Genomic DNA, 72,089 nt, shown 5'->3' with positions numbered 1-72,089 from the left:
TGAGCAGCGTGTAGGTCCACGCATGGAATCTGACCCCATGAACCCTGGGCTCCCGGAGTGGAGCTTGTGAACTTAGCCACTAAGCCCCTGGGCTGGCCCCCTAAAAAAAACAATTTTTGATGTTGCCAGCATATAATTCTAAGATCTCCTGTATAAAGGATAATACACACTAATGTAAAAGGGGGTAAATTGAAAACATTTTAGCTTGTTTTAGGTAGCAGATGGTCGATGTTGTTGTAGGAAAGTTTCTCTGCTTTTTTGTTGGGGTTTGGCCATTCCATCTGTGTTTAAAAATCTTTCATGAATTGCAATAACTAAAAAGATTTAAGGTGGTCTAGTGGTCAAGATTCAGCACTTTTTCCACTGGGGCCAAGGTTCATTTCCCAGTCGGGGAACCACACCACCCATCTGTCAGTGGTCATACTGTGGTGGCTGCATGTAGCTGTGATGCTGAAACCTGTACCACCCATATTTCAGATACCAGCAGGGTCACCCATGATGGACAGGTTTCAGCTGCACTGACAGACTAGAAAAACCTGGCCGCTCACTTGGGAAAAAAATTGACCATGAAAACTCTATGAAAAGCAATGGAGTATTGTCTGATATGGTGCTGGAAGTGAGAGGATGGTGCAAAAAGACGGGCAGCGGTACACAAAGTTGCTAGGAGTCAGAACCAACTCCACGGCACTAACAGAAAAAACAGAGAAAGTGGCAAGAACCCTGGCTGGAGTGACTAGAACCCCATGAAAAGAGTCAGCCGGTCTGAGTTCTGGCCCTAAAAGCAGAGCTAAATAACTATTCAGATTTGAGCGATTTCCTTGACTTTCTACGTTTTATTTTCCTTGCCTATAGGACAACTGTAATTTATCATCCAAACCAAGACACATCTAACAATGAACAAGGGTGTTAACAATATTTACACCAGGATGACGTGTCTAAACTTGGATGTGCTGGGCAAACCAGGGTTCGTGGTCACCTTACTTATCTATAAAATGAAATTTGGCATTAAATGATCTCTACTATCTAATTTAAAAGGTTATGATTTTAGGTAAACTTCTCTTTAATAATATAACGTTATGAGGGACGGAACCTAAAGGTCAAGAAGGGGTAGATGAGGCAACGAATTAAGTAACCAGAAGTCAAACAAGAAAGTAAGCATGCCTTTTACACTCTTATGCCATCCATTTAACATCAGAAAGGAGAGAGGATAGGTTTCTTATTAGCCTTTTAAGAGATAGTGAGTATTATTTCATAGTCATATTTTACACATAAGATCTTACTAATTAATTGAAAGCCTGCTGCATATCATAATAATCAGCTTAGTGACTGTAAAATTATCCTTTAAGTCTCCATTTTCCCCTTAGATATCACATTTTAAATCTGCTATCTTCATAATAATTGTTCCCCACCACCACCATGTGCACACACACATGCACACACAAAAGATCTAGGAGTGGGAAAAGGTAAGCAGGAAAGTACTGTACTCTTCGAGATAGCAGTTCCCAAGAAGGGGAAACATTCGGGAAATAGCAGAAAGACTTTTAAACATTGAACATAAATCAAGTAAACAGGAGCAAGTCAATTCAAGAACCTAGAATATTTATGTCCCAGTTCTAGGTATTTCCATTTCCCAATGGAGAGGTTGGCATTGGAATAGCCTTCCAAAAGATACACTCCAAGGCTCTGAAGTTTAGATAGAACATCTTATCCTTCATTAAGGCTTACTAGTGAAATGTGTAACATTGAAGAAAATAACTTTGTAATAGGTAAATAAATGGAAATAATAATACTTTTTTAATACTTAAATTGTTTTACGATTTTCGAGGCACTTTCACACACATTATCTTACTTGCAGCCACAAAAACTTTCTGAATACTTAATATTATTATCCTTTTCACATTGAAGAAAACTGAAGCTTGGAGAGGTTGATTTGCCCAAGCATATATAGTAAATAAATGGAAATTCCGTATTTGATCCCAAATGTTCTCAGCCAAAAGCAGAATTTCTAGAGACCCTGGAAAAAAAAATATTGCACAAGAAGAAAAGGACAATTCTGTGTGAAGTTAGGGTAACAGACAAGATGACTCCAGGAGGTTCCTAAGGAATCATAAAGCATGATATTTTAAGATCACAAATTTTCCCCTAGGTCAGATAGCTTCATTCTACATGGGAGGAATTGTAATTTCACTAACATGGGTTCAAAAATGCCTAAGGGTTGATTCAGGGATGGAGAACTCAGCCCTTCCAAAATAGTAATTACCACGCGAAAGATTGCAAAATACTCTACTCATGTGTAAGAAAATTGTTCCCTCTCTTTTCTGTTCTGGTGCAACCAACCCTCCTGGACCTTCCTAATTTGTGTAATTATCTCAGCAGAACCTCTCATGAAGGTTTGGTTTGCTGAGAGGACTCACTGAACTCCAACCAGTATAAAATAGACCTCCTACCGAAAGTGAAAACATTTGCAAAGAGGTGCAGGTGATATAAAAGAGAACCAGAAAGTCATTCAAGCGTCATCTCCTACATTTGACAGATACACATCACAGTTATGATTTTTCTTTTAAAACAATATGGTGAAACCCTAATTAAGAAAAATGTTTGGATAAAATTTTTTAAAAATTCCTTTAAACTAATTTTATGCCTCTATTCCTAGAAAGAATTGCTGCTAAAATGTGATTCATACAGTTTTCTGCAGTAGTAAGTAAAGTCTCTAGAAAATAACTACATTTTTCTTCCATGCCTACAGATCTTATGGTGCCTGGAGTCATCTTTCAGAGCTTTGTCTTCATTGTATAAGAGCCTTGATGTAGACATTTTAAACAAGTGGCCTCAGGACATAGTCTGGAAGTTTCTTTTAGCAAAGAAAGCCCAAATATTAGCTTGTCAACTGGTAACATTTCCCTTGTTGCTAAAAAATATATTGAATAATTCCAGATTCCTATTACTAGGATCTTTTGGGGTCTCACTGTTATGAATAAACAAATTCCTGAGATTACGGTACTTCTCTGGAAGAGACTACTAAAGACATCATGAATTCGCTTTTGGATTTGAACACATTGCCACCAAATTTAAAATTTTTTACCATTTCCTACACTAGAAACTTAGAGAATTGTTACCAGCTGACAGATGACCTTAATGTTTTTCTCAGCTTGACTAAACAGGCTTCTTCTTGACTCAAGCCGCTCATCTCCTTTTTCTTAGAGGATTTACTTCAGACAACTTGTAACTGTGAATTCTTTCTCTGCCCCTTTGAGATGGAAATCTTTCAAAAAGCTTCCTGCCAGTTTTGCAAACCAGGATTGCCTGACTCAAGGACCTGGGAAACTTCCTTTTGAAATCTAACCATCAAGGAAGATGGACCCTCTTCCCCAGTCTCTGATGGGAGGGAAGAATCCTGACTTCCGTGGGCTCTTTGCTCCTAGTTGTATGTGGATCACGGTGTGTGTAAACCCTGGGCGACAGTTCTGTTCATTGTGTTCGTTACTTTTAATTCTACCTCTAAGAGTCTTTTTTGTTTGTTAGTTTGTTTGTGTTTTTTTGAAGAAAATCAGCCCTGAGCTAACATCTGCCGCCAGTCCTCCTCTTTTTGCTGAGGAAGCCTGGTCCTGAGCTAACGTCTGTGCCCACCTTCCTCTACTTTATATGTGGCACACCTGCCACAGCATGGCTTGCCAAGTGGTGACATGTCCGCACCCGGGATACTAACGGGCGAACCCTGGGCTGCCAAAGCGGAATGTGAGAATTTAACTGCTGCGCCACTGGGCTGGCCCCTTGTTCTCCGGTATTTCATCTACTTGCTAAGTGGTATAATAATCCAAAGGGGTAGACAGGTGGAGGAGAATGAGAAATTGAAAATAATTGTTTTTAAACAGTGTAGATGGTCACTATTGTTATTTATTTCCTTAAGCTAAAGAGAACTAGAAAAATATATTAAACAAGTGGCAGAGCAGTACAAAGAGAATATAAGGAAACTAAGTTGCCTCTTCTTCTAAAGGAGAGTCAATAGAATCCATTCCTTAACCCAGCATCTGGCTCTATACTTCCTCTGAGAGTAATAAAAACAAAAAACTATCTCCACGCAGGCAAAAACAAGCACTGAGGTTCCTTACCCTCATGCAACATGCGGATTACTAGGAATAAATATAACTTGTACAATCCTGAACACAAAGCGGGTAATGGCTATCACCCGCTGTTTCCAGAGATGTTTAATAAATTATATAGTACACTGCATGGTGCTTCCAGGCAGGAAGTGACTGACTCATCTGAAGAATTGTTTAAACAGTCCTTCCATCACTATACTGCACAAACGAATGTTAGTCCCACAGGGAGCACATATCCACTGGAGGAAACTATATTTATATTTTCTGCTGTATATTATAAATATACAGCAGATACTGGTTTGTAGAGAGGTACATCATCCTGCCCCGATTGTTCTTAATAAATAAGGTATTGACCCTTACCTTTATCAATTCAAACATAATATATATTTAAAGAGTGCATTTTGAGAAAAAAGTAATTACAAAACCTAAAATTACCTGTGATTAAAAATATAAACCCTGTAAAAAAAAAAAAAAAAAAAGCAAGTACTTTTGCACCAATAGAATGGGGCAAGCAAAAAGAATCCTGATTTGATCTCACTTTTCCCCCTGACAAATTTATAGGAAATGTTTTTCAAAGCCAGGTCCTCAGACTGCTTGAAGCAAAATCTGAGGTGTTTACCTCTTTAAAATCCTTCCCACCCCAAACCTATTGAAATATAAACTTGGAGACAGGGCTAATATCTTCAGATGAACTTTATGTACATCAAAATGTGGGTGTGCTAGGTCCTTTGTCTACCATGCTTCTTAGGTCCCACATATTCCTCTATACTCATTTTCATCCAAGTTTCTTAGTAAGAAGATACAAAATTGTATTTTTCATTCACTTTTCTGTCTTCCCTTTCTTTCCTTTTTTCATCCTCTTCTTCCTTTTATCTTGCTCTAACAAGATTTTTTTAAAGATTTTTTATCAACATGTATAAAATAATTAAAATACCCACTGTATAGCTTTTGTAGTTTGTCTTCCAACAAATATAGCTTCCAAAGTTATTTAATAAATACTCCAGATATAGACTATGGATTTGACTAATGTTTATTACTGTGGAAAGTTCCCTTTGCAGGTAAAGAAGCCACTTACGATATGAGAAAGCTGAGTTCTATTGGCTTACTGCCACATGGCAGACACTGCCCAGGTAATTCTAAAATGGGGTTTTATAGGAGGAAGTGAGTGCACATTTCTTACTTTGCTTTACATTACTATACTGCCTACAGGCTGGTCTCAGAAATTGGTAAGGACTGGGCATCAGTAACAGTGACTCTGGATTGTTTGATTTCTTCAGGTAAGAGTCAAGACAGGTGAGGCCAAATGTTAGCAAACAATGGTGTTATGTGAGCCATGTGACCTTCTGTGGTTGAATGCCTGGGTCAACCCAGTGGATGTTTACGACTTTGCTGCATGCTAATAGTACCCAATCAGGTCCTTTACAAGGGGAGTTTTTCTCTGACATCTCTTCAGGTAGACCACGTTTCCCAGTTTTAGGTCCTGCAAACACTGTTGGGGAGGAAGTTAGAGAAAGGCCTCCTGTATCTTTTGATGCTAATACTATCCATATTCCATGGGTCGTCTACACTCTTTGGCCATGTTTGCTTGCAAAATGTCAGAGTCTAGGATCAGAGATGATATTCCCAGATACACAAATCTACCTATTACTAACTTATAAAAGCAGAACTGATAAATGTCCAAAGAGATTTTCTTATTGCTATACAGTTAAAAGGAAGGAACTTGGGGTAAAGAAGTTATTGTCTTTCTCAAAGTTTTGGCTAATTTGAGAATTTAATTCGTCCTTTCTTCTTTGGCTGAAGATCAGATTGTATGCAGAGCAGAGTTTTTGAGCAAGCTGTAATACCTTGCAGAGCTCTTTAATGATATTTCTAGTAAAATGAGCATCTCTGTTAATAGAAAGAGAGACTGGGATTTCCCAAGTAGGAAACATGAAATTGAGTACTTTTAAGCCACTTTGGAGCTGTAGCAAGGATTTGATCCACACTGAATACATCTATCAACCAGAACATACTCATACTCCATTGCAGGTGTCATTATAGAGAGTCCATTTAGAGTGGCCCAGAAAGGCATGAGGATTTGGCTGCATCCATGCCCTTCCTTTAAAGTTTTGTCTAGATTATGTTTTTGGCAGATGAGAAATATTGTAGAGGCCATGTGTTCTTGTGGTTTTGGGTGATCCTGTTTGGATTTTATCATGTTTTCAGTTAAAATCTTTTGGCATTGACAGATGGCCTCCTGGGAAGCCTGAGATTATCTTCATGTAATTTGTATCCTGATCTTTCCTAATATTTTTTCTCTGATGTTAGGATAAAATTTGGCTTAAATAACTGCCCCTGTAAACCCATTGCAGAGGCGTAACAGGATTACAGGGGCAAGAAATTTTTTAGGGACCATCTTGGCATAATGATTACCCAGGGCATTTCCATTTCCCGTAGTTTCTAGATCAGTTGTTTGTTTGTTTTAGCGAGTTTCTGCCTTCTAGCTTCAAATAAAGCCAGCCATGTGAGTGACCCCAGCGGCTACCACATGGACTTGAAGAACTGTCCAGACAATCTCTGCCTGAATTTCTGACTCACAAAATTGTGAGCAATAATAAATCTCTCATGCTTTTAGCCACTACACAACCACAGATAACTAAAACAAACCAAATGGTCTAAGATTTTTGTTTGTTTGTTTACGTAACCTGTTGTTTGATCAAAGATCCATGTAATAAAGTTCTATTTTGATTAGGAACTTACCAGTTTCTTTTTGACATTGTATCAGTGTCTTCTTGACATTTTTAAGAGATTATTGTTACCTTCATAAGTAATATAATACTGGTTAACAGTTATAAAATGCTTACATTGTAACTGACATTCCTCTAAGCACTTTACATATACACCTAATCCCCACAGCAACCCTGTGAGTAGGTCCTGTTTTTATCATGATTTTACAGGTGAAAATAAGAGAGGCACAGAAAAGTCCTGTAACTTGTCCAAGGCCATACAGTGGGAAGGAAGCAGAGCTGGGCTTCGAACTCAGACAACCGTGAAACATCTGTCTAGGCTTTTCTCTTTATCGTTGATATTCTAAGTTTTCACTAAAATTATTTTTCCTTAACCAAATCCATCTATTTTCTCTCTTTTTTGAGAACCATCAAATTTTAGGTCCATCAAAGATTCCTTTTCTCACTTTCTATTATGGCTACGTTATTTTTTGTTTTGTTTTAAGATGTCTTTGTAATTGTGACTAAAAAGTCCAAAATCAAATTCTAAGGGGAATTTCAACACTTCTACCAGAAATCCCTTCTATTCAAGTTCATGCTCATTTTTCCTGCTCATTTTTTTTGTGGGTAACTATCACTTTCACCCCCGTTAATCTATTTGATAAGGCATAGGGCTCTTTTTCACTGATAACATTAAATAGCTAGACTTCGTGTACCTGCCATGGAGAACAATCTTGACATTATTAATTTTAAATAACTTTCAAAAGATTGGTTGAGGTAAGCAATATTTATGCAGCATTTTTGAAGCATATATAACCTATCCATTCGTCTTAATTCTCTAAAAACAGAATTTGCAAACTACTGGACAAAACTGTTCGTTATCTCTGGACCTGCTTTCTTGGGTCTACACCGTTTATTATTTTTTAATCACATTTAAATTCCTTTAGTTTGGTCATGCTCTCACAGATCTTCCATCCTAGGGGATGTCTTACCCTAATTTTCCTTATTTGTCTGGCTTTACCTGCATTTTTTTTTTAAAGATTCTATTTCTTTCCTTTTTCTCCCCAAAGCCCCCCAGTACATAGTTGCACATTCCTCGTTGTGGGTCCTTCCAGCTGTGGCACATGGGACGCCGCCCCAGCGTGGTTCGACGAGCAGTGCCATGTCCGAGCCCAGGATTCGAAGCAACGAAACACTGGGCCACCTGCAGCGGAGCACGCGAACTCAACCACTCAGCCACGGGGCCAGCCCCTTTACCTGCATTTTATCTTGTGGTCTCCACTCTAAAACTTACCCTTTTGTGAAACTAGACACAGAAAGATACTACATACAGAGCCCGCAGTAAATGGATGTCTCTACTGAAATGACTTTAACTTTGGCATAAGAATATCCATAAGAATATCAAACTATATTGAAAAACGTGTTAACAGCAGTCCCATAACATTCAGCATTGTATTTACTCTATGTTTTTGATTATGTTTTTTATTATATAGTATCTTTTCCAGGAAAACCTGTAGGATAAATGTATTTCAGTGTTTATAGGAATAATTTTCTTTTCCTAAACACTTGAATTGTTTCTACACTACAGGCGCTGTGATTTGCGTTACTGATTTTATTTTCCTCTGCTGCTCCTAGAGAACTTGGAACTAATTTTTGTCTTTCTTGAGCAAGTATGCAGGGCCTCAGTGCCTAGATTTTGAGTTTTCAACATATTCCTGCCTCTATGTTGGCTTCCTACACATACTTATTATTGGTCCTATTTTCCTTACATATTACAAATGCATTTTACTATGCAGTATTTATGTAGCTATGCAATTCTCCATAAATCCTGTCTACATGTAGTAAAATGCCTACATAAATCAACAAGAAAACATTATATTTTTCCAATTACATATTATGGATTCAAATCTTATATGCTTTTGAGTTAATATCCTCTTGCTATATATTTATGCCTGGAAATAGGAGACATCACTTTTCCATCAGAATCAAGAATCTGCTCCCCAGATTGGACAAAACCTATAACCAGAGTCCCTATCTAATTTGATTTTGAGAAACTCATTTACGTTTGACTATGCCACATATGACAATAACAAGGCAACTCAAGTCAAATAATTAGTTTTTTTTTTCTAAATTGAATTTATTTAGTTGATCTCTGCCTCTTTTAATATCTGGGGTATCTGAACGTGACAGTCTAGAAGGAAATCTACATGATTATTTATCTCCTTCAAAAATAAATAATTTGTTGTATCTTTTAACACTCTCAACTACTATAAAATATACATATGATTCCATGAGTTTTGAGGACATAGATAATTTTGATTAATTTGGTAAAACAAATAATTTAGTGATGAATGAGTTTACTTAGCAAAATTGCTAACTTGAAATGTTCTTCAAGTTTTTTTTTCTTTCACCACATTGGCTTATAGTTTCATTTAATTGAGCAAACTCACCAGTTATTTGAGAGTCAGCCTGGCAGCCTAACATACAGACCAATCAGTTGAAATTCTCTTTTGTATGCATTTTACTTTTGTCTGCCTTGTCCGTCCATGAACATGTATAACTCAGTTATGCATTCCCATGCATATACATCACAGCAGTAAAATTAATCAATCCCTCTGTGTCCTAAAGAAATGAAATTTAACCCAAGTGCACCATATTCCAGACTCTAGAATAGTTGCATGTTTTAAGAATGTGTACAGAACTTTACACAAATACACAGAAGTTATAATCACAGTGTCACAGAATGGACCTGCATGATCATGTAGGCACAAGTTTTCATTTTACAAATAAGAAAAATCAGTGACTTTCTCTACCTATCAGAGTATTAAAAATTAGAACTGAGGCCCTATCAAATTCCAGATGCTGTGTACAATGCAGGAGACACAGAGGTGAGGCACACACCATACTTACGGAATTACAGTTCAGTGTGGAAGACAAGGAACTGAGCATCATCATAAAGACAGGATAAATGCTAAAACCAGGGAATGTTTGTTATTGAAGAAGAAGCACAAGGGAGGTGCATTATGTCATCACTCAGACATTAGAGAATGATTCAGAGAAGGGGTGACACTGGAGCTTTCTCTTGAATGCAGTGAAGTGAATGTGTGAGTAAGAATGTTCTGGCAGGAGGAAAGCCTTGTTCAAACCACAGAAATATATGAGAGCTCCACACCTTTGAAGACCAGCAATAGTCAGCACAGTTGGTGTGAAGAATGTGTGTATCCTCTCAGGAGGATAGAAGGAGGTTCTTCCAATTGTGTGACTTTGGGCAAGTCACCCCATGACTCTGGGCCTTTATTTCCTCATCTTAAGTTTGAGATAATATTTAACACAGCATTATCTCCACAGCAAGAGAAGCAGCTAGAAGGCAGGCAGGGTACAAAAAGAACCTGGTCCAACCAGATAATGAGATCAAAACAACCTGGATGTAATTGAGGGCAATTGGTGAATTTTAAACAAAAAAATGTATTTTTACAAATCATTCCAGTGGCAGTGTGAAGTAGATTACAGGAAGTAAATAAAGTCCGATGCCCTTGCTGCTATCAACTGCCCAAATAGTAAGGGCCCCAGTTAGACAATGGAATTGGGCACAGGAGGAGGACACAGATTCAAGATACAGTTAGGTAGTAGAATCAACAGATGTCAATAACTGAAAGTTGTGAGAGAAGAGGATAAGGGATAAGCAAAGGAGACCACTTTGACTTACTAACTTGGAGGATTGGATAGATAGTGGTCCAGTTAACTAAGATAAGGAGAACAGGAGGAAAAGCAGCTTTGGAGGAAAGAGGGGAATTGAGACTGAAGTGCCTGGTGATCTACAAGAAGCATTTTAAGATCATGATTTGGAGTTTATGAGAGAGCGATCTGGACAGAGGTATACATGGGGTTTCTATCATACCCATGTTAGACAAAAGAATAAGGGAGGATAAGATCATTTAGAAGTTTGGGTAGGGTGAGAAAAGAAGACGCTTGAGGGTTCCAACACATAAAGGTCAAAGTGGAAAAAACATGGAGGTTGAAAAGAGTGGCAGTTTTAGGAAGAAGCAAAATAGGAAGACACATGTAAACAAAAGAAAGACTCTCAAGGAAAGGGTCATCCCCAGGGTCAAATGCTGGAGAAAGGTGCAGAAGGATAGGATTTGAAATATGCTCAGAGTATTTAGCATTTTGGAAGTTACTGATGATATCTCCAGAACAATTTCAGTGGGGAAATAGGAGCAGAATCCTATTTCAGAGTGAATGTGATTTGACTAAATAAAAAGATTGTGGTTGTGTAGACAATTCTTTCAATAATCTTGAGTGAGGAGAGAAGGAGAGAAAATGTTAGCAATGTCATATGGTCATATCTATATGATAGAGACTTGAGCTATGTATACAATGAAGACCAAGAATAAGGAGTGAGAAGGATTAAAGATGCAGAAGAGCGGAGGGAAAATTGATGCAACAAGGGCCAAGAGGAAATTCCAGCATAAAATTCAGGGCACAGGTTGAAGGATTAACATTAGACAAGAGGAATGACATCCTGAGAAACAGGAATGGAAGAGGTAAGGATGGGAAGAGTTGCAGGTGAGCTCATAGGTGGGGTGCAAGAAGTTGAAGAAGTATATATTATCAGAGAACAAAGCTATAAGATAATTATAGGAGAAAACAATAATGAATATTTGTTTTATTTTGCCTTAAAATAGCCTCCATCAACCAGTAAATCATAGTTCCTCAACTTTATAGCGCCAATATTTTCCAAATACATGGAGAAAATTCTTACATATCTTATCCACATTCTTCAAGACTTACCCACATAAAAGCCTCACTCCTTTTAATTGGTTTGGAGACATTTAGTAAAAAATTCGAATGCAGCTCCTTACCTCCACATATATTGTGGTAATTAAAAAGATACAATCTGTTATATTTCAAAATTAAAAGTAAATTTTATATTTCACAGAAAATTGGAAGGCAATGTCATATGGTACATTATGAGTTATATTCTTTTGAGCTTCCTTTTTCAGGATATATTACATTTCAAGATTTATTACAGTTTTAACTTAGATTTTTTTTTATAAATAGGTTGATCAATTACAGAGAGATGAGCAATGGTCTTAAAACAAACATGTAGAGAAAACAAATAAGCTACTGTAAATAGAAAGCCTTTGTATTTATATAAAATCCAGTGAGCTCATTTCTGCAGTGTCTGAGATAAGAAAGCTCTGAAAAAGATTTTACTCCTCCAATTATATTCGGTAGAATTGAGAGAGGGTGAGGAAGAGAGAGTAGAGTCACATTTAGACCAGATTTACGCTATTGATCAACAGAGAGGATCTGGAAGAAGCAAATTGCTTTTTGGACTTCCATGTGCTATAGGGTAGATATTAACCATGCTTCTTGATTCACAAATGAGAACTGATTTCAATTCCGCCCTTCTTCCAGGTAGGATCCATCTATTTATCCTTATCATTCCTTGAAAGACTTATCCAGCCTGGGAAGAGTGATACTCCTCTTAGAGAGGAGATCCCAGATTTGGAGGCCAGAGATGTGCATGTGTGACTTTGGGAAAGTTACCTGATGGCTCTGGGCCTTTAGTTCCTTATCTGTAAATTACAGATACCACTTAATGCCTATCATGCAGAATTATTGTTAAGAATCAAAATAAGGAGTGTATAGTGTGCAACACAGATAGGCTACATAAAAAAAGGGCTCAATGAATGTTTCTTAATAATTACTGTCTCAGAAAAAGAATGCAGATCCATGGGCTTAGAGGGAATTTCATCGAAATGGAATTAAGTCCCAGAGAATTTTCTGGTGGTTCATTGCTGCCTCTTAAAGTGATTGCAGAGTTCCAGAGACTGCTGTATAGGTCATAGACCTGCTAGAATAACATATCCATTTACTGAAGATTTAGTGTTGCAGTTACATAAGTTATAGATGTTATACATATTTCTATTAACTGATTTACACAAAGTGACACGCAACATTTGTTTCAATATCTAAATCTTAAACTATGTCTTTATTTATGGTGCAAATATATAGACTGTAGCTGTGGTAATCATGAAGAATGAAATGGTACACACTTTTAAAAATCATACGTATTTTAAACTGCTAATTAAATGTAGGCAGTCCTCAGTTTACAGTTTCAATACGCACACATTTCAGTTACCACGGTTTAGTTAAATAACACAATTCTCCATAAAACATGGTCCAAATTTCAGTTACCACGGCATATTAACTCTGAGTAATGACATAAAGTACATATCCTGCTAGCTATTCCATCTGCAAATCACTACATAACAGATTTGCATCGTGACCAGTGACAAGTCACATCACTTCTTTAAAAGGTCTGTCAGGGATTGATCACAAGACATCTATTACTCAGTTCATGCACAGACAGGAAAGTGTGTAGTTGTGTTCCCTCCTTGTCTCCCAGTGATAAAGCCATGTGATATTTTACAAAAATGAATACTCAAACGGGGAATTTGGCCAAGAAAGATGAAAGAAGCAAAGAAACAAAAAGCGATAAACATGAACACAAAATTTGAACTGATTATTAAGATTTGTTTCCATCTTTTCAGCTTGCTCTCTCATTTTTACAGTCTTGCACTACTGTGCAAAACAGGAACTCCCTGCATTTACTGAGCAAACACTCTAAATGTGACGACCCACTATTTTGTGTGGTCTTTGCATTTCATGAAGTATTTCCATACATAAGGAAATGTGTGAAGTACTTCCTTATCACTTATTTAAAAGGCAGGATTTAAGTGTAAGTAGAGTGCTCAGTGCTTATAAAACTTGATAAATGTCAGCAATTAGACCCCTCTTTCTATCCATAATCGAAAATGTTGACTTCAATTAATTTATTGTTGCTTCCACAGTTATTACTGTGTAATAGCAAGAAATTTACACATTTAAGAATGAGTGATAATAATGTCAGTCTTAGAACAGACGACTCAGCGACCTGGTACTAGATCAATATTTTCATTGGGTGAAAACCACCAGGGACCGGCCCCATGGCCAAGTGGTTAGGTTCTCGCACTCCGCTTTGGTGGCCCAGGCTTTCGTCAGTTCGGATCCTGGGAGCGGACATGGCACCACTCATCAGGCCATGCTGACAGCGTCCCACACAGTACAACCAGAGGCATTCACAACTAGAGTATACAACTGTGTACTGGGAGAGCTCTGGGGAGAAGAATAAAAAAAAAAAGATTGTCAACACTTGTTAGCTCAGGTGCCAAATCTTTAAAAAAAAAAAGAAAGAAAATCACCAGTGCTCAAAAGAGGGAAATTTGTGTGCAGAGATTCAAACCGTTATCTAAAAAGACAATTTCAAAATGGACCAGGAAAGTAACATGGATATGAGGCACCATGATATTTCATCCACCTGGGCTACTGGGCTTCGAAACTGTGATTCCTAGGGGGCTGTAAAGGAGAAACATATATATATAACTAGTGTGAAATGCATCAGTGGGATTACAATAGGCCTAGAAGGTAAGGCTTAATTTGGGCCCATTTCTAGAGAAGATGGTAGAACTTTTAACAGAAAGAAAGCTGTAGGTACGTGAATTCAGTTGTAATCAAACAAACGTCGCTCTTAGTAAACCTTCAAAAATAAATTAGAATGCATCTAGAAATCTAACGCTATTTCAGATTATGAACATTTCATAAGAAATGCACTTTTTTAACAAAATTGGTGAATAAAATAGTTCAAATTATGTTAGTCAATGCATAATTTTTTTTTATTGTGCTGGCCTCATAATTTCTTGCCTCCTTTTTCTTTCTTTCTTTCTTTTAAATGAAAATTGAACAGCTTAAAAGTAGCTAGAATTGCCTGGGAGTTTCAATAAAACTACCAACGCCAAATTATAAACCGCAGATGTTCTATCAGGTTTTTATTGCATAGAACTTTAATGTTTTAAGTGGTATGTTTCAACCATGATATATTCAAATATATAATAACAAAAAGTATTTTATTGGGATTTACTTAAACCAGTTTTTGCTTTTTCTTTTTTCCTTAAAAAAAAATCTTCAAGCAAGTCACAAGAATGCAGGATATGTTGTAATAGAGGAAGAAATCATATGATTGTGGCAACGTGCAGTAGGAAGCTTTTGAAGTTACATCATAGGAAGACAATATGGAGACTTATATGCAGGCATAGAAGAAAATAATTCCACAGGGATCCTGGAGAAAGCCCCTTAGATTTTTTTTTTAAAAGGTGAAAGGGAAATAATGTTTAGCTACCCACAAAAGGCCAAAGATTTTCTAAACTTTAACTCATACTAGGAGTGGGTATTATTGCTCCCAGTTTATTGATGAGTCAGATAAGACACATGCCTTGCCCCAGGTCCCCCAGTGAGGAAGTTGGAATTCATACCCCAGCTGAAAAATCAGGATTCCAAACCTGCATTCTTTCCACTGCTCTGTGTTGTCTACTGACATATATAAACAGTGAAGTCTGAGAATTGGAAACATTATTCATAATCTACAACTAAGGCAGCCTGAAAAGATGGAGATGAAAAAAATACATATATTTGGGCAAGTTGACCAGTATAAAAAATGTAATTGTTGGTGACAGACACATTTGCAAAGTTGGAGGATGTATGTAAAAAGTTCAGAGTTTGGTCAAAGATCTAGAGCTTTTTTTCCAAATGATTCAAAATTGTAAATGAGACAGTGCTTTGTCACTTTTTTTCTTCCAAATATTTTGAAACTGAATGTATGCCAAAACATTGGAATAATCTGTTCTTCACTTGTATGTCTCCTTTATCCTAGTATGGTTTTATGAAACCTAATTCACAACTCCAAATTTTATGTCTTTTTTATTCCTATCTTAAAAGCCCTTTTTTTCCTTGGAAATAAGGTCCTTGACTATATAATTCCAGCACTGAATAGTATCACTCTGGCTGACAGAGTCTTAGGTTTTACTGAAGGAAAAAATGCAATTGCATGTCTTTAATCAGAGAAAGTGGAGACAAAAAGGCAAATTATAACAACAACAAAAAGCTCGGTGAAGACAAATGAAACGCTTGACTCAACAAGGATGATGCTAAGGATTTAGGAGGATTGAAGATATTTTTTTAAAATGTATTTTGTCTTTTTTCCAAACCAACTGTTAGCTGGAGGAAACCAAAAGTAAGCTATAATAATTTATTCTGATAATACAGGGAGACTGTGAAAAATATCCACATGTACCTCTCACATCTTTAAGGCCAATGACTTCCCAAATTCTTTACCTATCAAAGCTTATTCCAAAAGAATAAATAACATAATTAATAGATTTGAGTTTCCCTGTCTCTTCCTCTGTTTTTCTCTATCTCTTAAATTCATTATTCAATAAGGATCCATGAAGCTGAAATTATGGGAAAGATGTGCATTTACATATGTAATGCTATTCATGTTCCATCTGTAAAAGTGTCAAAGAATAATAAATCCAAGATTTTCTTTTTGTGTAAGAAAAAGCTAATGGGGCAAAATAGTACTGAATCCCAGAAGATTACGTTAGATCGTGAGGAGTCTAGCTGTCACCAGTGTAATGTCCTAATTAGTTTTGCTGTAGGAGGTGCAGCGAGAGAGTGCTGGATCTTTATTGAAGACAGTAGCCAACTTACTTGGAGTGTAAAATTTATATTGGTTTAGGTAATAGCATCAAACAGCAATATGAACACTGGATGTAATTTATGTCCCCATTTAGAGGCTATGTGTATTCTGCTAAAGTCATATTAACAACATTCTGGTCATTCTTAACATGACACTTCCTGTATATATATTAATAATATCATTCTAGACATGTTATTTTTCCCTCCAAACCCCTCCCTAGCTGCATCTTCCAGAAACTCAGTAAATAAAAATAAAGTTTACGAGTTTAGGAGAATATTGGCTTTCAGGATTAAATGACAGGAAAATCAAAGGATACAGAAATTGAGATGTCTACTCAAGCTACCAGTTTACCCTTACAACAAGCTTTCCCTGCAGTGCAGGGAAAAAAAGTGACACATTTATCAGATACAACAGGAAACAAAACGTAAAAATACTTAAAATTATATACATATATTTACATATGTAGATAGCCATATTTACTATATAACCATATATATGTATACACATATGCAAATTTTTATAAGTCACTGACATGTCACTTCTAATTCCTGTGCTAGATGGAAAAAAAAAAAGAGAAGGAGAAAGAGAGGTATGAAAAACAAATTAAATTTTAATGCATTTTTGAATAAAAGATCAGTTTCTTTAAGGATCCAATTTGTTTTGTTTTTGTTTTAAATTTTAGTTCAACATATTTCTTTTTTGGTGCCTACCATCTTAGGTATTGGGATCCCAAACTGAATGAGTCAGGTTCTTAATTCTTAAGGAATATATTACATAATTAAGAAAATTGCTAAAAAAGTAGCCTTAGATAATTTGTTTATGATATTGGTAGAGGCATATATGATCGATGGTATTTTTTTTTAATGTATTTCTCTTATTTGATTATATCACTAACTTTTAGTTGGTACATCATTATATTTGGTATCTCATAAAATCATCCTTAGGATGTTTTCATATTCTAACTTTCCTCTTTTTTCTCCTTCATTTATTCGTCAGGAGATTAACGTGTTTGTAGCCAGAATGCAATGACAGAGCCAGTAGGGCTGGCTGTGTGGCAGGAAGTATAGGTGAGACTGGGAGGCTGCAGGAACAGATTGCAGACTGAAGGCTGCCTGTGAGGGGAAAAGCTGGAAGGGAGTGGACGCCGCAGAAAGGAGAGGGATAACGTACTTCTTCTCTTCCCTCCTTCCCTCTGGTATTCTTTGATTCTCCTAGTTGTTGGGATACAGTACCACAGATGGTCCCTGATTTATGATGTTTCAACTTATGATCTTTTGACTTCAAGATGATGCGAAAGCTCTATGCATTCAGTAGAAACCATACTTCGAATTTTGAATTTTGATCTTTTCCCAGCTAGCGATGTGCCCCAGGATGCCCTCTTGTGATGGTGGACAGCAGCAGCAAGTCGCAGCTCCGAGTCAGCCACGCGGTCATCAGATCAATGCAACCATTCTGTACCCAGACAACCATTCTATTTTTCACTTTCAGTACAGTATTCAATAAATTACATGAAATATTCAACACTTTAGTATAAAATAGGTTTATATCATCTAACAAGATGATTTTTCCCAACTTAGGCTAATGTGAGTGTTCTGAGTATGTTTAAGGTAGGCTAGGCTAAGTAAGCTATGATATTCTATAGGTTAGGTGCATGAAAGTTATTTCCAACTTATGATATGTTTAAATTACTATGGGTTTATTGAGACAACACCATCATAGGTTGAGGAAGATCTGTGTATCACAATAGCCTCTATTAAGAGTAAGTATGAAGCATCCAATTTAAGACAGAATGACTTCCAGATGAAACTCTGACTTTTTTCTTTAACAGGTAGTTTGTGTGAAAGAGAATAACCAAAACTATGATGTGGACCTTTCCCTTTTTGACTGAAAGCATCAGTCCATCTGAGTAGCATCCTTTGAAAAGGATGGCACCGCTAGAGTAGCACCAAGTCCAAGTAACATATTCCTTTTACTCCTACAGTATGATTGGGGGAACAACCTCAAAACCTAGGCCTATATACTAATCATATGTAACTATAAGAGGACTATTTATCATCCCAAATAGTCCAAATGGTGTTGCAGTAGCAAACTGAAAACCTTAGAGGCTTGTAACAACAAACGTTGGTTTCTTACATGTCCATTTCAGGTTGGCTGAAGTTCAGTTCCACGTCACCTCTCTGAGAACCAGGCTGCTTGAGCTGGTCATCCTGGAAAAGGGGAAAGGGAATACGAGGAACCATGTGATAGCTCTGAAAGCTTCTGCCAGAAGGAACATATATCATATATGCTCACATTTCACTATCCAGAGCAGGTCATGTTGCCGCACATGATGTCAAGGAGGAAGAAAGTAAAATGTCCTCCAGGGAGAGGTAGCAGATACCAATAGACAATGATACAACCTACTGCAGTAGAGCTCTTCAACCAGGGCCCGACATGAACAGGTCCTCTGTTATTTTTCTAACACCATTTCCCACTCCTCGGTCATGCTGCTCCTGCCACACTAGCTTCTTCATTTTTCCTCTTGGCCACAGGGCCTCTGCATGGGTTGCTCCTATGCCTGGAACACATTCCCCCAAGTATCTATATGCCTCATCCTCTCGCTTCCTTCAGGCCTTTTCTCCAACCTCACCTTCTCCATGAGGACTTTTCTGGCAACTCCATAGAGAAATGCAACCAGTTCCTTGATATTTCTTATCTTTCTTCCTTGTTTTATTTTCTAATCTTCCTAACATACTATACATGTTATTTATATTATTTATTATCTAGCTCCCTCACTAGATTGTTAACTTCATGAAAGCAGGGATTTTAATTCAAATCTGAGCCACCATCATCTAAAATAGTGTCTGGAATGAGGTAGACATGCAGTAATTGTTTGCTAAATGAATGGATTCATGAAGGAATGGGGCACTGGATTCTCTCAGCTGAGCTGTCTCCTGCAGAATCCTGTTGCTTTGAGATGCTCCTCTCTTCCCAACCTAGACTTCTCTTTTCTCATAAACTTGATTTCTCCTCATCTACATGAGACTTGTTTGTATTAGGGTGACATAGAGAAAAAGTGATAAATTGGATATTTTGAGATCGGGATTTTTTTCAGTCTTTGCCAGTGAAATAGTATGTGTTTCTTTATCCAATTGTTTGGGCCTCAGGAAATTCAGTAAAATGAAAAGAGTCTGACATTTACAATCAAGATATCTGAATGTAAGTTCCAGTACTACCACTTACCAGCTTTATTGTCTTAACGAGATATTTTGGTTTGGTTACATTCTCTAAGCCTTACCACCCCCTACCCTGCTATTTTTTTTTCTTTTTTGAAAAATTAGGCAAGGAAAATGATGTGTTCTAATTATTAAGTTCTTGGTCTTAACCTCCAAATCCTCCTCTGGGTACCCTGGGCTGGGATCTGCACATCACAGGCCAGTTTGCTGGCTGGCTACTGTTAAGCTCTGCCAATAGCGAGCACTAGAGGGAGACCACGAGCCCTGAGGGAGAAGAAGGGACCGGCCGCTCCCTGTCGGCATCCCGTGGGCTTCCCGTCTGCTGGCAGTTCCTCTGAGTCATGCCTGCAGGGCTTCTTTGCCCTGACAGCAGCAGTTCCTTCCAGCAGCAGACACTGAATCCTGTCTGCTGATTTCCCAGCACTTGCAGAACCAACTTCACGCCTCCTTTCCCTGCTCCAGACACCGGTACCAGTCGGAGCTCCCAGCCTTGAGGTCTAGGTCCCTGCCCCATAGGGCCCCCTCTCCCAGCTCAGAGAAGTCAGCATCAGTGGAGGAGCACTGTCTCCCGGGAAATCTGAATTTCAGCTCCACGGGACCCCTCCTCTGAGCGCCGGAATTGTAATAATTGCATCCTCTTCTCTTTGTTCCCTCAGCCCTAGGGCTTTATAAAGGAGCTACCTTTGTGAAACCTCAGAGTTCTCTTTTTACACTTTCAATACCTAACAACCTTACACCTAGTTAAATCTTCACAGTAAATTCCCTCTTGTTTTGTGTCCCCTGACATATCCTGACTAATATGCTACCTGTCCCATCAAAGTCACAGGGTTATTGTGAGGATAAGATGAGATCATGTCTAGGAAAACAGTGTGTACAACTCAGTATTGTCTGACAAATGAAGTGATTGGAGTGGAGTCAGCCATACAGGGTGGGCTCCTTGCACCTCTGATGGCTTCCCCAAAATGACATATAATCAAACAGCAAGTCCAAGAATTAAAAATGTTTAAGTCAGCCAATAATGACCCCACTCAGGCACCTGTGTGAATCAGAGGAAACAAACAAAAGATGACTGACTGGCTGCTTCTGCTCTTAAAGTGTGGGCGAAGGGGATTGCACAAGTTATTCTCAGGGGAGGAAAATGTGTGAGGTCCGAAGTGGAGGGCACGTTGTTTAACAGAACACATTAATCAGTGTCTGAGGTTTAAAAGGTAAAACGGATCTGTAGCTCAGTTTCAAGCAGGAGCTATAGGGAGCTGAATTGTGGAATGAATTATTCTGGAGTTGCTGTGCTGGGGGGCAGGGAGGCGGAGCTGGGCTAAGTAACATAACAGGAAGATAAGACAGGGATGGTGGAACTGGAATGAGTTGGAGCAAATCACTGCAAAAGCAAGGCAATCTCATCTAGTTTAAATAATTTGTGTTGCTGCTGCAAAAAAAACCACAAAACCCTGCAACACTACCTTTAGTAAGGTCTGTTCCATGCAGATACCTCATGGGAACAGTTCTGATTGTTGTTATGTTTGTTTGGAAATCAAGGCAAAGTGGCTGAAGGCCAGTGCAGAGAAGGCGGTTGGAACTACCCATCAGAGGTGGTAGCTCAGGAGAATGAGAATGTGATGGAGGCAGGAGTTCTGGGCCCAAAAGGCCCAACCAAAACTGAAGTTCATGAAAAGACGGTAGAAGCTGCTCCCACCCCGGGACTGAGGTATGGAGAGGAGCTGCCATCAGAGACAAGGCATTTGGAACCACATGCTTATCTCATATGGCACAACAGGCATAAACACGGTGCATAAAACCCATGACAACGTTTTATTAGTCAAACACATAGGAACCCCCTCTGTCTTCCCAACCCTGCCTCTACCCCAATCATCTCCTGGGGAAGTGTTCAATAAGAATTCAACTTTCTAATAATTGTATAGTTTGCTAGTAGAAAATGAATTTGTGAGCTACTTTTCCTCCTCCTCCTATCTCTGGCTCTTGACAACTGCCCAGACAGACTTACATACCCTCTGTAGCACCTCCGCTGTCATCCCACCTCCCACACCCACAACCTGAATGCCGTTATGTCTACCTTCCTCCAGCTTCCTTAGGACCTGCTTATCCTCTAAGAATGCTGTGTCTCTTTTCCCTAGACTAGCTGAAGGCTGATGCCTATTATCAATTCCTATACATCCCTCCCCAGTCTACGAGCAAGTCTTGTCACACACACACATACAATGAAAAGATAGCTATCTGTAATAGCCATGCTAACAGGTGTGAGGTGGTTAGTTGGGGATTTTTATTGTTGAGCTATAGGAGTTCTTTATATATTTTGGATATTAAGACATGAATCCCTTACCAAATGGTCTGCAAGTATTTTCTCCTTCTCCATAGGTTGCCTTTTCATTGGCAAGGATATAAAGAAAAGGGAACCTTGTACACTGTTTTTTGTTTTGCTTTGTTTTTGAGTAAGATTAGCCCTGAGCTAACATCTGCTGCCAATCCTCCTCTTTTTGCTGAGGAAGACTGGCCCTGAGCTAACATCTGCACCCATCTTCCTCTACCCTATATGTGGGATGCCTGCCACAGAAGGGCTTGCCAAGAGGTGCCATGTCCACACCCGGGACCCAAACCAGCAAACTCTGGGACGCCAAAGTGGAACATGCAAACTTAACTGCTGCACCACTGGGCCAGCCCCAACCCTTGTACACTGTTGATGGGGATGTAAGTTGGTGCAGTCACTATGAAAACAATATAGAGGTTCCTCAGAAAATTAAAAACCAGTTACCATTTGATCCAGCAATCTCACTTCTAGGTATATAACCAGAGGAACTGAAATCATGATCTCAAAGAGATACCTGCACTCTGATGTTCACTGCAGCATTACTCACAATAGCCAAGACTGGAAACAAGCTAAATGTCAGTCAATGGATGAACAGACAAAGGATATATATATCTCTCACATATATATGTCTATAATTTATAATAAGAAAATGTGATATATATGCATATTTATATATATATATATATATGTATATATATACACACACACATACATGCAATGGAATATTATTCAGCCTTAAAAAAGAAAGAAATCCTGATATTTGCAATAACATGGATGACCCTGGAGGACATTATACTAAGTGAAATAAGCCAGACTGAGAAACAAAAATGCTGCATGATTTCACTTATGTGTTGAATCTAAAATAGTTCAAACACACAGAAATCAAGAGTAGAATGGTGGTTGCAAGGAGCTGGGGGAGGGGGAAATGGGAAGGTGTTGGTTAAAGTGTCCCAAGTTTCGGTCATACACGATAAATAAGTTCTGGAGATCTAATGTACAAATAGGGCCTATGATTACCAATATTGTATTTTATGCCTAAAATTTTGCCAAAAAAGATAGACCTTATGTTAAGCACTTTTAAAGCAAAAGGAAAAAATGAAAAAAAACAAAACATAGGAGACCAGAAGGCAGATCAAGGCCCCATGAAAGTCTATCGTCTTGAGGACCCCTACCAATGCAAAGGAATAATGTAACTTTCTTTTGATCACAGCTAAAAAAGTAACAGAACTGGTTTTTGAACACAGATTTCATGATGTCCAGGGCAGTATTATTTTCCTTATGCTTCTCCTGTCTAGTAAGCCCAGAAGACAAAAACAGAAGATAATTTGAAAGGTTATCTCTTACTCAGAAATAGTGAAACTCAAATGACCCTCGCCCATGAAAGAATAACTGCTAATATACTTTTGTGGGGTCTTGATCTTCCTTGTTTTCCACAAGCAAATGCCAATCTGTAACTTATTTCAGTCACCAGAGTGACTATTAGAATATTTAAAGTCTGTAGGACTTAACTTTAAGCAGGATAACATAATTTTGTTATAATAGAGTGCACTGAACTTACGTGCTAACATAGTGGGTGAAAAGTAAATTAGCAGTTGGAGTTTAGGGATGTGGTTTGAAAGGATTCCTGGTTTATTTGTGCATGATGGCCTAGCCCGCAATCACCTGGGCATATGTGATAAGAGTCATGAGGACTCCCATTTGGAACCTTAAAGGAGATGGCTCTTTGGCCTTCTCTCCAGAGTAGCCTTAGGGGAGAGGGTGTGCACTCCAGTCCCTGCTATTTGTGCTACACCTGTTGGCAACTCAGACAGAAGGGCTGTGATCACCTTGACTGGAAGAGACAGAGATCTCACTCCATAGTGACCACCAACTGTGAGGCAACATTCTCTCCCCACCTCTCCATCCAGCTGACCACCACGCCCAGGATGGGAAGACCCAGTGCTTTACCTTCCTTTGGGCCAGGGACCTCCCTTTCTCCCCAGCTCAGGGTAAGGGGGCCCATGGAAGGAAGGCAGGAAGCTTGCTTTTACTTTCCTCAGGGCTGGTGGCCCTGTCTTCCCTGTGTTTCTTCTCCCTCAGTTAGAGAAAAGCCAATTGCATTTTGTTCTAAATTCAGAACTGTAAAATAACTGTGTACACCTTAAACTGCTGTCCTGCAGGTCCTGACCCATCATGATACATATCTTCAAGTATTATTGTAAGGATAAAATAAATGGCATATAAGAGTGCTCAAAAACTTTCTCCCTTACTTTTTTCTTCTACATGGAAAAAGAGAAAAGGAAGGAGAAAGGAAACCATCGGTGCTCCTAAACATAGATATAGAGGAAGATTTTTTTTAAATGAAGCTTTTAAAAGTAAACAAAACAAAACAACATTTGTAACATGGTAGTATCTTGCTTGCACTCTTGCAAGGAGGGATGGCTGTGGTTAGAGAAGGTGTAAAGACTACCTAATGCTGGAAAAGAAACTTTTTAACAAGAAGCATCCTGCATTTTTCTGAAGGAACTTGGACAAAGGGCTGCTATCATTCCTCGGAGAGAAATGTAGGAAGTGGCTGCTTTACCAGAGTCCAGAACACCTGCCATGCAGAGCAATGTGGAGCTTTTTACACTTTTCCTCACATAAGGGGGAATAAAAGTGATGCCAGGGGGTAAATTATTGTAAATAGTCAGCGCTGACAGTACAGCAGGTGACTGACAATGCCTCCACAGGCTTGGAACTCTCCGGGGTCATGGTGCTTAGACTGCTGGAACACGGCCTTCAGGGCTTCAATTTCCAGTCTCCAAATCCTGTCTTTAAGGACTACGCAAATTACCAGTCAAGGACTTCAAATTTAGTTGCCTGGTTTAATTTTAATTGTAACTCTAGGTACATCCTGCCTTCCATGGTACTTTTGTTGTGTTTAGTCAACAAATATTATGAAGCCAGAGTAGAAGGAAAAAAAAGAAAGATTTTGATGAGACAAAGAAGAAAGGACAGTGGAACCTCCTAAGGCAGATTTGGGTTTTTTGGTGTCAGAATATTATACAACGTAGGGGTTCTCTTTAAGAAAAAGGTTCAAAACTGTAAACACAAAAATAAGTGAAAAATTAGTAACTATAATGAGAGAATAACCACAAAATTACAAATTTAAAAGCTCAGATACCAAAATAATCACAAAATCCAGAAAATAATAATCATGTGTTTATTCATTAACTACTTTTTTCCCTACATTTTTTTTGGCTGCATTCTCTTCATCTCCTCAACAACAATTTTATGATATCATTTTCCATAGAGGAAACAGAGATAATTCAGTCTTTCCCTAACATGATTGATCAAAATCTGTTTTTATTATTAATAGTCAGGGTACATTGTGGGGCACACAGACATGTTCACTGTTTTTAGTACTGCCATAAGTTTATTCCCTACAAACACAGGAATACTGATAAATTCTACTTTGTCTGATTGCCATAAACACTGTTACTTTTATAATTAAATATTCTTCCTTGGAAAGTATATTTCTGAGAGGAGAGAACTTCCATTTTGACGAGACACCAAAAATAAATAAATCTTCCACTTCAAAGTTTAGGTAAATGCTCACTGGGAGACTTTTCCAAGGATGGTTTCTGGTCTGTGCATTCAAACAGTGTTTCTCCTCCACTAACCTCATATTCCCAGTGCTGAAGGTTGTACACACTTTCTTTTCTCCATAGGATTGCTGGTCCGTGTGCGCCATCTCACAATACCCGTGGGCCCTCAGACAATTCCCAGAAGTCATTCCTACACAAGGAAGGCAACCGATAATGTAACTATACATGGAAGTGACTGCGAACTATGTAAATATATCCTGATGGATACAAACTGAATGTTTCCAACTCAACTTCCTTTGATCTGGAGCCTCAAAATGCTTTCGACCGTTCCAGTCATATGAAGGGAATAGAGAGAAGTCAAAGTTGAAAGAGTGGAATTAAGCTAAAAGACCTTACTTTCATAAATTTTTCAAACATATAATTCAGTTTAAACACATTCCTAGATTTCTTCCAGGCATAAATCCTCCTCTGGGCACTTATAATAATTACTTTTTAATGTAAAATTTTATTGAAGATAACCTTCCTTCCCCCCAAATCGTAAGTGTATGTCTTGATAAATTTTCATGTGAACACTCTCATATTACTAGTACTCAGATAAAAACCAGAGCATCATCTGCACCCCAGAAGACCTCCTGTGCTTCCTCCCACCACGATCCCTGACAGGGTTAACTGCTATTCTGACTTCTGAAAAGGCAGATTAGCTTTACCTGGTTTTGAACTTTATATGAATAGATTCATACAATATGCACTGCTTATGTCTGATTTCCTTAGCTCAGTATCATATTTGTGAGATACACTTACATTGTTGCATAATATAATTCCTTAATTTTCACTGCTGCATAACCTTTCACTGTATGAATATGCCACTATTTATATACCCATTCTATGATTGATAGGCATTTTGGTAGTTTCCAATTGAATCTATTACTAATAGTGCTGCTGTGAATATTAATGCATATGTCTTTGGGCGTAGAATGTAGTTCTGACGTTATAAATCTACAGTGATCATTACTGGGTCTTAGAATACTGTTCTTCGGCTTTAGAAGATACTGCCAAACATTTTCCCAAAATGTTGTACTAATTTACACATATCTTGGCTGAAACTTGGTAATGTCTGTCTTTTTCATTTTAGACATTCCGGAGGGTTTGTTTATAGTACTATAAAAATGTTATAATTGGCATTTCTATAATGACCAATGAAGTTTACCACATTTTCATATGATTCTTGGCCTTTTGGATATCCTCTTTGTAAAGTATCTACTTAAGTCTTTTGGCTATTTTTCTATTTGATTGTCTTTTCCTTATACATTCATTACAGTGCTTTATATTTTATGGATGTTCTTAGATTGGTTGCATTTTTATAAAGAAGCCTCCGAATGAAATAAGAAGTAAACAAATTTTAAGTGAATTTATAAAAATAGTGAAAGGTTATGACTTAGATGGAAAGCAAGTTTCCATGTTTAATAAAACAACCCAGGAGAGCATTTGCATTCCTATATCTTTTAAGAACTAATTTTTCTCATTCTTGTTTATAATCATTAAAAAATGTGTAGGTCGTAAAAGATTATATATAGAGCTATAGAAGGACCTTACTCCAATTAGAATATTAGAGGCTATATGTTTTACTTCCTAAGTCCTCAAATTCTTTGAAAAGTGCTTATTATGAACACCGGGTTTTTTAATTTAATTATAGCCTTTTCACTCAATGCACATTTCTTTTTTTTTTTTTTATTAATGTTATGATAGATTACAACCTTGTGAGATTTCAGTTGTACATTTTTGTTAGTCATGTTGTGGGTACACCACTTCCCCCTCCGTACCCTCCCCCCACCCCCCCTTTTCCCTGGTAACCACCGATCAGATCTCCTTCTCAATATACTAATTTCCACCTATGAGTGGAGTCATATAGAGTTCGTCTTTCTCTGACTGACTTATTTCGCTTAACATAATGCCCTCGAGGTCCATCCACGTTGTTGTGCATGGGCCAATTTCGTCTTTTTTTATGGCTGAGTAGTATTCCATTGTGTATATATACCACATCTTCTTTATCCAATCATCAGTTTCTGGGCATGTAGGCTGGTTCCACGTCTTGGCTATTGTAAATAATGCTGCGATGAACATAGGGGTGCAACGGACTCTTGAGATATCTGATATCAGGTTCTTAGGATAGATACCCAGTAATGGGATGGCTGGGTCATAGGGTATTTCTATTTTTAACTTTTTGAGAAATCTCCATACTGTTTTCCATAGTGGCTGTACCAGTTTGCATTCCCACCAACAGTGTATGAGGGTTCCTCTTTCTCCACAACCTCTCCAACATTTGTCGTTCTTGGTTTTGGATGTTTTTGCCAATCTAACGGGGGTAAGGTGATATCTTAGTGTAGTTTTGATTTGCATTTCCCTGATGATTAGCGATGATGAACATCTTTTCATGTGTCTATTGGCCATATTCATATCTTCTTTTGAGAAATGTCTGTTCATGTCCTCTGCCCATTTTTTGATCGGGTTGTTTGTCTTTTTGTTGTTAAGCAGTGTGAGTTCTTTGTATATTATGGAGATTAACCCTTTGTCGGATAAGTGGCTTGTAAATATTTTTTCCCAATTAGTGAGCTGTTTTTTTGTTTCAATTCTGTTTTCCCTTGCCTTGAAGAAGCTCTTTAGTCTGATGAAGTCCCATTTGTTTATTCTTTCTATTGTTTCCCTCAACTGAGGAGTTACAGTGTCCGAAAAGATTCTTTTGAAACTGATGTCAAAGAGTGTACTGCCTATATTCTCTTCCAAAAGACTTATTGTCTCAGGCCTAATCTTTAGGTCTTTGATCCATTTTGAGTTTATTTTGGTGTGTGGTGAAAAAGAATGGTCAATTTTCAATCTTTTGCATGTGGCTGTCCAGTTTTCCCAGCACCATTTGTTGAAGAGACTTTCTTTTCTCCATTGTAGGCCCTCTGCTCCTTTGTCGAAGATTAGCTGTCCATAGATGTGTGGTTTTATCTCTGGGCTTTCAATTCTGTTCCATTGATCTGTGGACCTGTTTTTGTACCAGTACCATGCTGTTTTGATCACTGTAGCTTTGTAGTATGTTTTGAAATCGGGGATTGTGATTCCGCCAGCTTTGTTTTTCTTGCTCAGGATTGCTTTAGCAATTCGTGGTCTTTTGTTCCCCCATATGAATTTTAGGATTGTTTGTTCAATTTCTGTGAAGAATGTTCTTGGGATTCTGATTGGGATAGCATTGAATCTGTATATTGCTTTAGGCAGTATGGACATTTTAACTATGTTTATTCTTCCAATCCATGTGCAAGGAATGTTTTTCCATCTCTTTATGTCATCGCCTATTTCTTTCAAGAAAGTCTTGTAGTTTTCATTGTATAGATCCTTCACTTCCTTGGTTAAGTTTATCCAAGGTATTTTATTCTTTTCGTTGCAATTGTGAATGGGATAGAGTTCTTGACTTCTTTTTCTGTTAGTTTATTGTTAGTGTATAGAAATGCTACTGATTTATGCACGTTAATTTTATACCCTGCTACTTTGCTGTAGTTGTTGATTATTTCTAATAGTTTTTCTGTGGATTCTTTGGGGTTTTCTATGTATAAGATCATGTCGTCTGCAAACAACGCGAGTTTTACTTCTTTGTTACCTATTTGGATTCCTTTTATTTTTTTTTCCTGCCGAATTGCTCTGGCCAGCACCTCCAGTACTATGTTGAATAGGAGTGGTGAAAGTGGGCACCCTTGTCTTGTTCCTGTCCTCAGAGGGATGGCTTTCAGCTTTTGTCCATTGAGTATGATGTTGGCTGTGGGTCTATCATATATGGCCTTTATTATGTTGAGGTACTTTCCTTCTATACCCATTTTACTGAGGGTTTTTATCATAAATGGGTGTTGGATCTTGTCGAATGCTTTCTCTGCGTCTATTGAGATGATCATGTGGTTTTTGTTTTTCATTTTGTTGATGTAGTGTATCACGTTGATTGACTTGCGGATGTTGAACCATCCCTGTGTCCCTGGTATAAATCCCACTTGATCATGGTGTATAATCTTTTTGATGTATTGCTGTAATCGGTTTGCCAAAATTTTGTTGAGGATTTTTGCATCTACGTTCATCAGTGATATCGGCCTGTAGTTCTCCTTCTTTGTGTTGTCCTTGTCAGGTTTGGGGATCAGAGTGATGTTGGCTTCATAGAATGTGTTAGGGAGTTCTCCATCTTTCTCAATTTTCTGGAACAGTTTGAGGAGAATAGGTATTAAGCCTTCTTTGAATGTTTGGTAGAATTCTCCAGAGAAGCCGTCTGGTCCTGGACTCTTGTTTTTGGGGAGGTTTTTGATTACCGTTTCTATTTCCTTACTTGTGATTGGTCTATTCAGATTCTCCATTTCTTTCTGATTCAGTTTTGGGAGATTGTAGGAGTCTAGGAATTTGTCCATTTCTTCCAAGTTGTTCAATTTGTTGGCATATAGTTTTTCATAGTATTCTCTTATGATCTCTTGTATTTCATTGGTATCTGTTGTGATTTCTCCTCTGTCATTCCTGATTTTATTAATTTGCGCTTTCTCTCTTCTTTTCTTGGTGAGTCTGGCTAGGGGTTTGTCAATTTTGTTAATTCTTTCGAAGAACCAACTCTTTGTTTCATTGATCCTTTCTATTGTCTTTTTTGTTTCAATATCGTTTATTTCTGCTCTTATTTTTATTATTTCCCTCCTTCTACTGACTCTGGGCTTTGTTTGTTCTTCTTTTTCTAGTTCCGTTAGGTGTCGTTTGAGGTTGCTTACGTGAGCTTTTTCTTGTTTAGTGAGGTGAGCCTGTATTGCGATGAATTTCCCTCTTAGGACTGCTTTTGCTGCATCCCAAATGATTTGGTATGTCGTGTTCTCATTTTCATTTGTCTCCAGATAATATTTGATTTCTTCTTTAATTTCTTCAATGATCCATTGTTTGTTGAGAAGCGTGTTGTTTAGTCTCCACATTTTTGCACCTTTCTCTGCTTTTTTTCTTGTAGTTGATTTCTAGTTTAATAGCGTTATGATCAGAAAAGATGCTTGATATTATTTCAACTCTCTTGTATTTATTGATGTTTGCTTTGGTTCCCAAAATATGGTCAATCCTTGAGAATGTTCCATGTGCACTTGAGAAGGATGTGTAACCTGCTGTTTTTGGATGAAGTGTTCTATATATATCTATTAAGTCCATCTGGTCTAATTTTTCATTTAATTCTATTATTTCCTTGTTGATTTTCTGTCTGGATGTTCTGTCCATTGGTGTTAATGGTGTGTTGAGGTCCCCTACTATTATTGTATTGTTGTTGATGTCTTCTTTTAGTTCTATTAAGAGTTTCTTTACAAATTTTGGTGCTCCTGTGTTGGGTGCGTATATATTTATAAGTGTTATGTCTTCTTGGTGGAGAGTCCCTTTTATCATTATATACTGTCCCTCTTTATCTTTCTTTATCTGTTTTGCTTTGAAATCTGCCTTGTCTGATATTAGTATAGTGACACCTGCTTTCTTTTGTTCATTATTAGCTTGGAGTATTGTTCTCCATCCCTTCACTCTGAGTCTGTGTTTGTCTTTGGGGCTGAGGTGTGTTTCCTGGAGGCAGCATATTGTTGGATCTTGTTCTTTGATCCATCCTGCCACTCTGTGACTTTTGATTGGGGAGTTCAATCCATTTACATTTAGAGTGATTATTGAGACGTGGGGGCCTACCACTCCCATTTTGTGTCTTGTTTTCCGGTTTTCTTCAGTTTCCTTTGTTTCTCGTCCCATGGTTTAATCTGTTCTGATGTAGAGCTGCTACTCTCTGTTGTTGTCCTTCTACTTATCTCCTCTGCTCTTGGTTTTGTAGCCCCTTTCCTTTTTTGGATTTTTCAGGAATGAGGGTTTTCCTGAGGATTTCCTGAAGAGGAGGTTTTGTGGCAATGAACTCCCTTAATTTTTGTTTATCTGGGAAAGTTTTTATTTCTCCATCATATTTGAAGGATATTTTCGCTGGGTAAAGAATTCTCGGCTGTAGATTTTTGTCCTTCAGATTTTTGAATATATCATTCCACTCTCTTCTAGCCTGTAAAGTTTCTGCTGAGAAATCTGCTGATAGCCTGATGGGGGTTCCTTTGTAGGTTAGTTTCTTTTGCCTGGCTGTCCTTAATATTTTCTCCTTGTCGTTGACTTTTGCTAGCTTCACTACTATATGCCGTGGAGTTGGTCTTCTTGCATTGATAAAGTTTGGAGATCTATTGGCTTCTGTCACCTGAAGATCCATCTCTCTCACCAGATTTGGGAAGTTCTCAGCCATTATTTCTTTGAATAGGTTTTCTGCCCCTTTCTCCTTCTCTTCTCCCTCTGGTATACCTATAATCCTTACGTTGCATCTCCTAATTGTGTCTGATAATTCTCGGAGAGTTTCTTCATTTCTTTTAAGTCTTGCTTCTCTCTCCTCCTCTGCCTGCAACAATTCTATATTGCCATCTTCCAAATTGCTAATTCTTTCCTCCATATTATCGGCCCTACTGTTCAGAGCATCTAGATTTTTCTTAATCTCCTCTATTGTGTTCTTCATTTCCAATATTTCTGTTCGGTTCTTCTTTATCGTATCAAACTCTTTTGTGACATAGCTCCTGAACTCGTTGAGTTGTCGGTCAGAATTCTCTCTTAACTCATTGAGAATCTTAATGATGGCTGTTTTGAAGTCATCATCATTTAGGTTATATATCTCATTTTCTTTGGGATTGTTTTCTGTGTATTTGTTGCTTTCTTTCTGTTCTGGAGATTTAATGTATTTTTTCATATTGCTTGATGTTGTTGATTTGTGCCTCCGCATGGAGATAGAGTTTAGTTGCTCCTTTCACTTGTTTCAGCTGCTGCGGTGGGGGGAGCAGCTGTTTATACTTCACCAACCAGGAACCCTGTCCGTAGTTGCTAACTGGGCCTGGGCCCCTCTTCGTAGCCACAGTGGCCCTTTGGATTCCCTCCTCTGCCGTGGGGGCCGTCACAGGGGGGCTTCAGGCTGCAGGTGCCTACTGTTGCAGCCCACCTAGATGTGATCTCTCCTTGGGGTCTGCAACGGTGTTATGGGCTTTTCCAGCGGCCAGGGGTGGGATCACTTGTATTTGTCACTCCGTTGCTGTCGGCACCCACCGAATCTCACTTGTCCTCTATGGGTCACAGGAGAGTTATTGGCATCTTCTACAGTCTGTGGTTAGTACACCTAGCTATGCTGCTTTTGCCCTGGGGTCTTCCAGCCTTGTGGCTGGCAGCTGGGTGCCTTCTACTGGTGCTGTGCAGAGGCTTTCCCTAAGGCTGCTGTGAGCCTGTAGGGTTTCCCCCTAGGCTATGAAGCTGGGTCTCTGGAACTCTCTCCAGCCCCAGTCCTCTCCGAGATCTCCGGCAATCCCTAGTCTCAAGGGGTGGGCAACGGCAGCTGGGGGTCACCCCACCCTCTGGGCTTCTCTCCGGGCCTCTCCCAGGAGCCCTGAATGCTGGGCGTGGCCCCTCTGCTAATGGCAGACAGAGAGTTTTGTCTGCTGCCTGGCGGAACTCCGGCGCTTCCCCTCCGGGTAGCAGAACCGGCCTTTGAAAGTTCCCCCCGCCCCGGTCCTCTCCGAGATCTCTGGCAATCTCTAGCCCCACAGGGCGGGCAACGGCAGCTGGGGGTCGCCCCGCCCTCTGGGATTCTCTCCGGGCCTCTCCCGGAGCCGTGAATGGTCAGCGTGGCCCCTCTGCTAACGGCAGACAGAGAGTTTTGTCTGCTGCCCGGGCGGAGCTCCGGCGCTTCCCCTCTGGGTCGCAGAACCGGCCTTTGAAAGTTCCCCCAGCCCCGGTCCTCTCCGAGGTCTCCGGCAATCCCTAGTCCCACGGGGCGGGCAACGGCAGCTGGGAGACCTCCGTACCCTCCGTGACTCTCTCTGGGACCCTCCGGGCGCCCCGAGCACCAGGCTGGGTCTCCCCGCCAATGGCGGGGAGAGACTCTCCCCGCGGGCTCAGGTGTGCAACTCCAAAGTTTCCCTCTGCGTTTAGGAGTAATTGCGGGGGGTTTAGGTAGGGTTCTGGTCACCTGTTTCCACCGTCGCTCCTCTGTTGTGTTCTCGCTCCTGTCCTAGATGTGTGTGGATCCTCTGGGGGCGTCCGTTGGAAGAAAGCCGCTTGCGGGTACTAGGCTGCCCGTCGGGGTTGGAGAGTTTTCACCTATTTCCACATCCTCCCGGAGGAAAGTCCGTCCGCCTTCCGATGTATAGTCGCGTGGGTATCTCAGACGTCCTGAGATGCTGTCTGGATATCCTTTGTCAAGCGATAAGTGTCCAAATAATTGTAGACTCGAAGGGCGAGAGACAAAGAGGACTACTCACGGTGCCATCTTGGATCTTCTCCCCTCAATGCACATTTCTTAATGGGTTTACTTTATTTGGTCAGATCTGAAAGAAATTTCAATGTGATATTTGCCATGCCTATTATGTTTGCAAATTCAATAAAATCCAAAGCTAAAGCATGCTCCAGATTTCATTATTATTTTTTCTTCCCGTTCTCTGTAAGAGCTCTCATAGTTGTCCAGAGTGTTAGAGTATTTTCTGGTGGAGTGCTAACAAAATGACAATCACCAGAGTGCTAATATTCCTCAAGTTATCCACTTTTCTTATGTTTCTTCTTTCTTCTAAATACTTACTCAAAACTACTCAAAAATATTCACTCCATCAATTAAGTCACTAGACATAATCAAAAGTGAAAGAAGATGTATTAAACGTACTTCTCTCAGGGTAGGATAACTCAAACAAGCTCTCCTCGAAAGCAGAGTACGAGAGGACTATGGGAGAAGGTACACTTCTTTACAGCCCTGGTCTCCTAAAAATTATTAAAGGAAAAAATTGTCAAAGTTGTGCCATAAATGATGAATCATCAACAGTATTGTTTTGTTGTTTTCACAAATTCAAAATTCACACACATTTGTCATATCCAAAGATCTCAAAGATAATTTGCAGCTGGATATAATAGAACCCACACTGAGACTATTAATCAAATTAAAGCCAAGATTCTGGGAATCATTGCTTTTTTTTGTGCAGAAAGTTGCATTGCTGGTTTCTCCTCTTGTAGTTTTATACAAAGCAGGAATAAAAAATAAAGAGTACAGAAGATGTACATATATGATGATCGCAGTTAATTTTTATCTTGCGTCTGAGCAATGGAACAAAAACACCTTCTAGAACTGAAAATTTTTAAAATTCAGATTCTATATTTCTTTTTAAGCTCATCTGTAAGAAGGTCACAAGCAAAAGTCTCCTGTTAACTGTACAGGTTGGATTGTTCTGGGCTTTGAAAATGTGTTTTAAACAGAGAATGAATCATTATAGATGAGCATATTGCATTTGCAAGTATTTGACGGTTTTGGTACTTCATGTCTGAAAGTTTTCCAACTTTCTGTACCATAGATGCTTCCCACACATTGAAATGTCTTACAGTTGCATTCAGAGTAAAGGAAACCAGGCAAGGATGTCTGTCTTCCTAAGAGAGTCCCTCTATATATAACATTCATTTGGCTGTCAAAACAGAAAAAGGCTGCCTGACAAATGTCTAAATATCACAGTGTTTGTGTAGGCTCATTGTCTGAGTTTGTGTTTTACATTTACATTTAAACATGTGTATTATATTTATTGCTCATATAAAGATTTTCTCATTTTTTTAAATGATGTGCATGCAATTTTTTTGCAGTTATGAAAAGTCACATTTTATGGGGTAAAGATGAATTAGTTGTCTTTAGTGAAGTGGAGTTTTATATAATCAGGAGGCAGAAAAATACATGAAAAAGAGTTTTTATATTATTTGACTCATAGCCTTTAGTAAGACTTCATAAAAAACAAACAAACATGGCAAAATATTGTTTCTCTTTTCCAGATTATTATCACAAATAGAACCGTTAGCAGTCTCTCTTCCTCTGCTTCAAATAGAGTATTGTATTTTTTTTTGAGGAAGATTAGCCCTGAGCTCACTACTGCCAGTCCTCCTCTTTTTGCTGAGGAAGCCTGGCCCTGAGCTAATATCCGTGCCCATCTTCCTCTACTTTATATGTGGGACGCCTACCACAGCATGGCGTGCCAAGCGGTGCCATGTCTGCACCTGGGATCCGAACCGGCGAACACTGGGCTGCCGAGAGGCGGAATATGCGAACTTCACCGCTGCACCACGGGGCCGGCCCCTTAAGTATTGTATTTTTAAATCCGTACATTTTCTTGGAATAGAAGTGGCTTAAAAAATATGCTAGCATCTTCTAAAGGCCTCAGGTGCATTCAAATTCTGCACATATAGAAACTTAAGAAAAAACATACAAGATAAGCAAAGTTGGGTCTTGGAGTCTTGTTATCTCTCTTTCTGTGCCCTTTTCATTTTGTTTCTAGGGTCCCTACCTCCTGGATGCCCAGTAATCTATTCCCATGTTAGTTCCTTTCTTCCTTGAAGGAAAGCTATATGATTGACCAATGCTTTCAAATAAAGGGATAATGATTTTTTTTCGTCTTCAAGATTCCTTGTGCTATTTGGGCTTAAATAAAAATTTCTGGAAGATTGTGCTGCTTAACCCAAAGAAATACAATCTAGATTCTTTTCTTCCTTCCTTCCTTAAGTCAGAGCAAATTGGGCTTTTGTGTGGGCAAGGGGTATAGAGTGTAGATCGAAGGAGCTCACTGAAGGCTAAGTGGAAAGCATTAAATACAAAGAAGGCAAGAACTTGATTTGATGACAATGGCTCAGGCTCTGTAGAAAACAGTAATGCAAGAGGGAGGCTTGGAGCTAGTGTACAGATTCAAGACAGTTTCCAAAAAGACTTCAAAGAGTGGAGTCAAAGAACGAACGCTGTAGATAAAGTTCCCTTGTCTCTAGGTTGGTGGCATCCAGGAAGAGTGTTGTTGTATTGTCCTAGACAAATGCTTTAGAGATTGACAGAATTAAAACCTGCACATAGCTCTCAGTCCAGGCCCAGAAAGTGTGAGCAGCTTCTCCTTCCAGCGTTTAAAGGTCCAAGTATATTTGGTTCTTCTAGAAACGGCATCTATGCTGAGTAGAGGGGAAGGCTGAGGAGAGGCTAAAAGGTTCCCCTGACTCTTCATTACAGTTAAGATCTGCCAGGGACCTAAACAAGGGACCCTTGAAAATCTCAGGTACCTTTTATTTAAATAAAGTATCCATTTTTCAATATAAAGGTTTTCCTGGTGCAAAACTTGCTTTCTTATTTGTTACTTTGTTATTCATTTATACAGTGAAGTAATATTTATTTCACTTGTACCTTAGGTGACAGGATACAGTGTTGAACAAGATAAACAAGTTCCCTGTTCTCATAGAAGGATGTGGACAATGAGAAAATAAGTAATTTATACCACTCAGTTCTAACTTTTAATCAAAAGTCCTTCTTATTGATAACAGAGCACTTAAACTTTGTGAAAGAGCACATCCAAAAAAATTTATCCACAAATAATCAAGAATATTTTATAATTAACAATACTAGGTACACCAAAAATTATAGGAAGATTTCAATAAATGCATGCACTTTTAGAAAGGATCAAAAGAAATCACCTTTAGATTACCCGTTCTTTGTTTAATGCAATCAGATATAGTATTTAGGAATTTACATCTGTATATAGGGACCTGAGTAAAGAATTCAAGATTAAAGGAGATAATTTGTCTTCGTTAATTTGTATTTTTAGAAAAACCACCTACCATCTGGAGATTTTACCTTTTCGTATCATTATATTTAAAACTAAAAGATTATCGTAAATCTGGCGTTATAAGGCATATATCAAAGTATCTTCAAAGAAATTCCAAGTCACTTGTGAGTCAAATCAGGTATTCTCATAAGTATGGTGGCAACTTGTGGCAATATTGAATTTTAATGTAGGATACTTTCCTATTTTATCAGAAAGGTGAGAATCTTTAAGAAAAAGAAAGCTACTCTAAATAACAATACATGACATGATTATGTGATTAGGCCTTAAACCTTGATATTTTTAAACTTTTTAAAAAAGTCTGCTGTACAGAATGCCTTTCTCTACTCTGTCTCCCTAGCCTTCAAGATCCAGCTCAAATTTCACTTCTGACCACAGTAATGTGAACAGAGTGAGTTCTTTAAAACAGATTCAGCGTTTGACCTATCCGTCTTGAAACAGAAATGTGAAAATTCGCTAATAACTTTAGGAATTTATCAGTTCATCTTTTTGCCAATTCTCTTCTATGTATTTTATAAAGCCATGTTGACAGGCACATACAAATCCATGATTGTTATCGCTTCTTAGCGAATTCTTCATTTAATCACTAAGTAACAATCTGCTTAAAATCAAAATGATTTTCTGTTCCTTTAAATATTATTTTCCTTTAAGTATGGTAACAATGCTACCCTCGAGGTTTTTGGTTAAGTATTTCACTGAAATCTGTTTGCGTGTGTGTGTATGTATGCTATGCACACACACACGTATGTGTAGATATGATCCCTTTACTTTGAACTTTTCTGTGTCAGCATTTAGATGTATCATGTTATAACTCTCTGTTAGAAAAATATAAGCTTGATTTTTTTTTCTAACTCATTTCAGAATCTTTGTCTTTAACAGGCAAAGTAACCCATTTCTATATATTCTACTTATATATACTGACTAATATCTAGTACCTTCTTTTTTCTATTTAGAGTTCATTCTATTTTATTTTCTTTCCTTCATTTGATCTTTTGTAAAAAATTGATTGAGCATATTTTATTCTTGATTTTTCTTCCTTTATAGCTTTGGAATTTATAAGGATAAAATGTATGAATTCTCTATTTTTTTAACATATATACAGTAGTTAACAAAGTCTAAGGCTACTTTATAGCCCTAAATTCCACTTGAACAATAAAAATCACTTTAAACACTTTAAACTTCAATTTGCCACTGTCTTTCATATTAATGTTTTCTAGTATTTCAGTAGGGTTTTTTTAAATGTTTTAAGAAGTAGAGGCCCCTATCAGTCTTTATTTGGTCTGTCCTGTTGCCAGAATTAAGAATTCCCAAAGTTTATTTCAAAGAACTTAATCAATTTGATCTGGTAATATTGCTTCTGGTGTTTTCTGGACATATTACTTAAACCATGTCCTGGCCAAGTAAAGGTAAAGTTATTTACTAGGTACGCACTATGTTCAATGTGTGGCAATGGAATACAGAGACGAGTGAGATGTGAATCACACACTTAAGAAGGCTTTAACAAAGTATATATTGGCATCCTTCATCCCAGATAAATTGATGTAAGTATTGCTACCCTGCCATACTCTAACACCTGTCATAGAGCCTTGTTTATATGATCTTGCTGAGCCAGTGTTCTTTACTGAGTGGAAAGCGAGTGTAGGGCTTGAGCACACAGTCATGACTTAATGGGCTAGTTCTTCCTCAGGAGGGAGATACGAATATATGCTCTTTGAGACGATGGAGATGATGCACTGCACCCTCAAGCCCTCTACCATTTCAGCCAAATTTTCATCTCTGAAGGAAGAATTCCAGGACAGGCCTAACAGCCTGAATGATCTCACTGCAGGTTGCTGGAGAAAGTGCTTGTGCAATCTCTTCAAAGAGGCTCTAACGATTTTCTTGCAAAGGCGCCTCCATTGCCTCACTGCCAGATGGAAAGTTTACCAGCGGCTCCTCTCAGGTTTGAGCCAGGCCCTGTTTCCTTGGAGGGCTATAGGGTTGCAGCTAGTTGGTTAATTAACAAGCACTTAACAAACACCTACTGTGTGTGGAGCACTCTGAAATTCTGCTCTCTACCTATGCAAAACCTACTCGCAGGTCAAAGCTCAGTGCCAGCCTCCTCTCCTTTGCCTCCTCTACTGATTCTAACCCGTGCTGATATTCCCCCAGAAGTGATCATCTGAACCATTCGGCATTTTAGTATTATATTATTTGAATTTTTATTGATATGTAAGTATAAATTTTAATTTCCCAGCACAACTATAAGCTCAAAGACTTTCTTTTTCTATTGTTATTTACCATAGTTGAAAATTACTTGGTGATTAATTTATTGTTACTTAAGATACTATTTCCCAAAACGTGTTCTAGAGAATTCTAGCCCTTCAAATATTCTGGGCAAAAGGGCAGGTGGTGGCGGTCGATGTGGCTGAATAACTTTGTGAAATACTGCACACTACTTCCTTCCTTCTGAAAATATATAATGCAATTTGAGGACAATTAAGATTTTGAAAATTCGTGTGTTAAAGATAAAATTTTAACTAGGTATCCCCTAAACTTAACTGATTCATTGTTCAATGGAATCAGATATAATCTTCAGGAATTACATATGAATTTTGGTATCTGAATTACGAATTCAATATTAAAGGTAATAATTTAAATTTAGTTTGGTTTTGTTTATACAAAACCAAAGTCAAGTACCTGGATTTCTTAACTTTCCATATAGGGTATATTTTCAAATGAGAGATCTTCCCCTCTCTCTTTATTGAACACTGTTTAATATCCCTTAAAACCAGCATTCTACAGAATAATTTTTGGGAAATACAGTTCTGCGTTATAGCCAGTGGTTATTGCCAATATTATAATCAAGGTAGATGCTGTATCTTGGAAACAGCATTGGTTTGCTCATGGCTGTGGTGTTTGGAACATCCTGGAAGATGTCCAGGACTTTGTGCAGGTAGTAGGTTAAGCTTTCTTACTTCCCCTTTGAAGCTGTCATACAAGAAAAACAGGTGCAACATCTGTCACCCTAATGACAGTCAGGGGCCATTCAGTTGATCAGATTATCTGTCACAGTCTTTTTCCTAAATAGAGAGAGACTGTCATTTGGTCAAAACCGTCTAAATAACAGCTCCTATGCTAGAGCCTTCCAATAAACTCAGAAGACATTAAACCAGAGTTTCCTTGTCATTCAGACTGAAACCACAAGTCCACAACATTATTTAGTCCCACTGGATACACTCTGTGGAATACTGTGCCTGGAAAATCAAAGGGAGAAAATTATTCCAATGGAAGTGGGGTTTCTATGTTAAAGTTTTCAGATAAATGGCTAAAGAGTTTAGGAAAACATTCAGTAATTGATGATATGTCTTACTCCTAATGATATTAGTTTGTGATTTTTGCTGGTTTCTCCGTTGTAAATTTTCTACTTTTTCTTTTGAAATATTTTGTAGTAAATGTTCTGTAGGGAGATACTTTGAGACTATGCAAATATTTTGTTTCTCATCATACTTTCACCCACTAATTTTAGAATTAATTGATGACTCTTGCCTGCAATACTTATTACTAAAATGTTGACCAAATGGCAATTTCTATCATCCCTCCTATATTTATTAACTGGAATTCCACTGTAAGGAAGAGATGCCTCTTTTACCCCATTTATGTGTTTATGCATTCAATTACTTATTTATATCAACATAGACTCATGGATATTTATTGTATTTGAGGGGCTATTATCCATTGCTTATCATTGTTTAGGTTTTTTTCCTTCAAATTATCCCAGTTTTGGCTGCTTGGGGCTTCTTTGTTTGGCTTCTGTGATCCCTATCCTTTTTTTGTTTTAACACTTCCTTACTTTCCAGCACTCTAAGATATTCCAGACACACCTCGTAATTCCCCAGTAAATCCCTAGCCCTAGAACCAGGCATTCTTTTCCAAGTGTTTTTGTTTCTCTTGGAGAACTGCTTATAGAAATCAAGATCTAGGCACACAGTGTTCTCATTGCTACTGGGATGCCATTGCTGGTATGCCTTCTCAGTGAATACAGCTAGAAAATATATGCATGTATAGTAACCCACATACATACACATCTAGATAGATTTCTTATCTATTCACAATATTTATACTAAAATCCATGCGTTCCAACTGACGTTTCTAGTCCTAATCCAACATCAGAGAGTTCATTCTAGCCTTCCCCTTTCCTTATTTGTTGTAACTCCTTTCTCTGATATGCTGTGAGAAACCTGAGTCTTACTACCCACAATCTAGTTCTATAAAATACATTCACATAAGACAGTTTCAGAATTGCTAATCCATACCCAAGTGAAAATCGAATTTACTAACTGGAGTATTGTATTTGTCTACAGTTGTTTTTTTCTTAGCGTTACAATATCTTGTCAAAATATTTTTTTATGTAGCTACTTAAGCCTATTTTTCTCTGACCCCCTTCAGTGAGGCTGTTATTCGTTGATAATAGAGTTGGGTTCATTTGTTATTTTTGTATTCCATTTTTGGTCCTTCCCCCATATTCAGTTTGAGTTTAGTTATTTATTGGTTCTGTTTATGAAATATCTCTCTGATGCAGAACTACACATAAAGGTATACTCAGCAAAGTTTCTCTTTCCCCCTTTCTCCTCTTCTAACCTCCTCCCAGTCCCCCATTCTTCTCACTCTCTTCCCTGCCACCCTTGTAGGTAACCCATCCCATTCATTTCTGAATTTTATTAACTCAATTTTTTTTTTTTGCACAAATGAGCATATACATTGATATTTTCTGATTTACTCTTCTTTATGAAAAGCAGCATACTATAGATGTTCTTTTGCACTTAAAAATACATCCAGAAAATTACTTCACATCAGTTAATAGAGCTCTTCCTTATTCATTTTACAGCTGTATATGGAGTACCCAACATTCTTAAGTGTCTATACATACAAACTGATGAGAACGACTAATTTAATCATTGATTGCGATGACTACTTAGATTTGAATCAAAACAAACTGCCACATGACTTGCTGCCTGAATTTTGATCTCCTCCCTGGCTTCATGAATCAGGATAGATGTCTCTAACTTAGTTTCACCCACATGCTCTTGCTGGCGTTTATCACTTTCTCCCTGTTATTTCTTACTTGAGTTGGCTTCTGTTTCATCTGTGATCTTATGTTTAAATCTGAGTCACTAGTTTCTGGCTCATGCATTCTCTGTCTTGCCCCAGGCACCTTTCATCAATATTGGCTTCGCTTTGGCAGCACCATGACTCCCAGCTTGTGTGTCAGTTTCTCTGTAAACTTCACCTCCACCTCCACCCCACCCCCTCATCCCCCACCTCCCGCTGGCCAAGGTGGTCTTGCTTTTACCACGGTATCTAGTCTAGCTGGGTCTAGTCCAGCTGACTCTACTCCAGATTCTATCTTTTGTCTCTGACTTCTCTACAGTATTCACTCTTAACAAAATACCTGGGATACTGTCCAATTTGCAGCATAAGGCCAGGCTTTAAAATTTAGCACATTTTAAAAAAAGAAGCTTACTTCTTTTTGACTGTATCTTTGCAATGCTTTTACTCTATTCATTTAGGATGCTGTTAAAGCAGCTCCCTGATGAAATTCATCCATTATGGTAAATGTTTTCACTTCACGGAAACCTACTGAAATGGAAAGTATTTTGAAAATAAATGAAACATTCACTATTTTTGAAGACTATGCATGGCCAGATTCAGCAAATGTTGATGGCTTGGAAATTCCTGATACTTTAAAGGGAAGAGGAAAAAAAACTACAGTTCCATGCTAGAAGGTTCTTAGCCTCGCACATCTTACCTCATTTCTACAGATGCAGTAATTAAGACCCTGATTAATTGTTCCAGGAAGTCTAACTCATCTGAAAAGCAAACTTTCCAATTATCCAAATAACCTTGAACACATAAATCAAAATGCAGAAATGATATTTCTACATTTTGCTCTCTTCTCACTAAAATGTTCTGAGATCCTCTTCATTGCCTCTTTCTGTTGACACACATAACAGTTTAGACACCAAAATTTGAGCTTTAGGAAAAGCAGGGGTCAGCCATTAGACGAAAGAAGTGGAACACATGTGCAGAGAATATTTGTGATAAAACAAGCCATTTCATTATCCACATGCAGTTTGAGCCTTTCTACTACTTTCTCATCTTTGGCAGAAATCAATTTGACTCTTTCACATCAATAGAACATCTCCTGCATGAACCCCTGAGGTGGGTATATAAAGGGTATCTGATTTTTTCATTAATACAAAGCTATTAAAGCCATAAATAGGGCTTAACAGCATTCAACGTTCATTGCAGAAGGGCCTCTCCAGCAAAGCACTACACAGAAAAAAGACAATTTCCCATTAATTCTGGCATTTAAAGGTGGGAAATGATCTGAAAATTATACCACGGAAATGTAGGTTCTAAAGATGAAATGGCACAGTAGTGGTCAGGGCTGAAGAATTCACTTTTTTTCAGATCAGGTTTAATTTTGCTCATACTATAAATGCATACACACATATTCGCTACTCTAAAAATACACTGTGTATATTTACTTGCCACAGATGTCTGATGAGTCACTGCACAATATGTTTGGGATAGGTGAAAATGATTTGAACATCTAATGGAATAGCAACTAAAATAAATATAGTATTTTAAAATAAATTACAAAGGTTAAACATCCTGAGGCATTTTCAGGTTAACTCTGCCTAGTTGAAGAACATGGTATTCATGGTCATCTGTCTTTCTTCTCTGCATTTCTCATTGTTCAAGATCCTCATGTGAAACATCAGGTGGCAGCTTGTCCTACCAAGTAGTGTCTGAAATACCCCATCTTCTTTCTAAATGTTTCTTTGTTGAGACAAAAAGGATAGAAGAAAACAGGTTAGTGTGAAAAATATATGTCCAAGTGAATATACTGACTAACTACTAAAACTTAGACATTATGTTAGGTGCTGGAAATAACAGTAAAATTCACGGTCCTCGCCCTCATAGAACTTAGAGCTATTATAGTCCTATTTAGTCCTATAGCCTGTTTATTATGTAAAATAAATACAGGTTGTTAAAAGACATATGAAGAGCAGTAGTAGGATGCCACGAAGATAATTAGTGGGGGGAATGGTCAACTCCTGCGGGTAGGTAGTCATGAAAAATGCCTCAGGTGGACAAACTGAAGCTAGGACCTTAAGTTTGAAGGGGAAACCATATAGAAGCTAGAAGAATACTTGAGGTAGAGAAAAATGCTGGTCATGTTCGAAGACTTGAAAGGAGGCCAATGTAGCTAGAGTATAGTGCAGGGAAGTACAGGCAGGAAACAAAAAGATGGGACTGGGGAAATTGGAGCTCTCAGTGGGTAAGATGTATGACAAAAGTCGATGCCAACTGGAAGGATAGCGATTTATAGTCAGAGACTGGAAGAGCAGAGTTTTACGTTTTCAGATGCAGAGCAGCTCTAGATTGCAAAGTTTGGGGTGTGACCTAGGGGACACATGGCTGACATGGTGACCTTTTGACATTATCAAAAGGGAAGAGGTTGAGGACTGTTAAGAGAAGGCTGTTGAAGGGATGGTCCTCATGGTCTTTGAGACCAGGTTAGGTATTATAGAAAGCCAGACTGTGAGCCAAGGACTTTTTAGGCCACAGTCTTTTCAGCATATGAGAAGTATACGTTTTATTATACTAAATTCAAATCTCCATGATACGTGCATCGAGACTAATTTCTAAATGGACAAAATAAATGGCTTAGTCAAAATATTGAAGATTTTTAGTTTTCTTCACATACATATGAGACAGTTGGAGATTTGTTGCACTTTGAAACTATCATTTTTACATTCAGGCACAAATAGTCTGTATTGCAGCAGAAACAAATAATCCAGTCATTAAAATAACTGGAGGCAGTGATTCCCAAACTTGCCTGGGTGTAAGAATCACCTAAAATGCTTGTTAAAAATGCAGACTCCTGGGTCTCATCCAACAATTACTGAATCACAATCTTGAGGAGCACTGTTTGGAAATTTTCACTTTTAATAAGCATCCTAAATAACTCTCAAGATCAAGCAAGACTGGGAACTGCTGCTGTCATGCAACCACAACACACTCTGGATGAGGAAATATCAATTCCAGGCCCATTTCTCTGCTAACCAGCTTCTGATCCAACTACTCAATCTTCCTTGAGTCTCAGTTTCCTCTTCTATATAAAAATTTCCTACCAATAGTGCTTCTATGTATGGCCCATGTAGAAATTTTTCCATATACATTAAATCAATAGTTAAAATCTTGTAACTTCAGGCAGCATTTTAAAAACCCAAGCAAATTACAAATGATTTGCTAAAATGTCCTTGAAATTGATAAGATAGCACTTTTCTTATTTTCTGATATTTTCAAGCTCTGGCCACTTTACTATACCTTTGTGGAAATAATCTAAGAGATTTTCAAACTCTCTTCTTTTGAATCTCCTTAAAAGTTTCCAGTGAGATAGTTAATCAAGAGGTAAAACAACTTAGTTCAAATTAACATTCTTACACCCAAAATATATTTATTAAAATAACTATTCCTTGGGGCTGGCCCCGTGGCCCAGTGGTTAAGTTCGCGTGCTCCGCTGCAGGTGGCCCAGCGTTTCGTTAGTTCGAATCCTGGGCGCGGACATGGCACTGCTCATCAGACCACGCTGAGGCAGCGTCCCACATGCCACAACTAGAAGAACCCACAACGAAGAATACACAACTATGTACCGGGGGGGCTTTGGGGAGAAAAAGGAAAAAATAAAATCTTTAAAAAAAAAAATAACTATTCCTATATTCAAAGGAAACTACAACAGGCAGAAGAAGAAATATAATTTTTATTGATAACATTTTCTATTAAAATGTGTTTTATGTTTTAGATGTAAAGCCATGTTTACCACAAGTGATATAATACAGTATAACTCCTTAGATATCTATTACAATGTTTTTAAAGCTGTGGGTTGTAATGTATTAGTGGATCATAACTGAAAATATTTTTCCTGATTAAATAGAACACAATTTAAAAAAAACAAAAGACATCACGTATAGTAGGTTGTGTTATTTTGTGGAACTTTTGTTTCAATTAAATACTCATATCTATATATATTTTTGTATGCATTCTGAGATTTCACATAAGATGAATTTCTCACTGTGGTCATACTGTACTATATAATGTGCATTACTTATTGCTATATTATAAATAACATTAATTTGAGATATTAAAAAAGAGTTGTGAATACTGTGCATGAAAACAGGAGAAAAAGAATATAGCTCAGGCTCCAATGAAATATGAACACTAACTCAGTGAGCTCTGTACAATCTTGTTTATAAATACCCACTCCACCCAGTTAGTGTTCTGCCTCCAGATATCCAGGCAGGAAGGACAAGCAGACATTGGGCCCTGTCCAAAACTTCCATCAGATATTTGGTCCACGCCAAAAGGTCCTTGATATCTGGTCATATTTGGTCATGTCCAAAACCATTTGGCATGGACCAAATATGCTCATGGACGTTTGGACAGGACCACATGTCAAGGACCTTTTCACACAGACGAAATGTCTTATGGGTGTTTTGGATGGAACCCATGTCCTATGAGGGGTAGAGGAAGACTCATTAGCACTGATGCTGGGAACCAGAATCTAGATGAAGCACACAGACCAGTGTTACAAGGAAAAGTTAACACTGTTCAAAATCATACGCTGTGTTATGCTTACCACCTTCACTATAGGTAGATTTGAAATGTCAGTGTACACTATTTGCTATAAACATCTTGAAGTCAGAGACCAAGACAAAATCAGTTTATTTTAATTGGTTTAGGGAAAACTTGGGGATTTCAACTGGATTTACTAATTTTCTTTCAATAAGGAGTGATTTTTTAAAAAAGAGTAATTGACTACAACTCCTTGAATTTGGCATATACGAGTATTTACGAATTCAAGGAAGATATCTAGATGAAAAAAGATGTGGCTTCTTTGCCATGTCTTTTCCCTGAATCTGACACACACGGCCATATGTTAGATCTGGAACACAGGCCAAAAAGCAAGTTGACAGTCCTCTTGTGACAACACGGAATTTGAAGTTCTAAGAACTAGATGTTCATTGAATAACTGAACTGCAACTTGCCAAGGTCAGAGAGTGACATTTTCATAAAGTAATACTACCGGAAGCTGCTGGAATTTTCACAATTGTCTTATTTGAAACCAGCAGAAATTCCAACAGAGGTCATACTGATTATTCTGGGAGCAAATCTGAAGACTTCCAATGCATGTAAGAATTTTCTCTGAATAAATAGTAATAAAACTTAAACAGAAGTTGTATACTAAAAAGAAACATACCTATGTTTGTTTATTTAGTGCCTCTTCATAAACAGTTTCTCTTTTTATGCACTTAAGCTTCCATATCATTTTTTTGGTAGTTTTTACCTAGAAGTAATGAAAGTCTTAAATTAGAAGTTTCAGTTTGATGGAGATGGATTTAAACTGAAACTGGGCAATGGAATAAAAAATGATAAAATGACAATGAGGAAGTGACAGAGGCTCAAGGAAAGAGAAAGAGAACTAATTTTCCACTTACTCTGAATATGTATAAACTTCTGAAAAGTTCATACCTAGGTGAACCCCGAACACAGGAATTGACTGGAAATTATTAAATATTGATTTGGCTTTTATCACTTGCCATTAGGTCATACATAAAGAATATTCTGCAACCATAATAAGGATTATGATTCTAAATATTCTATTGAACATTTCATTACATTAAAAAAAAAAGAGATAAGAATGGGAAAACGAGGACACCTCCTATGAGACATCAGATGAGGCATGCAAGCGGGAAATAAGAACACAGAATTTTAATTCGGCTGTAATTTCTCTACTCATGTCTTTATCTACCAGAACTCATATCATCTCACTTAACTCACTTCCCTCCCCTTTAAAGCTCTGCAAAATGGATTTTAAAGGCAATGGTCAACCCCAGTTCATCATCACTGATTGGAGCCAAAGTTTCATTGGCAAGAAGGATCTAGGGCAGGAGTCTCCAGCCTTTTTAGTGGCAAACCCACAGTCCAGTTCCCTGAAATAGAAAGCAATGTTGTGAACAAGAAGTTGGAATTACACTTTCTGACACTGTAAGATCCCGCGTGAGCAGGGACCAGTGTCTGTGACCTGGCAGAGGAAACACCGCCTGTGGGTGGCTCCCAGCCCTGCTCCATCCCTGGCCAGGGAGCCTCAGAGTATGTCACAGGGCCCTCAGCCCTGCTGGAGGCCAGGAACATGCCTTCACTTTCTTGATCAGTAGCACCCCAGGTACACTAAAACAGGAAAGAAGAGACTGAAATGATAACCACAGAGCTGTCGCAAAATAAATTAAATTTAAAAATAAGCAAACAAACAAATCAAACAGCACATTCCCTGGGAATGGAATTTGAAACACATCTGCACTTGCAAGTACTCCCCACTGAGCCCTGCTATCTCCGTTAGCACATATAATGTCTGTCCTACTCTTCATTCTGCGGACTTCAATTACTTTATTTTTCTAACTATGAATAGTCTTTTCCCCTAAGTCACATTCTGATGGATAGCTCTGTTCTGACACCCCTTCGTCTCATCCCTAGATAGATGCCTCTTGCGGGTGAGCTGGCTGAGAAAAAAATTTTTTTTTTAAGTCAGAGCTGTTAAAGCAGACAGTGTTCCTTCTCTTGGAGTCTCCCCTGAAACCTCTAAATCTCTAAGCAACAATAGGCTCAGCTGACAGTCCTGATCTGAGACGTTTAAGAGGATTTTAGAAAAGATTTGGCTTTTGTTTGTTGTTTGTTGATATCTGGAATAAGGGGAGAGTATTATTTCTAGCTTTTCAAACAAAAGGTTTCAGAGCTTGCTTTGAGAGTAGGCCTTGGTGATTGAGATGCTTCCATCTCATGCCACTCAGTGGACCATCACCAATGTTGCACTGAGGAACTTGCCAAATTGTGGTATCTCTCTCATTAGCAAGTAAATAAAGAGAAGTAAATGACCAACAATTTATCCTGTACTTGTTATAAGCAACTCACATTATCTTGAACAAACAAATATGTTTCTATTAGTACCACATGCCATAAAAAGATAAAAGTATATGGGAACTATTATTGTCAATTGCATATATCAATGTTTTATATTTCATATATGTATAATATTTCATTCATTGAAAAACAATAACAGTTCTAAAACTTAATCAAACGTCTTATGTGAGTTCATGAGATTATGAATCTGGGGGAATATATTCAATGATTTATCGAAAGTTAGTTGGAATTCACAGCCCAAGCAAAGAGATATTCTCTCTTTCACCTAGCTTCAGCTAAAATGCTGAGTAACAACAATTAAGCACATAATTTAGGAGTATGCAAACAATGCTGCCCTTGAAAGGAGAGGACCAGCCTGGGCACTTTGCTTTCTCAATTGCTTGTGGAGGAAACTGAAATTAGACCTCTCACACATTAGTAGAAGGAGCTTGGAGCACTGTGTTGAGAAAGTTTTAAAGATGGAGTCCAAATCCAACCTTAGTAGGGAAGACCAGTGTGAATGATTAGTAATGTTTGCATAGATGCTGGAGGGAGACAGAGCACTAGCCCTTGTCCCTATTTGTCTCTGGCACACCCATTGCTTATTCATTATATCATTCAGCCATCTATCCATCTGTTTTAAAATGGCTTACTTAACTTCAACTATATGACCTTCTGGGCTATATCCTAGGAAATCAAGATCTTTGTTTTAGCAAAAATGTACTTGAGAAAAATTGAAACCTAATATTATAGAGTTATCAGTCTAATTTCCTTTCTCCCCTATGTGGCCCCCACTTCAGACGCATATTTTTTAAATATCCTCTTTCCACTCCATTATTCTTTTTTGAGGAACACACTCTTCCATCGCTTCTTACTCTTTGCTCCAACACAATCTCATGCAAATACCCCTTCCCTCAGTGTGTAAATAATCACTGGTGAACTCTTCCATATGGTTTCCATTTAACTGTGAAGGGGTGACTGGGTTATTGCATCTGCCCAGCATTTTCAGGGATACTTATGTAATTAACTACTACATTTGCCACCTTTTTGCCTATGTCTAAGTCCCCAGTATTATTTTGTTTTTAATATATTCTAGCTGCTTCCTCATCAATTGCCTGTTGGCCAAAGTTCCCCTTTAAATGCTGTGTCAGGTGTCATCATGGGGAGAATCCAATTGTAGAGGATATAATTAGAAATGTAGACAAGGTAGTTTTTTCACTTAAGGCTACAGTTGCTTTTGGACTAGAAAAACACTGTGTAGACTCAGTTCCCTAAAGGCAAACATTTTTTTAAGTGCTCTCAAGCCTTGCTGCATCTAATCTAAATTCTACTATTTAGGTGGATTGTTGTCTCTTCTTGGTGGCTCCCTCTCTAAAGATGGATATTTCCTGCAGATATGACTAAACTGAGCTAGTTTTATCAACATTTAAACTCCAAAGTCCTCTTATTTCCCTAATATTTGGAAAAATTAAGCTTAGCAAAAATTAATTCAGTAATAACTTTATTTTTAATAATCAAGGATTTTTTTAAAATAGTAGCTAAAAAAAAGAGATATTGGTCACCTCTTGATCCATTCATTTAGTCAACAAATATTTATTGACCACTTACATTGTCCTAGATAGTGTAAAGGGATAAACGAGTCAGATATGGTCTCTGTTTCTATCTATCTTACAGACTAGTGGAATAGATAAACAAAACAGTGTTAAAATGGAACTTACAGATTAGTGGATAAATTAATAAACAAAATATACTTACAACCAATTTTCAACATTCTGAAGTAAATGAACAGGGTGAAGGGACAGATAGCAAAGACAGTTAAGTCGCTTAGGAAGACCTTGATGGAAAGAATATTGAAGTTGAGATCTAAAGGATTCTGTTTTAAAAAAGGCAAGCCACATAGAATAGAGAAAGCATATGTTCCAATTAGATGGAAATGAATGTTCAAAATCTCCAAAGTGGGAAACAATTTGACAAGCTCTAAGAATTAAAAGAAACCAGCATGGCTAGAGCATAGCAGAAAAGCAGGCAACAAAAATAGATGAGCCCTAAGAAGTAAGCAGGAGCCAGAGATTATTCATGAATTTGTGGGCCACCATAGGCCATGATGAGGATTTTGGATTGTACTAGAAGTATAATGGGAAGCAATGGAGGGTTTTAAGCAGAGAAGCAGCATGTTCAGATTTATATTTGCAAAAGTCACACTGGTGGCTCTGTGCAGCATGGATTTGAGAGGCTAAAGATTGAGACCAGCAAACCATTTGCCACATAGGCCAGTTAATAGATGATAGTACTGTGAACTAACCTGATGTTAGAAGAGATGCTGAGAAAAATCAAGATTTTTTAGAGGAAGAAATAAATGACTCGGGATGGATCTAGCACCAAGAGTGGTAATGATAAGGAAGAAGGAGGAATCAATGAAGACAGCTGGCTTAAACAATCAGACGTATGGTGGACATAGTTGTTGAGAAGGGGAAGTCTGGAAGAAAAACAGGTCAGGAGGGCAATGTATGAAAAGTTTCATTTTGAAATACCTATGAGATAGTGAAGAGGACACACTGAGTGAGAATTGACAAATGAACCTGCATATATATATGTGTATATATATATATATGTATGTATAATATATTTTACACTTCTTATATATATTCCTACACTTCCTGATAGGAAGCAAGGAATGTAACTGGCGTTAGCTTTCTCCAAAAGACTTTCCCCAAAGGACTTCTCCAAAATGATTACCTGTGGAGGTAAGGTGAGCCCACAGAAAGAGGCTGTGCAGAGTTTACTATCGGAACCAGGAGTAAGGAGGGAGTCGTTGGCAGTGAAGAAAAGGGAATGATCTACGTCAGAGGACCACTGTGGGATTGGCTACGAACCCACGAAGGTGCCCGAGGAGAGAAGAGGCTTGCATGTGGGCATCTGCTATCAGAAGACCCAAAGCTAGCAAATGGCAGCACCAACTACTTTTGTTCCTTTTCCCCTAATCCCACTTTGACCTCGTTCCTTCCCCGGAAGGAGCTAGAAATAGCAGCTCAAGGAAGGTGAGGAAGTGAAGCATGGAAGAGGACACATCAATTTCACCCCCCTTTTTGCACTGCAGGCTGATTAACCCCCATCTTGGGCATGGGCAGCAACACTGCTGTGAGGAGAGGAGAAGCCATGAATTGGATGAGTATTTGAAGTTTTAAATTACACTGCAATGGACCTTTAATATTGGAAAACGAGGATTGTTCATTAATGCTCAGAAGTAATTGCAAATTAATGGTTCTTCTCTAGATATTATCCAAGGGAATGGAAGGAATTGCTGTCAGAATAGGTTTGAGGGGCAGTACTAAGAGAAAAATTAAATTACTTGTTTTTTGCACCCTTCTGAAAATAGCTCATGGATAACTTAGTTCTAATTAGCAATTATCCCCAAACTCCTAATACCACCTTCAATATGTACGTAACTGGAGAATTCAGATTGAGACGAAATCACTCTCTTGGGTTACATATGCTTAAGAATAAGATGGCTCTATGTGTACAGGTTGATGAAAAACTGTTTCATTGGCATGAAATCAAAAATACAGAATATGCTGGAAAGACTTACAGAGATCTCTCGCATTTTCTTTTCCATTACCAATTGCAGCGTGGCTTTCTGAAGGTTGAAACCAATAATTAGAGTAAGAAGCGAGATATACTAATTGTCCCAGCGCTGTCCAATAGAACTTTCTGTGATAATGGAAATGCTCTATATCTGCACATCCCTCCTGCTACCCACTAAGCCACATGTGACTACTGAGAAATTGAAATGTGGCTACTGCAACTGAGGAACTGATTTTTAGATTTTATTTAATTTTAATTCACTTAAACTTAAATTTAAGTAGCCACCCATGGTTAGTGGACAGCACACATCTAGACTCTTTAAGGAATAATACTAATCTACAAAGACAAAGCATGAAACAACACTATTTTAGAGCTAACAAAGACATTTCCCACCTTAAAAATCTATTTTTGATTCTTGCTTTGGCCCAGTATCCTATGTGGATACCTTTTGCTCTCAGCTACAATACTTTCTGCTAATCCCTAATGCTCTTGTCCTCTTTTATTAGTACAGCTAGTGCATTTTTAATATTTGAAGGAAAGAGGGTATTTCCCCCACTATAGAAAGTATTCTAATTAAGATAGGTAAGTCATGCTGCTTTTGTTTATGTCACAATTTTCCCTGCAGCTAGAATTAAATGATGCTGTCAAAGGGCAATGCTAGTGTTTGATGGCTTTTAATACTTTTGTCCATATCAAAAGACTAAATAAATGCAATCAATATTCTCAACTCCTAACTCTCTAGTAATTATTGCAATAAAGAGATATTCATGCAACGAAGCATCAATACATGCTCTTGATAGCCCTAATAAATTGGCTCCCAGAAAATAAAGCATGCTCAGCTAGGGCTTTAGAGAGAATATTAGCAAACACCAACCTCAGAATGATTAACCAAATTCTTCAGCACATGGGCTTGCAAAATATGGATTTTTAAAACCCAAACACTTAATGAGAACTATCAAGAAATAAGAATCATATCTGGAAAGGGGCTTCATATTATTTTGGGGGTGGCTCCTTAGGCAACTAATTCAAATGGAGATTTTAAATAGCACTGGCTATTCACAAGAACCCATTCTATAAATGTCTATCTAATAAAATAAAAACAATTACAAAATAATAATAATAATACTATCAAGAGTTATTGAGTCCTCCTTGCTGGCTGACTCTATATTAAGATATTCAGTGATCCTCACAAGAACCCCATGAGGTAGACACTATTTCATTTCCATTGTACAAATTAAGAAACTGTGGCTTTAGGAGGCTGTCCAAGGCCATATATCTGGGAGGGTTGTGGTATTTATCAAATTCAAGTATATCTTACTCTAAAACCCATAACTCTTATTCATTACATATTTAAAACTCTACATATAAAGACCCACTATATATATAGTATATATTACGACAAGTCATTAACAAGGCTTGTCATTAATAAGGCAGTGCCAACCTCCTTCCTATTTCAGTCTGGCTAATTCTAGCATTCTACAAATCTTCCTTGGTAAGTTTCAATTAGCTCAGTCTGCTGGATATTACAGGTTAACTTTGACTATTAAATGGTTAGTAGTTTTACTTGGTGAAGTCTTCTTTTAAGATTATAGAATAAAATGAGGAATAAATGCTTTCAACATTCTAGCCACTCAAGAAATATTTGTATCACACACACAATATAAGGTGCTCCAGGAACTCACATCCTATTTGCAGATCCGTTTGCACAAGAAATGTTAACAGAGGCAAGGACCTCGGCCTCAAATTACTGGAACAGGAATGACTTTATCAATGTTTAAAAGAGGGGAAAAGCACCCCGAGTTCAGGAGATCTAAGACAAATATATGAAATGGTAGAGTATAAATTTTACCTGGATGGATTCTTTACAATCCAGATAAGTGAGAAAAAAATGAAAGGCAGGAATTTATTTCCCACAGTTCTGGAGGCTGGCAAGTCCAAGATCAAGGTACTGGCTGATTCAGTTCCCCATGAAGGCTCTCCTCCCAGCTTGCAGATGGCCACCATCTGGCTGTGTACTCAAGTGGCGGGAAGACAGGGGAAGCAAGCTTTCTGACATCTCTTCTTCTACTGTCACTAATGCTATCATGAGAGCCTGACCCTCAGGACCTCCTCTAAACCTAATTACTTCCCAATCTGCAAACACTCTCACACTGGCAGTCAGGGCTTCAATATATGAATTTTGGGGAGACACAACTCAGTCCACAGAAGGTACATTATAACCAAACTCCAAGGCAAAAGAGCTCAATAACTCTTGGTAGGATAGTGAATGGACCAGAAGGGGAGTAATGGAAGGTAAGCATGGAAACACCCAGTCATCCAGATTATGGACAGCTGTAACTGCCAGACCAAGGAGCTCAACACTTTGACATGACGGAACTTGACCAAAGTTGTTAACCAGACTTCATTTGGTGAGACATTATAGGATGTTTTAAGGAGAGAGGCAACAGAAAGGTATTGGATATAGGATGACTTGTCCCAACGTGAATGTGCCATAAATTACCCTAACATATGACTTATTTTATAAGACATGTGATTCAAAATGGAAAAATGAGGGTCAAATGAGTATGGCAATAAAAGAATCTTAGAAATCAACTGGGAATACAGGATACAAACTATATATATGATAGGGCTTCCTTGTCAAGCAAGCACCTAGAAATACGTAATGGCTACCATGTATGCAAAGAACAATTTGTTTGGAGGATGGGAGAAAGGGAACAACATACTTAAATGGTATCAATCAAAGTTGGTTTTGAGAAATACTAAAATAGATGCAGGATGTGTAAGGCAAAAACCACTGCCATTCAAGTTTGCTGACACAGCTTTTCTCAACTACCGTAGTCACAAAACTGTTGGTTTAAGGCATTATATTAAAAAGTACAATGACTTTACTCTTACTGGTTAATCTTTCTTCTCTTACCTAAAATAGGAGAGAGAACAATTTTTAAAAATGAAATTTAAGTTGTTGAATAATTAGAGAGGGCATTGAGGATGTGTGTAGGGGGGAAACATAAATACTTACAAAAAGTCCCCTTAATAAAAAAATAAGTTGTTTCAAAAAAGTAGCAAAAAAAAAGTACTCTAAATGACTTACTTGCATTTTTCTGCTCTTCTACTCCAAACTTCATAGCCTTAGTCAAAGAATAATCTTCAGCTTTAGAGTTTTCTAAAGAGAAAGTACAAATAGTCCTTGGAGTTATTTTTTATGTCAAATTTATTATAGAATTCTTACCTCTTTTTCTCAAGTAAAAACAGCTTAAAGGGTGATGTACATGATATCAGGAAAGAGCAATCTATGTCCTTTGAAACTTTGTTCTATGTAGCATGCAAGTAATTTTAGAAACTCCCATTCTTAAAAGAAAGTACTGGCATCTATCTCATATATTTTTCTAATTAAAAGCTCATGTATTTTTCTATATTCTCTTCTTCTAAGGATTATTATATCTCCACATTTCTTCTAAATTTTATTAGTTTCATAAATTCTTTCTGAGATTTTTCCCATTTTATTTTCATATACATGTTATATTATTTGTGCAATAATATTTTCATCAGTAGACTACTAACAAATAATAGCAGGCACAAGCATTTTTACTAAGTTTTGTGCTACCGCTACATTTAGAAATGATGTAATGTGCATCTTCAGGTACACATTTCTTGACATACTATTCTAAGCAAAATTAAAGACAAACAACAATTTTGGTAGTAGCCATTTCAGTAACTCACTTGTCCCAAATCTTTCAATTAGAAATCACATCCATTGTCTCTGCCTCCTACTCAGGAAGATGGGTGGAATCTCCATTAACCATGAGGTGAATATTCATTGCTATGCACAGATAACCTTCATGACTGTTATTGACAGCTTTTTGTTGGATCAATTTTTTCTACTCCCCCCCATGTTTTATTTTTCATTTCCTGTCTTCCTTCCTTTCTAGTAATACCTGACTCAGAGTAGTATTAACAAATTCTGTCTTTGGGAAGGATACATGTATACTCAGATTAGTTACTGTTAAAATATAACTAACGGTCTGACAATTTTAGTGGCTCTTCTGCTTAGTCAGTTTTACCTGCTTTTCATAGTATTTTATATCAATTCATTAATTTATCAAGGCAAAAGAGAGTACTTTGGGGTTCGCTCACGTGTAAAGAGGAGGGCATGGACGCCTTCTCACAGAACCAGCATCAATGCTCTTTAGGAAACCCACAATGGCTCATTACAGTGGTGAGTTAATAAAATTTAGAAGATATTCTACAACGGTAACAGAACAGATTTAATCTGGGAAGCTGCAAAAAGAGAATACTGGTAGGTTTACAAATGTGTAGGTGACTGAAGCGTTCTTATGTAGGTTTTTTTTTTTTTTACCTTACATGGCCTGTCTTCTTATCTCATAGGTCCCTAAAATTCAACGTCTAAAATTAAGAACTAATCCTCTTTCCTTACACACCAGCATTATCTCCTGCATTCTCTATATACACTAGGGAAAAAACATTGTTTTGTTCAATGATCCATAGAGCAGTCTGCGCATGTCTGCAACAAAGTTTTCACTGTTTAAGGAAACTAAGAATGATATGGTCTTTCATAAAACTAAATTTATATTTTTTGAAATTCTGAAATTATATCCTTCCTACTTTATTTCATGAAATCATGGTGACAACTGAGAGATTTCTATGTTTGTGGTGTTTTAGGAGCTTATTTGGCAAATAAAAGTATAAAAAATTGAGTAACTCTATATATTCCCCTAGTTACTTATTTGTACAGTTCAATGAAAACGCCAACTCTGTGAACTAGGGTTCTCATCTGCTCTTCTTGTCCATTTACTTTCTCAAGTGGTTTGGAGACTGCAGTGAACCGCAGAATAACCTCGAACCTTGTTTAAAATGTAGATTCTTGCTGCTGCCTCTCTGCCCCAGGAGATTTTGGCATAGTATTTTATCCTTAATTTACATTGCAATAATCCAATTATTTCGTAAGGTGAATCCCTCAAAAACAAGCAATGTGATTCATTCGATGAGTTCTATCCACCTGTCCTCAGAAATTTTGGAACTGAGTATTCCAAGTTTCTTGAATGGAAGGGGCACATTCTGAGTTTCCTGGGTTTTGTGAACAGTCCTGAACAAATCAACTAATTACAACCTTGTTTCTACAGAACTGCCAACAATTTGCTAAGTGGAGTCCTAGCTGTTCACAAATTCGGAATTGGCCATATTCTTTCGAGAGCTCCCTGTTCCCACTTGAGGGCCTCATGCCAGGCGCTCGTCTCAGCTCGGTTAAACGTTGGAAGCTTCGAGATGGGCTACACCACTCTGTTCTAACGAGGCAGTCACAGCTTCCCACCTTGCCCCATCTCTCTGGCCCAGACCTTATCCTTTTACGATCACTTGCTTTGAGATTGCCAAGGAAAGAGCCAGGTAGCCGCTGGTGGCGGCGGGGAGAGCGGCGCAGGCCGGCTGGTGCCCGCCGCGCCTGGGCCGAGCTCCGCGGAAGACACAGCATCGCCGCGCGCCCCGGGGACGCTGTGTGTGCGCCGGGCCCGAGACCGCAGGCCCGGGGGCAGCTCCACCACCGGAGACAAGACCCGCCTCGGGCCCGGCCAACTCCCGGCCTCCTCTGGCTGCAGGCCAGCAGCCGCCGCCCGCCACCGCCTCTCCTCCTCAGCTAGCGCCCAGGCTGCCCCACTGCCCCAGGCCCCGGCCCCCGGCGCTGGCGGCACCGGCCCGATGTGGCGCATGCGTGCTGGCGCCGGCAGGCGCGGGAGCTGCTGCGGCGGGCAGAGCCGCCCGGGCCGGGCTCGCGGGGGCGGCGACGGCAGCGGCGAGGGCTGGCGAGGCCGGGCGGGCGGCAGCCGCCAGCAGCTGGAGGAGCGGTTCGCTGACCTAGCCGCCAGCCACCTGGAGGCCCTGCGCGCGCGGGACGAGCGGGACCGGCAGAACGCGCGGCTGCGCGAGGAGAACGCCCGGCTGCGGCTCGAGAACCGGCGGCTGAAGCGCGAGAACCGCAGCCTCTTCCGTCAGGCCTTGCGGCTCCCCGGCGAGGGCGCCGACGGGGCGCCCGCGGAGGCGTCCAGGGCGACCCCGGGCTCCGAGGAGGCCGGCACGAACCGCAGGGCTAGAGGCGGAGGCCCCGGGGACGAGCCGGGCAGCCCGCGGGCCCTGCGAGCCCGGCTGGAGAAGCTGGAGGCCATGTACCGCCGCGCCCTGCTGCAGCTGCACCTGGAGCAGCGGGGGCCGCGTCCGCACGAACCTGGCTCGGGGCTCCGAGCCGCGACCCCGGAGCCCCCAGAGCCCTGACTGTAGCCCCCGGACGCAGCCGGGAGGGGCGTGGCTTCGTGCGGCCCCTCCCACTCCGCGCGCGGCTCCCCAGCTAGCGCCCGCCCCCGCCCGCCCCTGGCACTTCCGGGGGCGCTTAGCGTGCTGTGCGCCGAGGCCGAGAAGGATGCGGGCCCTGTGGAGGCCCCACGTGGACGGAGCACCTGCTTCCTGCGCCTGCTGGTTTCCGCGGAGGGAGGCCTTGCAACGGAGTTTTGAAACAGCGAGGAAGGGGTGCTGGTCCCCACCTCCTAAGGCTTGAACTTCTCTCGGTGTTGCGAGGACCTGCTGTATTTTTTCCTCTGTTTCGGTTCTTTGGAGGATGAATAATGCATTTTGAGTTGGTTGGGTTTGTTGCTCATTCTTCAGTCCCCTAAGGCCTTCACCTGTTATCTCTTTGGTGGTCAGCATTCTCAGTATTTTCTTTTATACGTCGATATTCCTTGGAGATCCTATATAATACCACCTTTTTATTGAAAAGGTAGTATTTATAACTTAGGAACTCGCATCTGCCCCGGCTCTGGTCCTTATACATCTAATATATTTGATTTGTTTACCCCCGGGGATGTTTTAAGTATCTCCCCATAAGAGATCCTTTGAATTGGTAAATAAATCTGGTGCATTAAAAATAAGCGAAAAACATCCCACGACCATTATTTGAAGTGTGTTAAATTTTTACACGTTCCCTTAAGAAATGGACCTGTGTATATTTTGCGTATTTTAATATCCGAATTTCGTTATGTATTGTAAACTATCATTTTCGCTTTATGTAACAGTGGTGGTTTTAAATAATCTAAAGTTTAGAAGTCTAAACATTATTTCGTTATTTCTTTTTACATTTTAGACTTGACATTAGAACATAGTAGCTGTGTGCTTGTTTTGACTTATGTTTAAGAATTTTTAAGAAATTATGAATTGTTTGTATATCAGAAGCCCCAAAACAAAGTGATTTAAGTCTCAATTGTGATTTCAATGGCAAAAAAAAAAAAATTGTGATGTAATTAAAATTACTTTATCGCATTTTGTTAATGGATAACACTAAGCAGTGAAGAGAATACCATTGTACTTGATAAAAATCATGGATGTGAGAGAGTGGTTAAATGACAGAAAACATTCAAGAAAAAAAATTGTGGGAAGAGTTTTTGTTAGAGCTAGAAAAAAAGTCGTGAGTTAGTTTTTATTTGTGGCATATTCTGAAAGTTTCAAATACATAGCATATATTACGAAACAAGGTGCCAAGGAAAATAGGTTTGCGATTTTTCTAGTCCTGGGTTTTGAAAACCTCAGGACTTCTAACTTTTGTTTAAAGGTAGTTGATATAGTTGTGAATATTAAAATCTTCCCCGATGACTCAGAAATATGAGACTAAACTTGGTGAGAATAGGTAGGTATACGAAAAGTATTTCTATCGCCTTTACTTCACTTTCTCATAGTGAAAGAAAGAAAACATCTTTAGGAGGCAGTAGGAATTGAAAAATAGGAAGGAGTCAGATTGGCCCTACTGCTACTTAACTGTAACTTTGGTTTAATTTTAAAACTTTTGGTTTAATTTTTTTTAATTAATCTCTCTCTGCCTTAGTTTGCTCGACATTAAAATGAATGTAACATCTACCTCAAAATGTGATAATTTTATTGAGATGCTATATGCAAAATGCCTGTTTCAAATTGCCCCAGCAGAAAGAATTACAATCCAAAACGTGAAAGTCATAAATGCATATTTCACTGACTATTTCCCTTGCTTTATGTGTTTAGTTCTTGTATGACTTTAGGAGTATTGGCAGAGATATGTATATTTTGAATGAATTGACATTTTTCACTCCTTATAAGCAAATAAGGGAAATAAAGCCCTATATAATAAAGGAATAATGCAATAAAATTTTCAGAAATATTTGCAAATTGTGGCAAAGTTGGGAATATTCAGCAACCAAGCAAAATATTTAGTTTATGTAGTTTTTAAACACCTTTTATCTTAAAATCATGTGCAATGTAAGTGTGGTAAAAAAATTTTCTAAAGTAATGAGGCACACACACACAAATGAGGGCTATTTTTGAGCATAATTCCTGAAAAGTGTTAAAAATTCTGAAACCAAAATACCCCGTAAGATGGGTTAAGGCTCATAGAAATTTCAACTTTGTTGAATTTCTCTGTTGATAACGCATAAAGCATTACGTAGTAATGTAAAAGATGTTTTGTTATATCAAAATAAGTACCTCTTTCAGAAATGGGTAAAGTGATTTCATAAAAGTTTGAGCTAGGATCTAGTTTGATCTAAAATAAACCAAAGCTGCAGATTATCATACCTTGTTACAATGACATTTTCATAATTACATATTTGCTGTGCAGTGAAAAGAGGGCTTATAATTTATAGAAATGAGCAATAAAATTATGTATTAGCAAACTCAGGAGTATTGGCATTTTTTTAATCAGCATTTTTTTATGGCTGCTACTCACAAGAATATCTTTTTCTCTATAAAAAATTGGGATATCAAGGAAAGCAGTATAAAATGAGTACTTGTTTAGATCACAGAATAAGCCAAGTCCTTGTCAAACTTCTTGAACATTATACATGTTTGAAGAATACTTGCAAACGTTTTTGTCTTGTTTAAATAGTCTTAGGGGCCGGCCTGGTGGCATAGTGGTTAAGTTCATGTGCTTTGCTTTTCGCAGGGTTTGGATTCCAGGAGGGGACCTATGTGCTGCTTGTCAAACCATGCTGTGGCAGACGTCCCACGTGTAAAGTAGAGGAAGATGGGCATGGATGTTAGCTCAGGGCCTCAGCAAAAGGAGCAGGCTTGGTGGCGGATGTTAGCTCAGGGCTAATCTTCCTCAAAAATAAAAAAACAAAAACAAAAAAGTGTAGATAAGCTACATTGTTTTTAATTCATAGCAGATTTGCTTATTATAAAATTCACGTTCAGAATCTACTTGTCAGTGTAGTCTGCATATTTCATAACTTATGATTTCATTATGATTTATTATTAGAAGGAAGTCCTTTTTTAGAAAAAATTTGAGAAAGGACAGTAGTTTGTTGGTGCTTGATTCTTGTCTGAATGATAAGAATTCTACTCTAAAAGTTCAGTTCTTTGAGGGAGGAATCTGAACAACAGTCTCTCATCCCGTACTTACGACTCATAAAAGTTTTCCTTGGCCTTTTATTTTTCCAGGTCCCCTTACTTTATCTTTGATTTTATTGTTTTAAACATATAACCTCTGTTGTGTTTTAAACGGAATGCATCTGCCTTTAGTTATGGTGAAGATTCTGTTGCTAATAACCAAAAAACCCAACAATTCAGTGACTGTTAAAAACAATGAATATTTTTTGTCTGGTACATAAAATTCCTGCTTCAAGTTCTTCAGGATGTCAGGAAGCTCCGCTCCACATCGTCATCCAGGGTCTTAGATTCTTTTCATCACATTCCTCTGCCTTGTCTAGGTTGATGTTCTATCTGCATGGTAGAAGCAGCTTGCTTCCGGAGCCGGGTTTCAGCGTATGGGAAAAGAAGAGAGAGACCTGCCCAGATCTGAAAATGACATAAATTCCCCTGTCACATTTCATGGGTAGAATTTCATCACATGACCCATTTAACTTCAAAGTAGGCTGAGAAATATAGTCAAGCTGTAGAGCCTTGCCCAGTTCTAATTTCATTATTACGGAAGAATAGGAGAACACATTTTGGTGGACAACTATCTTAATGGAGGTTAGCATCTACTTAAAATTTTGAAGAATGTATATGTCCTGGTATAGCATTTTTGAAACTATGCAACTTAGTTTAAGATAGAAATATTAGGGGCCAACTCAGTAGCGTAGTGGTTAAGTTCACTCATTCCGCTTCAGCGTCCGAGAGTTCCCAGGTTGGGATCCCAGGTGTGGACCTAGCACCACCCATCAAGCAGCGCTGTGGCGGCGTCGCATGTAAAATAGAGAAATATTGGCACAGATGTTATCTCAGCAACAATCTTCCTCAAGCAAAAAGAGGAAGATTGGCAACAGATGTTAGCTCAAGGCCAAGCTTCCTCACACTCACACACAAAATAATGTGATTGCTTTATAGATTGAAGAAGAATTGACCTTTTCATTCCCCTGTGTACTGTCTTTGTGAGTGCAAAACATAAGGTATTGCTTGAAATAAGCAAGGAAAATAGCTATTAAATTTTATATAGGAAATCCCCGTAAAGTGTGAACCATCTCTGAATAGTGTAAGTCATAAAAAATACAGTTTTAAGAGCCTATTCTTGGTAAACATTATTCTATTTCATATGTAAATCTAGATTTATAACTTGAGGGGGAAATGTTTTCTGCTTATCTTGTTTCTTATATACTAGCATTTTACAACTTTTAGAGCTGAAAGAGACCTTGGAGGGTTTCAGCCGAGCATCCTTTAGACCTTTTCTGCCAACAACTTAACAGCTTTCACAGGGGACGATGTATACCTCGCACTCCATAACTTAAAATATGCTCATCTCACTTCTAGGTAGTAGTATTCTCTCCTGTTTATGGACAAGCAAACTGATGGACAAAGAAGTTGAAGTACTTTTCCAAGATCAAAAAAGAAAGAAAGTTATTTTTTTACTTTTTGAAATTGAGATATAATTGACATATAATATTGTATCAATTTTAAGACTAACAGATAATAATTTGATATATGTATATATTGTCAAATGGTTACCACAACAAATTTAGTTAACATTCATCACAACAGAAGTTACAATTTCTTTTTTCTTGTGATGAGAACTTGTGAGATCTACTCTCTGGCCGCTTTCAAATATACAATATTGTTAAGTATAGTCACCATGCGGGACTCATTCCAATAACTTATTTCTGATTTTAATAGGAATGCTTCTGGCTTTCTCTATTAAGCAAGTTATGAGTCTTCAGTAGTTTCCTAATTTTGCAGCCTTTATCATGGCTGTGGTTACACTTATTCCAGAAAAAAGGTTTGGTTTTCACTCTTTGTATTGTAGAACGGTTTAATTAGCAGTGGAGTTGTGTGTTCCATTAAATTTTGCTAAATTTCACATGTGGACTCTTGGGGATGGATGGATAGATTATTTTGGGAGGACAGAGTAGATATTTGAAAATTTTGCCAACTTATTTGATGGAAATGTATCTCTACAAACTTGGCCTAAGGTGACTGAAGGAAAAGATTTATATTCCTTGGTCAGCAGAGGGGATCTTCCTCTATCTTGCTAGAAACAAAAAGGAAGCGTTTGGCCCCATTGCCCCTGACAACCATTACAAGATCCTAAGAATGGCAGTACAGAGAGATAGAAGAAAACATTTATTGGTAACATCCTTGCAGGTCCAGTTGTCATTCCTGGAGTCTGTCCTACATCTGGACTTCCAATTATGTGAGAAAATACATTTCCTTATTGTTTAACTCTTATTTTTGTTTTTTTGAGGAGGATTAGTCCTGAGCTAGCCTCTGCTGCCAATCCCCCTCTTTTTGCTGAGGAAGACTGACCCTGAGCTAACATCCATGCCCATATTCCTCTACTTTATATGTGGGACTCCTGCCACAGCATGGCTTGCCAAGTGGTGCCATGCCTGCACCTGGGATCCGAGCCAGCGAACCCCAGGCCACCGAAGTGGAACATGCAAACTTACCTGCTACACCACCGGGGTGGCCCTTAACTCCTATTTTCTTAATAGGAATCAAAATGGAATACTTTACAACAATAAGAGTGAATGCTACAATGACACACCAAAATATGGGTGTTTCACAAATGTTCACAATGTTGAGGAAAAGAAGCCAGACACAAATAACATAAAGATGGACAAAGAGCTAATATATATATATAGAGAGAGAGAGAGAATGTATATATATATATATATATATATATATATATATATATAGTGAACACCTATAAATCAAACCAGACAAAGAAAATCATCGCAAATCAGAAAAAGGCAAAGGATCTTACAAGTCCTTTACATTAGGCAAAAACTGAATAGCCAATAAACATATGGAAAGATTTTCAAATTAATAGTAATATAAAACTGAACTTAGGTGATCCTACCTTCTGCATTCTCTAACTCAAATAATCAGCATTTGCCTAATGGCTGAAGCAAAAAAAATTAGAAATCATTCTAACCATCTTCTCCAACGGTCCTTATATCTAAAAGATTATCAAATTGTATAATTTTTGCCTTAAAAATGCCTTTCACAGTTTTCTTTTTCCTTCATTTAGAATTTTTGGTCTAGGATATGTGAAGACCAATAGGCTTCATTTTCTGTAAGGTTACCATTGAGGAATGCAAATTTATTTTAATTAGGAGGATAAATTGATGAATATACTATTTACCAATAATCTTCAAAAAACAGGGTATGTGGGTATGTTGGGAGCAGGTGAAAAATCTCAGATCTTCTATTTACAGTTATTTTTATCTTTTCCTTTGAAAATTTCTTCTTTTTCTGTATGTTCTAAAAATGTTCTTAGCATAGTAAATGATATACAAATTTTATTATGTGTTCAAAAATGTTTCATAGGTCCTGGTAGAGTCAAAAGAATACTACACTGGAAGTCAGAAAGCTCAGTTGCAGGGTTTGTTATTTATTAGTTTGAAATCTTAAGAATACTAATCTCTTTAATACACAATTTTTTCAAATATAAAAATTGGGTAATAGAATGTGTACAAATACGTATCGTAGCTGGGCTTGTTATGAGGCTTAAATTAGGTATTATATCTGAACTTGGATATTATGCTTTAAAATACAACATCAAAGTAAGAAAATTATTATTTCTGAAGGATAATTTTTTCATGTCCTTTGGCTTCTGGGGCGAAAACAAATAGTCATTAAAATTCTTTTTAGATTTTTGATTTGTTTTGAAGTAGTTGAGAAGATCAACTGCTTCTTATGGTTGCGGATTAATTTCTCAGCGTTTGTTGGCGTATGTCTCTTTGCTTGGCCTTTTATATATTTCAAGTGAGAACTCAGGACAGGTTTGTATCTATCAAGTATAGGAAGGCTACTAAATTAACCTGCACATCTGAAAGGTTCTATTCCTGACTCTTTGTGCTTCACAACATTTCTGAGAAGAAGAAAAGCACTGTTGTGCTTTTAATAAGGCACATGAGTGCTACTAATAGTTCTAAGATGGGAAAATATCTGACTGTGAAGTTGATTATGTACTCAAGCAGAAAGCTCTAATCAAAAGGTTTCTGAATCCACTCTCCTTCCACAATGGTTTTTTTTTTCATATTATTGGTGCATATGTTGAATTTCTTCAAAAAATGCAAAATAATTGGGTCTAAAGACCCCTTTAACTAAAAGGAAGTTTACACATTTTTACTAAACCAAAATATTTCTTGGTGAAATAAATTCCAATGAATTATTCTTCTGAAACAGATTCAGCAGCATAAAAAGAGAGTTAAATAAAAACAAAATGTCCAAATATAGCTCCCAGATATCAAACGTTGGCCTTCCAGATCCACACTCCATCCTTTGCACCCTGCTCTTTAATTATTTACCACGTTACTGGCCTCCTTGGTCCTTGGGTTCCAGGGTGAGGTTGGCTTCTGGTTGGGTTTGGCCACTGGGAAATATGAGCTCAGACGGAGGAAGTAGTGTTAGGTCTGGGTTTACTACAGGTTAGTTATTTATATCCTTCTACCAAAGATCACAGCTCCTGGAAGTCAGCCTTCCCTACAGAGCCCTCTGTCTGCCGGCTTTGGCAAAGGCTGTAGCCCCTCATCTCTTCTCGCCAAGGGGTGGTTAAGTTCTCCATGGTAGGTATTACTAGCTTCAGGATACGGCTCTATCTCATCTGGTTTCCCTAAACCATACCCAATGTTTTATAAATACCCCTTTATTAAACCATTTTAAAATTACTCACCTTCAATGTGCTGTCTATTTCCTGTGGGGACCCAGACTAATGCAATAAATAAACAGTGACTACTGATATTGATATTGAGTGGTATGCTTTAATTTTTATTTTATTTAATACATTTTGAAGATTCCATTAAGCAAAAGGATAACTCTCAAAATCTGATCTTCAATTAATTGAGTTTGATGTTTTCTTGATTTAACTAACTCAAAATATAGATATGCAAATTAGGTTTTGACAATTAAAACAACAGTAAGTATATATTACTTCTTAAAGGGGTTTTAAAAAAATTTGTACCTTAAGTGGTTGAATACCATTCAACAGATATTTATTATTTTAATAACTCTTATGCATGGAAGCTGTAACCATTGGTAATACACGCTACGAGATCATTTCTTCCCTTGAAGTGTTTAATATCCATTGCAGAGAGGCAGACATAATGTAAAATAGGACATCAGGGAGAAAATATTAACTCCCCAAACTGGGAAGAACAAGATTCACATGAAGCGTTAGTTGAGCTGATTCTTAAGAGACAGGTAGAGGATCAAATATGGGTCTCCTGGCATGATTATTCAAGACTAAGGGAACATGAGCAAAAGGATAGGAATAAAGATGTGTAGGGAATGCTCTAGGAATGAAAAGACTGTAATATGACTGAAGTGAAAGATAGATAGGACTGTAAGTTTCAATAAAGTGGGGTCAAATGTGAAAGGTCTTAAATTCCAAACTGAGAATTTAATCTTCCAACAGAGAAAAATCAAAGTTCTTGGAGTAAGTGATTGATTTAGAATTGTAGAGTAGCTCATGTCATGATCAGATGTAGTTTTAAGAAAGATCACACAGGCAGCAGATAATAAGAGGAAAGGTGAAGCTGAAGGTAGAACTTCCAGGAAAAAATTAGAGCAATGGTTCAGTTAAGAGTTTATAGGGCTTGTGAAGGGGGCAAATTGTATGATGATGGAGGGTAACTGGACTTATGTGGTGATCACTTCGTAGTGTCTACAATATCATATTATAATGTTGCGCACCTGACACATACAATGTTATATACAAATTGTACCTCAATAAAAAAAGAGAAGCAATAGGGCTTGAACACAACCAAAACTGTTGGTGAAGAGTATGTTCATTAATTTGTTTCCTCTGAAAGCAGAGCATGTGACAAGGCAGTAAAGATGACATGATCATGGAAGAAACATGTACAATTATAAGAGATAGAGACCAAAGAATGAACTTAGACAAATGCATATATTCAAAGAACTGACAGAGGCCAACTAAGGAGATTAAAAAGGGTAGGCTAGAAATGTAAGGGAAATCTAGGAAACTGTAATTCCTGAAGACCTAGGGAAGATAGATTTGATGAAAGAATGAAGTTTAATACAACAAAGATAAGCAAGATGTGACAGAATCCAAATAAAAAATAGTCCAATTCTCCATCCATCCCTGTATCCATAAGCTTTGTAAAGTAATTTTGCAACTCCACCTGTGAACAGATGGAATCTATTTCCCTACTCATTGTTGCTACTTGTGTTGGCCGATGGAATGCAACAGAAATGACAATGAGCTTGCTGTGTGCGCAAGACTCAAGAGAACATACTCACTTGTACTGTTTCTTGGAATCCTGCTGTCAACATACGAACAAGTTTAGGCTAGCATGCTGGATGAAATATGTGTATACTGATCATTCGTGTGTAAATAAATAACTAATACAGGGAGAAATCTTTGCAGGAGCAAGTTTAGAAAAGTGATGGTAAGAGGCAAGCTTTTAGATTATAAATTGTTGAGGAGTTACTAGGAAATGGGCAATGAATATTTTTAAATAAGTATCTTCTTGAAGAGAAGAACAGAGTTAGAAAAGTCACTGAAACTATTACTATTTTTATTGTGTATATAGAATGGATTTTACAATGTTTTAGGGAGATGAGAATAATCTGATGGAAAGTGAGATGAACAGGCCAATGTAAGAAGATACAATTGGGGTAACATTCTCAGGAATAGGTGAACTCAAATGTACAGATGATTAGAACAGTTGGGTAAAGGAATAGATTAAATTCTTCTTAAAAAGGAGATAAAGAGAAAAGGGCAGGTGATGATATGGAGAAAGAATGAGGTTGGAGAGAAGTAGGTTGAGTGAGGTCATGTCTTTTCATCGAAGCAGTAAAATCATCTGTTGAATTAAGTTAGCTGATTTTCTGTTCTAAAAGTGGAGAAAAGTTTCAAACATTGGTGAAAGATATTTAAAATGTAGTCAATTGGAGGATAGATAAAGGGATGGTTAAGTAGTTCTGAGAGCCCAAGTGAGTCTGGATATCAAAAGCACACCGGAAGTCTAGAAATTATACTGACATGAGGAGAAAAAGCATGCAAGAGACAATTCTGAATGACAAAGATGCACAAGAGAACTTTTTATTTCAAAGTTGGATTTAGAAATTGGTAAGTCAAGTCTGATGATTTCTTTCTATTTGTTGTATATCTTGAATTAATCCTGTTAGGACAAGTAGAATTAATATAGATCAGGCATGTGCAGAGTTGAAAATTTCATCATGTTGGATTCTTGGCAATATGTGTGCAGGGTGGCAGGGAGGGACAACGTGGAGACTATGCAACTAGGATTAGTGTTGGGGGGAGATATATAAAATACTAATAAGAAATGTAAAGAAAACAATACCCTCTGTTTGCTTATCAGGATTGTGAAGTTGAGAAGAAAGAGTTCCTGGGTCCTTTGTGTAGAGATGGCAAACTAGCTCTATATCCCCAGGATGCTGAAAGAGAGGGATTGTTGATAAAGGCAAAGGATGAGGTGAAGATACATTTATACAAGAAAGGAAGACTGGATTTTTATGGCAGTTTCTCAGCATTTCCTTTCTTTAACCTGCAGTCAGAAAAATCAGTTGGACTCAGTATCTTTACTTATAGCATGGTAACAGCGACTCGGAGAATTATTGAGAAAATCAAATGAGATGAGTGTACATGAAAGTTCATTGAAAGTATAAGACCTCATACAAAGGAAAAGGATTTGCTAAGCTAAAGCCAACAATATTTAAGATAACTTTTACTAAAATTGATTTTTAAATGATATAAGGAATAAGCCTTATCATATTGCTTAAAACTAAGTTGTTCTGTCTCACAATGATCAAAGTAATTAATCTAAAACATTCGTCATGGGAGATTGAATACCCCAATACCCCAAGTGTTACATGTTCTAAAATTTGTGGGTATACTCTTTCATTGTATGTATTCAACATTCACCAAAGAAACCTAAATTCAATTACTTCTAACTCCACTAGCCCTACATATCTTCCTGCTTCTATCTCGCAATGTTTATATAAACTATTTTTCTTATCACTTTTTGTGCCTCTTGAAAGTATGTCCTTCATGATGAGGATTATTTGCTCTGTTGGTCTATGTGGATATTGATAGAGCATAAAGCCAGTTGATACATAACTTTGGAGCATTGATATGTTCCCCCTACTGTCTTAAGCAGGGAAAGAAATAGCATAGTTCACCATAATAGTTTGTATTCTAGCATTGTAGAGATCAGGTCTCAATGAATATATATATGAAAAGTGAGAAATTAAAAATAATCCATTTTTCTCTTAACAAAACTAGCAATCATTCACTGGTGAAATGTCTGTCGAGTACCTGCCTTGTGCCAGGCACTCTGCTAAGTGCTAATTAATATCCCAAACATCGTCTGGTCACTAGCTTGGAAAGCTTAGAAAGAACTGAAGGAGATAAAAATATCTTTAAAAAAATTCAATGTAATTATTATTTTACATTTTATAAAATTTCTTCTCAAGTTCTGGTTTAGATTAATTGGGAGGACAAGATGAAAAAAGAAGGTTACACTGAGAGAAGTCATGGAATAGAGTATGGGCAAGTGGCTGTGAGTCACTGTCATTGAACATTTCTAGTTTGTGTGCACAAAACTCTATTCCTCTATTTAATTTTTCTGATCCATATAACTTCTCAGCCACTCATTTAATTTTAGAGCCAATTGAAAGGTGAATATTACACACGATGTGGAAAGGATAGTCTCTTCAGTAAATGGTGATGGGAAAGCTGAATAGCCACATGGGGAAAAATGAAATTGGACCCTTATCTTACACCAAATACAAAAATCAACTCAAAATGGTTTAAAGATTTAAACATAAGACGTGAAACCATAAAACCCCTAGAAGAAAATATAGGAAAAATCTTCTTTGCCTTGGCCTTGGCAGTGATTTCTTAGATATGCTATCAAAAGCATAGGCAACAAAAGCAAAAATAGACAAGTAAGATTTCATCAAACTAAAATCTTCTGCATAGCAAGGGAAACCACCAACAAAGTGAAAAGACAACCTATGGAACCGGAGAAAATATTTGGAAACCAGCAAACCATCTATCTGATATGGGGCTAATAGCCAAGATATATGAGGAACTCCCTCAACTCAATAACAAAACATATATATAAATAAAATAACTCAATTAAAAATTGGGCAAAGGACTTGAATAAACATTTCTCCAAAGAAAATACACAAATAGCCAGAAGGTATATGAAAAGGGGCTCAATATCACTAATCATCAGGGAAACGCAAATCAAAACCACAGTGAGATATCACCTCACACCTTCTAGGATGGCTATTATCAAAAAAAAAAAAAAGATAAGTCTTGGTAAGGATATGGAGAACAAGGAAACTTTGTACACTATTCCTGAGAATGTAAATTGGGGCAGCCACTATGGAGGCTCCTCAGGAGACTAAAAGTATAACTATCATATAATTCAGCAATCCCAGTTTGGGTATATATCCAAAGGAATAGAAATCATGACGTCAAAGAGATATCTGAACTCCCATGTTCATTGCAACCTTATTTACAATAGTTAAGACATAGAAGCCACCTAAATGTCCATTGATGGTTGAATGGTTAAAGAAAATGTGATATACACATGTATTTAACAAAAGGGACTACATCAAACTAAAAAGCTTCTACATAGCAAAGGAAAAAATCAACAAAACAAAAAGACAACCCAACAATTGGGAGAAGATATCTGCAAACCATATATCTGAGGAAGGGTTAATATCCAAATATATAAAGAACTCATACATCTCAACAAGAAAAAAACTAACAACCCAATTTAAAAAAGGGCAAAAGATGTGAAGAGACATTTTTCCAAAGAATATATACAGATGGCCGATAGGCACATGAAAAG

At 38.0% G+C, this 72,089-nt stretch overlaps 1 protein-coding gene and 1 long non-coding RNA gene across 3 annotated transcripts; one reads left to right on the top strand and one right to left on the bottom strand.

The window, feature by feature from the left end:
* Positions 1 to 43,635: 43,635 nt before the first annotated feature.
* On the bottom strand, positions 43,636 to 56,627 carry LOC106838965 (uncharacterized). Of its 2 annotated transcripts, XR_011497320.1 has the most exons (4): positions 56,494 to 56,627; positions 55,865 to 55,936; positions 47,495 to 47,581; positions 43,636 to 44,010 (listed from the first exon to the last, which is right to left on the bottom strand). It is a non-coding gene; the product is annotated as an uncharacterized lncRNA (long non-coding RNA). The 2 variants fall into 2 exon arrangements; XR_001399988.3 differs by lacking the exon at positions 56,494 to 56,627 and having other exon boundaries at positions 55,865 to 56,000.
* A 1,543-nt stretch (positions 56,628 to 58,170) lies between these two features.
* On the top strand, positions 58,171 to 60,080 carry TUSC1 (tumor suppressor candidate 1). The gene has a single exon (XM_070495614.1). It carries the CDS (start codon positions 58,486 to 58,488, stop codon positions 59,053 to 59,055), a length of 570 nt encoding a protein of 189 aa, XP_070351715.1. The 5' UTR covers positions 58,171 to 58,485; the 3' UTR covers positions 59,056 to 60,080.
* The last annotated feature ends 12,009 nt before the right edge of the window (positions 60,081 to 72,089 follow it).

The sequence above is a fragment of the Equus asinus genome, chromosome 23 (genome assembly GCF_041296235.1).
Source record: "Equus asinus isolate D_3611 breed Donkey chromosome 23, EquAss-T2T_v2, whole genome shotgun sequence".
NCBI classification, from domain to species: Eukaryota; Metazoa; Chordata; class Mammalia; order Perissodactyla; family Equidae; genus Equus; species Equus asinus.
The sequence above is the reverse complement of the archived record's forward strand: the minus strand, read 5'-3'. Positions and strand labels throughout refer to the sequence as shown.

Excerpts from the sequence above, each read along its gene's own strand:
- TUSC1 (XM_070495614.1), top strand. The coding sequence starts at position 58,486 with ATGTGGCGCATGCGTGCTGGCGCCGGCAGGCGCGGGAGCTGCTGCGGC.